We start from the raw sequence: 72,089 nt of genomic DNA on the forward strand, positions 1-72,089 counted from the left end.
AAGCAATCCATCAGATGGCAGAGTTAAAAACTGGTTATAAAGCTGCTCAAGTAACTTAATGAAGGCCTCAACAGCATAAAAAGATCCAGTCAGAAACAAAGGATATAGTAACTGAAATAAAGAACAATTTACAGGGAAACAACAGTAGAGTGGATGAAGCTGCAAATCAAATCAATGATTTGGAACATAAGGAAGCAAAAAACAACCAATCATAACAATAAGAAGGAAAAAGAATTTTAAAAAATGAGAATAGTATAAGCAGCCTGTGGGACAACATCAAGAGATCCAACATTTGCATCAAAGCGGTGCCAGAAGAACAGAAAGAACAAGAAATTTGAAATCTGTTTGGGAAAAAATAATGAAAGAAAACTTCTCTAATATTACAAAGGAGATAGACATGCAAGTCCAGGAAACACAGAGAGTTCCAAACAAGAGGGATGCAAAGAGGCCCTCTCCAAGACACATATTAAAATGCTAAAGTTTAAAGATAAAGAGAGAATCTTAAAAGCAGAAAGAGAAAAGAGGTTAATTACCTACAGAGGAGCTCCCATAAGACTCTCAGCTGATTTCTCTAAAGAAACTTTGCAGGCTAGGAGGGATAGGTAAGATATATTCAAAGTCATGAAAAACAGGGACCTACAGCCAAGATTGCTCTATCCAGCAAAGATATCACTTAGAATTGAAGGACAGATATAGAGCTTCTCAGACAATAAAGAACTAAAGGAGTCCATCATCACCAATCCATTATTATATACAATGTTAATGGGACTTATTTAAGAAAACAAAGGAGATCAAAACTCTGAACAATAAAATGGCAAAAAATACAAATCTATCAACAATTGAATCTAAAACACAAACTAAGCAAACAAGAGGGAAACAGAATCATGGATACAGAGAGCATTTTGATGGTCTCCAATGGGAAGAGGGTGTAGAGGAATGGGTGAAGAGGTGAGGGGATTAAGAAGTACAAATAGGTAGTTACAGAATAGCCATGGGGATGTAAAGTAAAGTATAGGAAATGGAGTAACCAAAGAATTTATACGTATGACCCATGGGCATGAATGATGGTGTGGGGATTGCCTGAGGAAGTGGGGGGTTCTGGGTAAAGGGGAGAAAAGGGAGAAAAATCAGGACAAATATAATAACATAATCAATAAAATATAATTTAAAAAGATAAGAATAAAAAAGAATAGAATCACTACCAACTTATCTAGCTTTCCCAGAATGTGGAACATTCACCCAATCTCCAAAGAATCTGCAATAGCTAACTTCAGGCTTTCCTTCCCAGATCTCATTGATTCTATTAAAATGACCCATTCTTCCATGAGATTCAAGAGAAGTACCCAAGGAAGATCCTGTGTGTGTATCTGGCAAGGACAGTGTTAGTACTCTGGCTAATCTCTCTCTAAATGCTTAGGCTTCAGATGTTATTTGTAGTGAAAAAAAAATGCAATTGGTAACCTGGGTGATGATGGATTTTTTTTCAAATACCAAAACTGTTAAAGCCAGTTTGTACTTCAAGGCCCATACAGGCACTTGATTAAGTTTCCTCCATTTGTCCACAGTGCGACACATTTCATCATGCTCATAAAACAGAACAAAACTTTCTGTGGTCTTTACCAATCAGGAACATGAAAGAACGGAACTGCTGTAGGAGCAGGAGCCCTGCTGTACACAATGAAACTATAAAATTGCAGTTTTCTCTAGATACTCCACCTGCCACTGCATCACCCAGGGCTGCCCATTCTCTCTTCCCTGACCCCTCCTTGCCCCTGCCCATGAGTGTGTGTGCTCCTGCCCATTCCAGCTTCCTGTTTGTCTCTATGGATTTCAGAAGACAAAGATATCTATAAAGTTGTAATAATGGTAATTACATGTACACTCCAGAGAGAAACCAGGAAAAACCAGCCACAGCATTTGTACTGTACTCAACCCACATGGTCTCCTTTTATTCCCACACTGTGCACAACATGATGTTCTTTAGAGAATAAAGCAAAATTCAATTTAGCAAAGTTATGTAAGACACTGAGCATATACAAGACACAGGCTGGTCGGCAAACAGGCAGATTGTGAGAGAAACTTGAACTTAGTGTAGATTTATTAAGTCTTTTTAATTCTCAGTTTCTTCATCTTCAAAATGGGGACATTTGCAGTGTAATACAAATGTGGGATTATGTGCTAACTGGTAAGCACTACTGTGTGTTATACATTAAAGAGCTGGGTAGCACCTTCAAGAACTTGCAATTGAATAGTTCCCATAGTGGTGGTGAGGCAGCATGAGAATGTAGAGTATATATATCTTCTTCTTGAGATGCCATAACAAAACATCATAAAATCAAAATATCATGGGTGGTTTAAGTCAAATAAACTTACTTTCTCAGTCCTGGAGACTGGGGATTCAAGATCAGAGTTCCAACACTGTTGCTTTCTGGAGAGAGCTTTCTCCCTGGCTTGCACATACCTCCTCACTGCATCTCACATGATGAAGAGAGGGGCTGTGGGAGCTCTCTGGTGTCTCTTCTTCCCTTTTTAAAAAAGATTTTATTTATTTATTTTTAGAGAGGGAAGGGAGGGAGAAAGAGAGAGAAACATCAATGTGCGGTTGTTGGGGGCTGTGGCCTGCAACCCAGGCATGTGCCCTGACTGGGAATCGAACCTGCGATGCTTTGGTTCACAGCCCACGCTCAGTCTGCTGAGCTACGCCAGCCAGGGGCTGGTGTCTCTTCTTATAAGGTCACTAATGCCATCAGGAGCTCCACCTTCATGAGCTCATCTATACCTAATTATCTCCCACAGACTCTACCTTCAAAAACCATCACATTAGGAGCAAGGACTTCAACACATGAATTTCAGAAGAATGCATTTATCCTTGAACAGAACACCACCATGGTCTATGTTCCATTTGACCCTAACATTGAGACCAGTGCTAGATACTTTTAAATTGAAGCTAGAAGTGAAGCTTCTCAGAACCACCAATTAGTGAAATCTAAAACCCATTCTTAAATTCTTATTCCCTTTGCAGTATTGTATAAAAATTCTAGACTTAGGAGTATGCACTGTTAATGTCTATAATAGAGAGAGACTGGTGAGATACATGTTCCCTCACTATGGATTCAGGGAAAACAAGAAGAGGTCATGTATCCTACTATTGTAGAATGACCAGTATACACTGGAGAAAAATCCTGTCAAGGTAAAGTTAGTTCTTCTATTTTCAATTCATATAATCCAAATATAGCGTAGAGGCTGCCAGGCCTGAAACCACAGAGCTTTCACATCTTCCCAGGAGGGTCTCATGTAAGGTGCTACATGATGAATTGTATCCCCTGCAAAAAATATATGTGGAAGTCCTATGCCCTAGTATCAAAAAATGTAGCCTGCCTTGGAAATAGGTTCTTTGCAGATATAATCAGTTAAGGTAATATCACACCAGAATAAAGTGAGACCCTAATTCAATATGACTGGTGTCCTTTTAGAAAATGGTCATGTGAAGTCAGAGATACACAGGGAGAACACCATGTGAGACAGACATTGCTGGGATACAACTCTAGGCCAAGAAACACCAAAAATTGCCAGCGAGTGACCAGAAGCAGCAAAAACCAAAGAAAGACTTCCTTAGAGGTTTCAGGGGGAATGTGTCCCTGTCATTATCTTGATCTGAGATTTCTAGACCCCAGAACAATGAACCAATAAATTTCGGTTCTTTTAAGCCACTTAGTACACACTAGGAAATCAATACATAAGGAAACAGGTCTGTGGCTAAAAGCAAGCAAAAGGTTCTCTGCCTTACATTGGGCAATAAATCTACATTAAGATAGTCAAAAATAACTCCTTTCCTTCCTTTAGAATGTCCTGGGTAAAGAGCAATATTGAAGATAATGGGATAAGGCTCAGAATTCTTCCAGTTGTGCTCTGGGGTTTTTGTTGTGGAGGAAGCACAGTTTCTAGGAGATGAGACAGACAAATCTCGGTCCAGAAATGTTACTCACTCAGTGTCTTCCAACTCCGAGATTCTCTGATTCTCAGAAGCTGCTTATCTTTGCCTCTGGTATGGTGCAATGTTCTGACTGTGTGGCAGTGTTTCAGGCAGTGCTGCTGGCAACTGCCAACTGGTGGAAGGTGGAGAGAATATGAGGTTCCCTCTGATTTAGCTACACAGAGCATCAGGGTGTACATCCCAGCAAGCTACTGTCCTCTGAATGTCCCCCCTCCACCTGAAAACACCTAATATCCTTTATTCCAACACTGGGTAATGCCTCTTGCTAAGAAAATGACCTGGGAAGTCAGTGAAATGGACCCCTCTCCTTGGTTCTGGCTGAGGTTCCTCTCACCCTACTTACTGGTTTCCCAGTGTTTCCATTCTCAGTGATTTCCTAGTCCCCTTCTCTGGTACCTCAGATTGGCTTTGGACCTTCTTCCTCCTCTCTCTTGTTTGGCAGATCCATTGCTTTCCCTCTGCTGTGGGCGCTAGACAACTCTGCTGGAGCAACTCAGTCTACCTTCCCCGCCGCTGCCTCCCTGCCTCCCCGGCACTACCAGTCTAATCTCCCGCCTGCTGCTCTGATGGTTCTTCATGTTCCCTTTCTGGCTCCTTATGTTGTGTCCTGCAGGTCCTCTTACTCCTTTGCTCATGCCAACACTGAAAAGGCATCCACATCCTTAAAAATTGTCCTCATAAGTTGGTACTGTTTAGCTCCTCAGAAGAAGAATAGACAATTTCTGGTTGGGATGCACAGGGGTTGAGTTACTGCAAATAGTCACCTTGTCAGTACTACACCTATCTGCAAAATTGGGAATAAGGACAAACAAAGAATAAGTCTTCTTTTACTTATAGGATGGGGAAAAAAGGCATGCTCTTCTTCACTGAACTGTACGTATCCTGGACCAGCTCCAGATAGAGGTGAATGTCTCCTGAACGGTAAAAAAAAACATTTAAAAGAGGGTGAAAGAGCTGGCTATTGTTAAAAATACATCCCTTATTTATATCTCTCCCCCTGTCTGCTACACTGCCATTACAACCTACTGGAGAGACTTTAATAGGAGGCCTTAGAGAGACAACAAAATTACAAACTCATACACTGATTGCTGAAGGCTAAATGTTTGTGTCCTACCCAAATTCATATGTTGAAGCCCTAATCCCAAAGTGGTGATATCAGGAGGTGGGGCCTTCAGAAGTTAATTAGGTTTTGATGGAATCCTGAATGTACAGCCTCAATGATGGGATTAGTGTTCTTATAAGAAAATGAAGACACAGGAGTGTTTTCTCTGTCTCTCTCCCACCCTACCTCTTTCCTTCTCCCCCGAGTCCCCACCAAGTAACGATAAAGCAAGAAGACAGTCATCTGCAAGCCCAGAAGAGAGCTCTCACCAGAACCAGGCCATGCCCACACCCTGATCCAACAGTATTTTCTCATTGCATTCCAAGCTGTCTGAGACACTGATAGACTACCTTTCCATATAATCATTTTACTAAAACAAATGTTCATCTAAAAAGCAGAGTAAAGAGAGAATGGCACAGATAACAAACAAGTCTGTATGCATGGTGGGACTGACAACCCCTACAATAAAGCCATGGGTTGATGAACTGATGCTCTGATCAAGAAACTTCTCTTCGTCCTATCTGATCAGGGAGCCCTGGGAATGCAGGGAAGGCTGAGAAAACAGATGCCACACAGACAATGAGAACATCACAGTTTTGCCTAGGGAAGTCTTTTTTGTGTTGTTTTGTATAGCTTTACTCCCCTGTGCCGGAATAAATGGAATGAAACCAGGTGTTTTATAGTCTAGTGGCTGGATGAGGGCAGCCAGGCTCACACAAGCAAGGACTTCTGAGCGTTTGATACGTGGCTATAAATCCAACCCACTCATGAGATTAAGAGTGAGCATCCAAAAAATACCCAACTTCAGAAAGAAGGTCTGGATTTAAAGTTTTTCATAATATTCTATTCTGGCTTAAAATTTTATTCTTTATCTGAAAGTAGTATTTTTTTTCCAAAAGTTTAAAGAATAAAAATTACTGTTATAGAATGTCCACCAGTCCATTTCAATCTATTTGATTACATAGCTGGATATCTGTTTTGTAAGCATTTATCACTTTAATAGGAAAGACCTGAAGAGGGAAAACAGATCATTTGTTAGGGTTTATTTTATTTATTGTAAAAGGTTCTAGCCCCTCGGTCCCAAAAATTGTCTCTTTAACTCATTCTCCTAAGTCATATTTACTTCAGAAGCAATACATATTTCGTGTCACATAATCTATTAAACAGAGTTGAGTTGTTTTATTACCCAAGACTATTTTCTTCTGTGATATATACTCACTCACAAAATTCGAAGGACTTCTCTTGTTGTATTGTGTTCCTTATAAAAAGTTTTCATTCATAATACATCTCTTAAAAATCAAATATGCTTTGGGTATTCACTTTTAAAAGAATTACTATTTATGTATAAACAATTAATGATATAAATGTGAAAATCATAGGCTTCATGACATTTATTTATAAAAAAATATTTCATAAATTTCCAAGATTATGATTTGAGTTTTTCTTGCACACCTTGTGATAGGTATTACACAGTTGAAGAAACTGAGGCTGTGGTTGTTACATGATTGAAGATTATGATGGCAATTAGGTTACAATTTATGTTTTCCTGTTTTCTCTCTACCTTTTAGAATCTTGAACTCAGGTCCAAGGCTGTTGTGATCTTCTCCAGTGGTTAACAAACCCTAGTCCATGAATAAATGTGTGTAGACTGATGATGTAGTTAGTTGAATCTGAGTTGTTATCTTGCAGATGGACAAGGTCACTGGAAAATACTTAGAATCTAATTGCAGGTCTTTGTAATTTCCATAAAAGATCTGTGTCCAGTCATAGAAGGAGAATCTAAAAATAATCCAGCATTTAATTAATCAAAGAAAGAGTGGCTAAAGGAAGTTACCTGCAAATCCTCTGAGACGTTGCAGACTCAAATCAGAGGAAAAATAGTAACCAACTGAATTTGAAAAGTTCAGACTCAGAATTGCTGTTGTAAAAACAACTGGAGGCAAGCTGCCGTGTTCTGAAAGTTATTCAAGATGAACCAGTTCTATCTAGCATCTCGGCAAGAGAACTTTGGGTCTATGAGCTGTACCAGTCTTGTGGGACTGGAAAGCTACCTCATTGGGAATAGTAAAGCTATTTCCTTAATGATAAAGTGTCTTTTACCCCTGGCAATGCTTAGAATTAGGTATATAGATGGTCAAATTTACTTTGTACTTAGCAAAAAATTAAAGGATGAAAGAATTTAAGCATACTTTAAAAGGTTTAAAAGAATTTAATAGACTAAGTTTAAAATGAGCTTGATTATTTAAATAAGTTTTTTCATTTGCATTGAATTGATTGAAAATTATCACCCCGCAGAGTGATCCTTAAAGTTTGCTAGATTTATAAATAGTATAACCACATTCATACATTAAATTTAAAGGATTAAGGAAAACCTCATTTTAAACTATTACTTTAAAACTTGAATTTTTAAAACTATTATTTTTGGCTAAATTACTTTAAAATTATTACCTTATAAACTGAAGCCATTCTATCCCCCACCTCCACCCCAATCAACTCCAGGAAAAAATAAAAAATAAAAACTTGCAAGGACACAACATCCCACTCAGGAAAATGCCTGCTGATTCTGTTTTCAGCAAATAACCAGTTACCCAAGCCAATTGTCCACTATCTAAAGCCAAAGGAGGGGATCAAGGATGGAAAGTGGGGATGGCTGGGGGTGGGGAGGAGCAGCAGGGGGGAAATGGAGACAACTGTACTTGAACAACAATTTAAAAAAGTGAAAAAAATAAAAGGAAAAGATTTCAGATTGTCAGTGAAATTCAGGAAAATACGATGGGGCAGCTGATGGCAATTGGGAGAACTGTGTGAGGTCCCAAGGTACCTGCTTTAAAGGGGACTGAGGCGTCATTGTCCTGTGTACAACGTTTCTTGTATCTTGTATCTGCTTCAATAAATGTCTCTCTTTTTCATTAAAAAAATAAAAATAAAGAAGTAAATAAAGGAGCCAACAGTAGCCAGTCCAGTCTCTCTGCCCATTTTTGTTCTCGTTAGGTAAAGAGAGACAGGGCAAAGCAGCTGTGCCTTGACTTCTCTGAGTTCAAAGACAAGGCTGAATTGACCACAACAAAAACAGATGAGAGGGAGATCAATGAGGTTGGATATTTCCACTGTGAAAGACAAAATGCACCAGGCAATTAAGATGATTTTATTCAGGCTCTTGCAGTAGGGAGAAAATATTCATTAATATCTCAAAGAAGAGAGAGAAAACAAGGGACTCTTTGAGGCCAGGCGTGGAGGTGGGTCTTACTTGAATATACCAGACCTGGGTGGTCTTTGTGGTTAGCCAATCAATTTTCTCAGAACAGAGAAATGGGGCTGGGGTTGGAGGGTGTATTTTCCAACTATCCTTGGGATTCAAACAAAAGCCCAGGACTCAAATAAAAGCCATCATAAATACACTTACATAAAACCAGATTTTCAACAATGGTTGTGACTTAAAAATAAAAAAAAATAAAAACAACAGTGTTCTAGAATAAGCTGAACATTTATTTGGTTTTGATTTTCTTCCTTCCTTCCCTCCCTCCTTCCTTTTTTCCTGTTAATTTCTTTACTATGAAATTGTGTCAATTTGAAATGCTCTTGGTAAAAAGGCACAACATTTTATGTAAACTTACTGCATTCAAAGTTAGTAATGTATGTCCTGTCTTACAAAATACTGTCCTTTATTCTGAGATTATATCCTCTCTACTTTTTCCTTATTTAAACTTCCTGTCATTTAGAACATGATGGTGATGTGGATACACTTTTATAAATTGTCATTCTTTCTAAAATAAAAAAGTTAATAACCATATATCTGTACTCCTAATTTTTGTTAATCAATTTAGTCATTAAAATCCAAAAATACAGGAGATACTTTTTTTGTAAAGTAATGCAGTTCGAGGGGTAACAAAACCTTATAATCTTCTATCCCAGATCCTCTCTGCAGCACTCTTTTATCATGCAAATATTCCAGGAGAATTAACATGTTTTATTAATATCTAAAGTTTTCTTATCAGCTTCCAACTGAATGACCTAGGGCATTAAAAAAAACAGATTAGAATATTTTGGGAGGTAAAGGGAGAAAAAGGAAAAGGTCACCTTAAGAGGAGGTGGAAGAATGCTCAGCATACACCTGACTTGCATTACAATCTTACCAAAGGCCACATTTAGGCCCTGCTTGGCAGTTTAGCATTTTCAGTCTTTTATTCCCATCTGCACAAAAAAACAAAATACACTTATTCAAACTCTTTATCCTTTATTTTAACTATAGGAAATCAGTTACAGAGGTAAAAGTAGAAGAATCCAGTCCAGGAAAATCAGTTGAAACAGAAAAGTCAGAGCAGGGCTTCCGTCATCAACAACACAGACCAAATTGGAGGTGGCCAGAGCCTGGTAGAAGGAACACCTACTTGGGGGATGGGCAGACAAGCATGATGAATCCGCCCACAGCCATATTTGTCTGCGTGGTGACGAATAGTTAATGTCAAGAACATCCATGGTGAGCAATAAGTATAAGTACAAGTCAGTGTTGGGCCAATGAAACACAAAAAAATGCACTGAGGTACATATTCAGGATGGCACCTCCCTGGTGTACTGCACAGAAGAAGATAGACTTATGAGTATCTAGAGAGAAAAAAAACGAAAACAAGGAATGCACACATGTAGAATGGAATGAAAAAGAAACCCAGGTAACTGTAGCACATGGCCTAGTAAACAGTCAGAATAAGACTAATAATGTAGAATAATGAAGAATAATGCAGAATAATGTAGTTGGCTTAATACAGAACCTGTAAGTTTAAGAGTACCTACATTTTCCCATTGGGAGCCAAATGATTTCTGTAACCCAAAGTGGGCTAAGGCTTAAGGATGTGGGCCAAAAACAGGGGCCATGTACTAAACCCGACAAGCGCAGGGCAGGCCTGCATAGTGGCTTTACAAACTCAGAGACCAAAAGTAACTGCGTAGGATGGTCTAAAATGAAAACTTCTTAACTAAGAACAAGTCATGGTGGGTAGTCATGTCCTAGGCTGGTTTCTTCCTTGACATAAGTCAGTCTTTACCTTAACGGAGCCTGTCCATTATCTTTTTGCATTTAAGGGAACGTATGTTTAGAATGCCTGAGTGATCCTTTTTCTAGACCCTTGGGGCATGACTTCCCATTGGAGCCCAAGACTTCGGGATCCCTTCATTGTTATTATTATGTTAATTGTTAACTGTTAAGTACCTTATACCTACCTATGTAAAAGAAGTATGTGCCTATTCCTTTCATTTTTTATTCAATTCCAGAGATTTCCTCACTTTGCTTTCTCCAGCCTCCCTAATCTATCGCTAGTGGATTTTGTGTAACCCTCTTATATCTTCCCCTTTGGTTCTGATGTGTAAAATAAGTGATAAAACTGCCATTCTTGAGATTTTTGCTTCCTAGCAACTGTCGTCAGCTTGGCTCAAATAAACTCATAAAAATTCTTATAGGTTTAGATGTTTCTTATGTTGACAAAGAAAAGATAACTCAAGGTACAGAGAGGAGATATTATAACAGAAGTGAACAATGGTTTCAAAACTGAAACCACACTGCAGTTCATTTCAGTACTAGGAACAAAGATTAAACACAATTACTGGGAAAGCTTTGAGGACCACTAATCAAGATAAAAAAATTGCTATATCTTACCCAAGTTGTAAATTCTTTATACATTTCCTATCCACAAAAAGAATTGACTTCAAAATGTAGGAAACTTCGAGACCAGGATGGAGAAGAAAGAGGAAACATCTTAAGGGCATGGGGAAATGTTACATATTGCAAGGATTCCACAGTATCTCCTAGGTCCTAAGTTATGCTAGGAGAAAAAAAATGTAATAAAAAATGTAATTTGGGGGAGATATCCTAATTCCTAATTATATTGATTAGATGGCCAAGCTAGATCAAAGAGAATGGTTTTCCCCGCCATTGGGAGCCAAGATGTGTCTATAAAAAACTTTTCTGTAAAAATATTCAAGAGAAAAATAATAGAGTTGGCTATGGTTAAGCATACAGTCTTTCCCCTAGAAAGTACCTCTTAAAGAAGTCCCTTCCAGTACGAAATATTTCCTCTTAGCTTAACCCCTGAAAGGTAATATACCTTTAAGCTGATTGACCTGAGTAGGCCCCAGAAGCTCTATCTATCCCCCTAAAATAAATATCATCTCCACTGAGGTCATTCATTTAATATACAAGATTGGTCTTTCAATATATTATATGATATGCAACATGCAGCAAAACATAAGAAAAATTGCATTAAGAATTACCTTCTCTCCCCAACAGTCCAAAACACTTGATGCACTTGATATTGTAAAAGAAAAATTGGTAGAAGAAAGAGTGGAGGGAAAATAACATTGATTGACTAGCTGTTCCATAATAGGCAGGATGTTAAGTCACTTTTCCTTAATTTATTCCTCCTATCTCATTTATATTTCATTTATTCCCATATGAATGACCTCATTTATTCCTCATTAGCCATTTCTACATGTATCTTCCCATGTATGTTTCATAACAACCTAGGGGGTCAGATGTTTTTATTCAAATTTTATAGCAATAAAAATTATGGCTCAGATGTATTAGATAAGAAGTCAAAAATCACAGTGGATGAGTACCAGAGAGAAAACATTAACCTAGACTTGCTGGACCTTAAAATCTGTGTCCCTTTAATATTTGGCTGTGTTTTAGAAATCAACTCTTGAAAGCAGGCACTTGTACATTATGGCCAACGTGAACATGAGGTACTTTTCTGTATTACCTCATAGTTAATATCAGTAAAGCCCATTGGAAAGGGCCCACTGGAAAATACTATAACAGAAACAGACTTAATTTTCAGTGCTCTCCCAATTCTACTTCTTTCTTATTTTTCCCAGTTCAAATAACTCTCCTTCCACAAAGCACTCCTGAGTTTTGCCGCCTGCCTCCACCTGTGCCTCTCCTCTATATTACACGCACATCTGTTTGAAGACAGGTATATTAGCTAGGATTAAGTTGGGCTGCATATAGCAAAAAGTCCAAATGGTATGCTTAAATAAGAGAGAAGTGTATTTAAACTTCATATGAAAGTTCAGAGGTAGGCTTTCAGGACTGGTACAGTAGCTTCACAAGCCTACCCACAACCCAAACTTTTCTATAGTTCTTTTCTCCTATCCTCAGTATGTACATTTCATCCTCAAATATGCCACATGGTTCAGGCTCCACCAGCTGGAGCTCAGATTATCATGTCAATATTAACTTTTAAAAAGGGGTATTCCCAGAAACCCCATCAGAAACTTTTTGCTTATACCACAGGCTGCTGTAGCAGTATACCATAAATTCCATGTCTTCAAACAGAAATTTATTTCTCACAGTTCTGGAGGCTAGAAGTCTGAAATCAAGATATTGTCAGGGCCATGCCCTGACAATCTCCCTCTGAGGGAGATTGGCCATCTCCCTCTGGGCCATCTCCCTCTGAGATGCTAGGTAGAATCCTCTCTGCCTCTGTCCAGCTTTTGGTGGTGGCTGTCAGTTCCTGGTGCTCCTTAACTTGCAATGAACGACATCACTCCTATCTCTGCCTCTGTTGCCACATGGCGTTCTCCTTTTGCTTGTCTGTCTTCACCCGGCATTTTCTTCCATGTGTCTGTGTCTCATCTCCTCTTCTAACAAGGACACCTGCCACTGAATTGAGCCCTCCTACCATCTTCTCCAGTGTGCACTCATCTTAATTCATTACATCTGCAGAGACCCTCATGCAAATAAAGTTACATTCTCAGGCACTAGGACTTAGGAACTCAACATATCTTTCTGTAGGGCACAGTTCAACCCATAACAACCTCATCAGACAGGACTTAGTCACAGGGCCACAATGATATCCAAGCACAAAGGGAAATGTCATCTGAGTTAGATACATTGTTATCCCAAAATAAAATGATATTGCTACTAAGGAAGGCAAGAATAGATATTGATTTTCTTCTTAACAATTAGCATTTGTCATTGCATACAATACAGTGTATGACACATAATAGACCCTCCCTAAATATTTTTGAATGGACAGTATTTTTGGAATGGGTGTTCCAGAATTGTGTTGATGAGAAGAAAGTCTATGGTAACAGGACAAAATTTATCAAGTACATTAAATGGTAAAGTCTCACCTAAAACTGAAAACTACAGCCTTATCCATAGAGCATATTGTTTACAGTGCTTGGAAGCATCTTAACAATCTAGAATGAAGAGCTTTTCAAAATTTCTCAGCTGATTTGCTCACAATGTGGAAATACTGTAAACCATGGGCAAGGTGACAGGGGCTTGCTGCCCACACTCCACTGGCAGCTTTTAACAGCTCGTCACGGCCGGGCCTGCGCAGGGTGAGCTCACAAGGCCTAAGAACAAAACACGCAAGGAGGAGGCCTGGGAGCCAAAGCCAGCTTGCCGAGCTCCTCGGCGAGCACCGTTGTTATTCCCAGCTTCTGAACATGGAAATATGTAATATGTACTTATATGCAACTTCCTTGAAAACCTGGAAATCCAGTAATATTGAGCACATATAACCAGATAACAATTATTGGCCAACTCTGAGTAGGACTGTCACCTCAGGTGCCAAGCACTCCTATGTTTCCGAGGGCCCCTCTTCACAAATGTATGCTTTTTTTTTTTTTTTTACTGATGTCTCAAAGCATTTGAGCTTTTCACTCCTTGTCTAAAGTCAACTAGAAAACCTAATGTAGGTAAGTGCATATAAATTAAAGTATTGGTATTCTCTAGAAAATAATAAAAAGCACTGTAGTTATGGGTATATAACATGGGAAAATAAATTGATATCTCTAAGTTGTACAGCATACAGATGCTCAGGCTTCTTTCTCCCTCCTGTTGACAGGAGAAAGATAGGTTTTTCTTTTCGTCTCATGTTTTGATGTTATGAACTGGTAAGCCTGTAACAGAGTGATCGGGACAAATAGCTGAGAGAAGGCAGGGAGTGAGAAGAAAAACCCCAAGATGCAATTGAAGACTAAAAGTGGCTTGCCCTCCCTTTGAAGGGAGGGGCCGCCAGAGGAGGAAATTGCCATAGGCAGCCCACAGAACACAAGGGAGCTTGTACAGAGCAAGCGCGACCAGAGACTTTGCCCCCTTGCTTTGCATGGTGGCCAGAAGAGGGGCAAAGGCAAATGTGGCTGACACTGGCCCTCATTAGTTGAAAAGCTGGACACTCCCACTGGCTTCCAGAGCACATGGAATTCTGGGAGAGCACTTGTACACAACGGGAGTGCAAAAGCTCACTCTCTTGTTTCCTTAGCTTCTTGGCTTCTTCTTGGGCTTTTGCTTTGCCCTGCCCAGAGCGGTGCACTCATGGGACAGACAGATGCTGGGCCCACCTGAGGTTTAGGTCCCACATGGTTGGAAACCAGCTCCCTGGAGGCATGAACCCATGCTGGGATGCATGCCTTGCCAGGCTCCAGTCTTTGGGATGCTGCAACCCAGTGCAGCATGGCACATGACTCCTGGGCTGCTTCTACTCTCTTGCCCTGACAGCAAGACATGGAGAATGGGAGTAGCCCATGGAGGCATGAGCTGGGAAGGTCCCTGTGAATGGAGCTTCCCCTGCATGACCACCTGGAGTGATCTGGCAGCGCAACCCAGGCCCTGAGAGAGAGGAGAGCTGTCGCTAAATGACGGTGACTCTGAAGCCCTCTAGCGCATAACCCAGAGAGGGTGGAGGCCTGTTTGCATGGCTGGTTTAAGCTCCAAAAGGATATATAAGCAATAATGGGGAACTTCTGAGCATGACTTTGGCTTACAATCTTTTTGGGAGCAAGGAAGGTTCTGTGTCTTGCAGGAGAGAAGGGTTCAGAGCAGGAATTCTCCCATCTCCTCCAAATTGGGAACTTTATTAATAAAAACCCATTTCCTTCCACAGAAATCTTTGTGTTATGTGTATACAGGTGACACACATCCAGACCCCATGCTACCTGGTTACAGGCCTATTTAAAGGAAATAAATAAAGGGAAAACTAATGTGTTTGTCCTAAAAAAATGTGGCTATATTTATTAACCAAATATCTGAAAAAAAATATTTGGTTAAAAATCTTTTTAACCAAAAAGATTTTGGTTAAAACTTATTGGTTAAAACTAAAACAATAAGTATAAGAAATACTTACTGAACACATTCTATGCATTAATCATAGTGTTGAAATTTAGCAGAAAAAATAAAGAACCAAATCCCTGCCTACATAGATCTTCTTATCTACTGTTTTTGTTTAGGGGGAAGGGGATGAGAAGAGAATGATAGACAAATAATTTAAAACGTAATAGTTCAATTGTGATGAATGGCTTCATGAGAAGTAAAGCAAGAAAAGGAAAACGTGAATCAATACAATTTTTAAAAGGTAGTTAGGGAAGTATCACTGTAAAGGTAAGACTTTTAAGAGATGAGAAAACAAATCATGCAACATCTTAGAGAGAACTTTTAAAGCAGAGGGTAAACCAAGGGCAGAAATGTGAATGATGGGAGCATGGCTGGCTTGTTCAAGGGTGGAAAGGATAGCAGTGTCTGGATACATGAGCAAGAGGGACAGTAGTAGGGGGTGAGGCCAGGGAAGTTGTTGGAGGGCGAGTCGTGTAAGCTGTTATATGTCATTTCAAGTAGCTAGGCTCTACTCTGAGGAGAATAGAAGCCAAGCAGTAATTAGAGCAGAGATATGATTCACCTGATATTGTATTTCACAGACATTATTTTGGTTGCTGTGTTGAGTTAGATTGTAGAAGGGAAGGGTAGAAACAGGAATATTACTTAAGGAGACTATCCAGGCGATAGAGGATTTGGGCTTGGACCAAAACAAAAACAATGGGAATGGCGAAGAATCCTCAGACTTGGAATATATCTTAAGGTAGGATTTGCTAGTGGATTGTTGGTGATGTGCAAGAGAAAGATGGAATCAAAGATGACTCCAAGTCTTTCTGCTCTAAGAAACTGAAGGATAAAGTCACCATTTACTAAGGTGGAGAGAGCTGAAAGAATTCTATTGTGGGGTGGGGAGGCAGGGAGTTATATTAAGAATTTACTTTAAGATACTTTAAGTTCCAGATACTTATTAGGTATTCAAATGGACCAAAGATAAATTTTGGGATTCTACTGTATAAATATCAAAACCACAAGACTGGGTGGGATTAATAAGAGAATGTGTGGGAAAGAGAAGTACAGTTCTGAGGACAGACTCAGGCTACTCTGATATTTATAGTCTGAGAAGCCCTGTAAGAATAAACAAGGGTGGGTTCGGTGTAAGCTCAGAGGAGTGCTGATCCAGGAAGCTAGTACAGATGGTATTTTGAGAAGGAAAGTTGGCAATTGGGTCAAATGCAGCCCACAGGTCAAGAAAGATCAAAACTTAGAACTGGTTGTAGGGAGTAACAAGGGAAGGAGAATTTGGTGCTCGGAAAGAGCACTGTTGGCGGAGTGAGGTTAGAGTAAAGCAAAACCCTGACTGAGCAGTATTCCAGAGAGAAGCTGGACGTCATCAGAAGCAGTAGGTATAGACACTGATTTAAACTATTTTGCTCTAAAAGGTGACAAAGAAGTGATAAGAGACTAGATAAGAATGAGGAATCTGGGGAGGATTTTGTGTTTTGACTTTGTTAGCTTGAAGATAAAAGAAGTTGCAGGTATTTATAATCTGATTAGTATGATCTAGCAGAAAGGGAAGAATATTTGAATTAGGAAGAAAATATCTAGACTGATATTTTGAGCAGGTGAGAGGAGAGTAGACCAGGTGCACAAGGGGATGATTAGCATTTTATGGGGCAGAATCCATGCACCAGCGATGGAAAGTGTAATGCATGGGTATAAATGCAGGTTGATAGACAGATGTGGTGGTAAGAGCCTTTAGACATTGTTCTCTGATTTGTATTATTCTTTCAGTGTACTACAGAAAAGTAATACATTAAGGATTGAAGATGGAAAATTGGAAGTCTGGAAAGCAGGGAAATGTAGAAAAAATGGCCTAGCAGAGTAAGAATGAACCAGGGAAGTAGAGGAGGAGGGCTCAGCAGCACTGAGGGCTCATTCAAGATCAGATGTCACTGAATACAAAGTGAGACCCCAGCCTGAGTTTTTATGTTGTACCATCTGCGTTTGCTGCCCAGGTGCACGAACAACATAGGTGGAGAGAAGTACTTAACCAGTTTTGAAAATCCTCCAGGCAAATATGATAAAGTGAGATGGGTAAGGAAGTTGAGAATATACTTAAAGGAGAGATTTAATGCCCAATAATAGAATCTAACTTGGATAAAGCATTCAAAGACATAAGAGGGCCCTAAAGAGGCTGAAAAAAATGCATAGATTATGCTAATAAGCTGGAAGAGCTGTTAAATTGAGAGTACTACAAAAATTGAGATGGAAAGATATAAATATGTGCTTAGAAAGTGGGATGCTTGAAACTGAGGCTACAAAAATGTTACTTTTTGGAGATGATGCCATCTAGGGTATGGCCATAGGAATGAATGGCTGGGGAAGGGTGAAGGACGAGATCATTGGAGGGGAGGCAGGCAAAGAAGTTTGAGGCCAGGTTAATAGAAAGATCATCTAAATGTATATTGAAATCACCAAAGACCATAACTGAGTAATGGTGCAGAAACTGTGAGTTAACAAAGAGCTAAAATGTTTCAGGAATAAAGGGTATGATTTTGGGATCAGTGAATCACTACAAAAAAATGGGTAGTTTTGTTAAGTGTTGATCACATTATACTCAAGACAGTGTTTATTAGAAGAAAAGAGGGGAACAGGTCTGGAAACATTTATAATGAGCAAAGACATCTACTCCATCCCAAGACCAAAGTTATAAGGAAGGTGGAAAAGGACACATCTACCATTTGAGAAGACACCAAGGAAATGGGGTTCAGGGCAAAAGATAAAGCACCTAGAGAAGAGTATGAAAGTACAAGAGAGATAAACTCTTGATGTAGCTCTTAAACAGCCATGAATTCCAGAAGATAGGATGCAAGTGAAGGAGAACTGAGATGAAGTGAGACAAAGGGGAAATCATGAGGTGGACAGCCTGTGGCGTGAGACCTGGTATTCCTGTGATAATTAATATAAACAGAGGTAAAAGGCAAATGAATTCATCTAGATAGAGCTGGTGCTAAGGTCAAGGGAGAGTAAGGCACTGGCTTCTGGAGGCAGAATTTGAGGATGCACCATATTAAAACATCTATGTTAAACAAATAATCAGATTTTTAATAAAAACAAGATTAGTGTTATTGATATTTCCTTTTGCATCAGACTCCAGTATGGCTAAGCATGGCACTGTATTAACCCGTGGATTTTTACATTAATTTTGATTTTAAAAATATTTCATGCAAACAGTATTTATCTTGATTACTGAGATTTTCTGGTGTCTCCTTTATTTTTACCCCAAGGTCAGCACCGCACTGCTATCATTCAAATCCTGCACTGAGGCTTCAAAAGCATAGTGGTGGAGAAGGGGCTGTGAGTGCTTTAGGAATAAGAAAAAGCAGAGAATGCCGAGTCCTGGCTGTCCCGTGTTTGTTTCTGCCAATGACAGTATTTGTTGCTTTTAGTTGGAATCCACAGATTTTCCTCCTGATACATAACAATAAAAAGGTTGAAGCCAGAGAAACCACCCCGTGACCATTGCAAATTCTTTTTTCTTCTTCAGGAATCAAAGATCTGAAACCTGGATTTAGAGGCCATGATGTACTTGATGTGCTCTGACAAGTCAGATGCTACCTGATTGTCCATCAAAGGAAGAGGGAAAAGATCAGTGGGTAGTGGCCTAAAACGATGCCACCATTTCCTAGATGTGAGTCACTGCTAATGAGGAGGGTCAGAAGAGTTAGGGAAACATAATTGCACATGTGTTCATCTCAACCTTCACTTGTCCAAAATTGGTCTCTAATTCCCCACCCCCCAAACTCCTGCTGCTGCAGCCCTCCCCATCTCTGTAAATGGCAATTCCGTCAGTCATGTTCCTTATCATACATTCCACACATGCTATTTCTCCAGTGCCTATAATTGTGACTAAGACATAACAAGTTAGCAAATGAATGTAATATATTATGAATAAGAGGATGTGTTTAACTGGGACAGAAATAACATGTGATTCCGATATGAATGTTGTCATGGAAAAGCTTAGAATCTAGTGTACTTGATAAAGCATAAAACCATTTATATCTCCATCCCATTCAAAAAAATAAGTCACACTACAAATATGTGTAATTAAACCAGTTTTAAAATTGTGAAGAATATTGGGAGATGGCAAAATATAGTAAGGGAAAAAATGAAATTAGAAGTACACCAGCATTGGCTGGTGGGGCACAGGGGATTGAGCACTGACCTGTGAACCAAAGGGTCACCAGTTCGATTCCCGGACAGGGCACATGCCTGGGTTGCGGGCCAGGTCCCCAGCAGGGGGACATGTGAGAGGCAACCACACCTTGATGCTTCTCTCCCTCTCTTTTTCCCTCCCTTTCCTTCTCTCTAAAAATAAATAAGTAAAATCTTAAAAAAAAGTACACCAAAGATATACCAAACATCTAGAAAGTATTTTAGAGAGAAGTGGTGAGTTTGACTCCAGTGTTACCGGTACTCCTTGTAAAGTAAAAGCATATCCAAACTCTCAGTTTATAGTTGTGAGAGAATTTTAAAATTATAACTAACCATAAATAATAAGTCATTATTTAAGAAAAAAAGGAAAACTGCATTTGACTCGGAGACCTGAAGGAACCTCTCCCCATCGGACCTCCTCCTCATGGGGAAAATGTGACTGTGGTAAGTCAGGTGCTCAGCATCCCTGATGTTCACTTAGCAGTGACTTTCATGAAGGACAGTCTCTATCACCAAACTGCACCTCGGTGAAAGCCAAACAGTGTGCTCCACATCCACGATGCTTTGACATGCTAAATCAAACCAAGATGGAATATTAAAGGGACTAGAGCAGCAATTCAGGAAACCTAGTTTGAGAAACACTGTTCTCAAGCTATAGGTGTAGATATTTCGCCACCTTTTTCTAGAGTTTTTAGGATAATTTTCTGACAACTAATCTTCTGATAAATATTAAAAAATCTGAGGCTGTACTTTACATTGTGGATTATTATATTCTGTATACTCATTTAGTATGAACACTTTTATTTGACAGTATGCTAAAATGGGATAATGTTGATAGCTTCTTCTGACCAACTGGAGATGTAACCTAGGCTTGAGCCTGCGTAAATGACCACCTCCACTTCCCTGGAATAAATAATGTCATAAAATATGATGAGACGGGAGTGCCATCTTCCAGGCTAAAACACATCTCCAAAAAGCCTATTTTAAAAAAGAAAGTCATATAGTTCATTTTCAAGAAAATGTCCAAGTCTGTTACTATAGGAAGAAAGGTTTATAAACATACTAATCTATTTCAGGTGTTGATTATTTTTATTTTTAAGATGGAAAAGTAACAGGAGCTGAATGCACTTACTGGTTAGCAAGGCAGTCTTCGGCAGCCGAACACATATATATGTAAGCTAGTGAAAGAACTCAAAGAACCCAAAGCAGCCCAGAGCTTCATCTCACATTTTGACAGTCGGGCAGCAAGTGACAAGCACTGCTCATCAAAACAGCAACAACAAAAGAGAACACTCACTTCATCCACATTTATGTCCTTTGACAGGTGAAGTGAATGTGACATAGACTTTATGAATGAGGTGGGAACTGTTCATGGTCTGTTCACCGAAAAACCAGTGAGGTGAGAGCAGATAGGTTAGTACGTGCCATTGTGCACCTGCTCTTCCTTGACACAAAATTAAACATTTAGCAGCATGATCCTATCCCTCCTGCCCTCACCACTCCTTCAGGGCTCACTGCTTCCTGAGATGCCAGTTCAAAGCCAAGCAGACAGGAGCATTTCCTTCCATCCCCCTTAGACGCCCCTACATGTTTTCGTGCCATATCACATGGCCAGAACTGGCCTTAGACAAATAGGACCACTAACATTTTCTGAAAAATCCATGTGAAGAATGCAAGAAAGATTTGGGGGTAATTTGTAATAATCATGATTGATCTTAGCAATTGATGCTCTAAATGGATACATTCAGGAACCTGAAGAAAGTGCAGAATTCATTGAAATGATTGATATTCAGCCGTCTTCTAATTTTTTTTTATTTCTACTCCACAAGCCAAACCAATCACATAAGAGCACTAGTTAGAAATAAAGTAGTTGAGAGATAGACCAGTTCTCATCAAATAATTCTTGGGAGTTTACCAAAATTAGCCAAGAATCTCTATACAAGTGTGCTATATGAGCACTGCCAGCTACTTAAGGAGGAATTTAAGGGGAATTTGCAGACATAGTTCATTATCTAGAGATCCTCGTTTCCTCACTCAGTATCTAACTTCCACACACTGTTTGTGGGCAGCAATTGTGTTTGTACTTTGAGGCCTCCTCCGTCATTAGCCTATTGTAATGCAATTCTCTGTGTTCCCCTTCTTACTCATGAATTTTGTCTCTCTCTTCAGAAGCCCTCAGTCAGAGAGGTGAGCAGTACTTTTCAGTAGTGTTTCTAACTATCCCATTGCTTGGCTCCTTAGGTTTAAAAATAATCATCATGGAAGTTAAAAGTTTGCACCAGAATTGCTCCTTCTCAGAATTTGTTGTTGCTGCTTCCTACTGCTTCTTATTTAGAAATATTAGTTATGAGAAGAGTAATAGAAATGTAAATTGTTGTGGCACTGGGGTGGCCAGAGGACATTCCTTCTTATAAAGTCTGAATTATGCCAGATACCCACTAATTTAAACTGTGAGCATTTTTATGTAATTAAAATATGCATGTAGCATAGACACAGGAATCAATCACATGGTCCAACGTTCTTGCTTATCAGAAAGAAACAATAGTAATTAAAGAAAGGCCTTCAGCATTTCACATTTCAGGTATTTCCAAAGTTATAAATGTAAAATAATCTCCCTTTTGGGCAAGATTAAGCTTTTCTATTGTGGTAATAACAAAAGCAGTGATGAATATCAAAATGAGAAAAAGCTTTTCTAACAGTTCAACAATAATTTTCCAACAATTTCTGTCTTGCTAGGAGGAGCATAGTATATGGAATTATATTCAAGTGGAACCTTGTCATCGATCAGAACCAAGATAAAATACTGAAGATAGGTAGAGCAAAATAATTCAGACTTACTAGGGTTTGATCTCCCAAATATATAACAAACTTACATGACTCCACTCCGGAAAGACAAACAATCCAGTTAAAAAAATGGGTGAAGGACCTGAACAGACACTCCTCCAAGTAGGACATGCAGAGGACCCAGAGACATACGAAAGGATGCTCAGCATCACTAGCCATCAGAGAGATGCAAATTAAAACCACAATGAGATACCACTTCACACCAATCAGAATGGCCATCATAAACAAATCAACAAAAAAGTCCTGACAAGGATGTGGAGTAAAGGGAACCCTAGTGCACTGTTTGTGAGAATGCAAACTGGTGCAGCCACTGTGGAAAACAGTATGGAATTCCCTCAGAAAACTAAAAATAGAATTGCCTCTTGATCCAGCAATCCCACTGCTAGGATTATACCCTAAGAATCCTGAAACACCATTCAAAAGAACCTATGCACCCCATTGTTCACAGTAGCACAATTTACAATAGCCAGGTGCTGGAAGCAACCTAGATGCCCATTAGTAAATGAGTGGATCAAAAAACTGTGGTACATTTATACAATGGAACACTATGCAGCAGAAACAAAGAAGGAGCTCTTACCCTTCACAATAGCATGGATGGAACTGGAGAGCATTATGCTAAGTGAAATTAGCCAGGTGGTAAAAGACAAATACCATATGACCTCACCTATAAGTGGAACTTAATCAATGAAACAAGGAAGCAAGCAAAATATAACCAGAGACATTAAAATAAAGAACAAACTGACAGTAACCAGAAGGGAGGGGTATGGTGATAACGTAGGAAAGAAGGGGAAGGGTCAAGTCAAGGAACATGTATAAAGGACCCATGGACAAAGACAAAGGGGGGTAAGATTAAGGGAGGCAGGTGGGGTTGAGCAGAGTGGGGGAGGGTGGTTGAGAGAAAATGGAGACAACTGTACTTGAACAACAATAATAATAATAATTTTGCCTTTATAGATGAAGATGTTTGATAGTGTCAAAAGTAAAATATGAGAAAACAAAAAACAAAACAACAAAAAAGAAGATGATCCAAGGTTAGAACTGTCTTGCTGAAGCAGAAGTTTTAGAAAAACAAACCGTAGCCCTGCCTAGTGTGGCTCAGTTGGTTGGAGAGCCGTCCCACACAGAAAATCGCAGGTTTCTATTCCTGACCAGGACACATACATAGGTTGTGGGTGAGCAGGGGGCAACTGATTAATGTTTGTCTCACACAGATGTTTCTCCTGTTTCTCCTTCACTCCTTCTCTTCCTCTCCCTTCCTCTCTCTGGAATCAATGGATATATCACCAAGTGAGGAGACAAAAAACGAAAAAGAAAGAACAGCGAGTTGTTACTGTTCACAGAGCTTCTCTCATCATGCCAAGATGTCCTTCATTCAAGTTTCTCTAAGCAATGTTGAAACTTTGGGCTGAATGCTGGGAGGGGCTGGATTCCCATAAAAAGCCTTATACTCTTCATGTAGAATTAACCTAAGAGGAATGATAAAAAGTAAAGGTGGGAGTACAGCTGTGTCAAAGAGGAGAACGAGAGATCAGCTGACACACATAGGTCCACTAAGACCTGTCTTTCTTATCTCCAAAACTGACTTGACTGGGGACCTAGGGACAATTATAGGAAAAACTGAGATGCATGACTTCCCTTTTTCTACTGTAACCTTGACCTTGCAGTGGTATGCAGATGGCCCACGAAAACAGTGAATTCACACAGTGTAAAGCAATCATGTTGTAAAAAATATTCTGCCCTTCACAGATGCCCAAAAGTTTATCTTCCTCCTTCTCTAAAGTCTCTTTGCAAAATTTGGGGCCAAGAGAGGTTCATTCTATTCATTTTCCCCTATAACAATGAAGCTACATCCTTCAAGTACAGAAAACAGGAGAATCCCTTGGTCCCTTTGCCCTTTATTTTTCCTTTGAAGCCAGAGACCTTGTTTATAAGCTTATATTTACAAGCTCAGCTCCAAAAGCTGGTTTCTTCCAGGGACTTGGCAGACTGCTTCCCTTTAATCTTCCACTTTTTTGAACCATTTTAAAAGCAGCAGAATAAAAAGTCAAAGACAGTAGGAAAGAGGCTTCTATTGCACTAGCTGAAGATAACCTCATGTTTCCTGGGAGGCAGACATGGATGGCTCCGCGCAAAAGCGGCAACAAAAGACAGAGCAGGCTCTTTCTGGTCAGACTCTCTCCCCCACAACAGCCTCATCACAGATGTAAGAAAATCTAGCCATCCAGTCTCAGATGATGCAGAGTGCTCTCCCTCTATCCATTATGAAAGTCTGACATGGCTTTTTCTCAAGTCATTCTACCCAGCAGAGCCCAGGCCTGGTCTCACATGGAAGCCGTAGGAAATTCATAAGAAATGAGGTTGCAATCAGCAATTCACTTGACCCTCCAAGGTTAAATTTAAAGAGCACATGGAAAATTATGACAGTGAGGTTATCCATACTGTGTCCCACGACTGATCAGATTTTGATGTCTAGAAAGACAGTCATGTTGCAGAAGATACAGAAGAACTGAAGACAACTGATCATCCAAAGCTCTTGCATATTTACAAAGATGACTTAGAAAAAGACTAGCAATAATTGTGAAATGTGCCACAAAAAACTCTCTCTAATGAAATTGTTTATTTTTTGTCTTATGAGAAATTGTCCTAGGTAAGATATTTTTCCAAGCAGAGAATGCAATAGTGGTGGTGACATTATTTGAAAATCACTATAATGTGGTTCTGTGGGCATACTGCTGTACTCCAAAGCAATTTCCTGAATGTACCAAGAAATAGATTAAAATATGACAAGACACATACTGCAATCACAGAGTGAAAAGGCTAAATAGAACTTAACATAGATTGTGCACAATTTAAGTAGGTATATTTGTGTAGATATATTATTCTTAGTTTAAATTTGAATATGGTCTCTTTAATGTTTACAACTATTAGGTGCATCACTTAATTGTTTTACTGAAGATGTTGCTATATATGTGTAATGGATTTTTCTATTATTTTGATGTAACATGATCAGTTCCATGTCTAGAGCTACTCTAATGATCAACTCTATTGCATTTTCAAAACTATTTCTCATCTGAAAAATAAAAGCTATTTAGACCAGAGCCTGCCTCTTGGTTGCAAGAGTCCCCACATAATTTCCTATATTATAGAAAATTATTCCCATAGCAACACCATCAAATATAAACATGGTAATAAAATTCATGTGCAGGCCTCTATCACTAGATTATTAAGTTATATTATGCTCACTGAAAAGTAATAGATTCTGGATATGATAAAACTTGGCCTAAGAGATTCTGAATTTTCTTCTGTTTTCCCCAAGGGATTGCAAGATAGGGACCTAAGGGGAGGAGTTAGTGCCCTGGCAGAGTATGTCAGTACTGATTCCACGCAATCAAAAATTAGATGGTCACACTGCTGCCATGTGGCAGACACTGTCCCTCGTCTATCTGATTTTTCTCTTTTTCCTTCAGCCAAAACCCAGTTTTGCTCACTCTTCTCCAAATGGCCCACAGTAATCGGAGGGTGTGACCTGGCCTACGCCTACTGCAGTGACTCTCATTCCTCCTCCTGGGAGATGGATTTAGGCACGTGCATGGTATACAGTTTTGCGATTTTTCTCCTTTCACAGCCTTCGGATGCTGATTTCAGGGATGCCTGGGAAACTGGCAGCCATCTTGGGCCCATGAAGACAGGTAATTTAAAGTTAATAACAATTGAGCTATCGCCAGGTAAAGCTTTGAAGGGAAGGTTGTATTTCAATCAGAGGTGTGATATATTCCCAAAGACAACATTTCCAGAAAAGGGTTTCTTATGCTTAATAAAGACAAAAAGGAAACAGTAGAATCAAGTTTATAACAGGAGAGAAACAGAGAGGGCCAACAGCTGTCACTCCAGCAGGTCTCCTGCTTTGGCCGCAGTTCACTTACTTGTGTCTCTGGCAATTTCCTCAGTTTAACCAGAGCTATAGAGAAAAGTATTTCCTAATACCAGTATTCATCTCAGTTAAGAGGGGGATGGCAGTCACGTTATAAGTGGAATGCCAAGTCTAATGAACTAATCAAATCTCCTAAAATGCCATGTTGAGAGGATGCAAAGGCCCAGGCCCTGCCTAGTGGAGATCCATGCTTAGGGATGTCTGCCTGGAGTCCAGCCAAGATGAATGGCAGCTAGCTTGCAAGTATTTATTGTCTTTGGTTTCACTGATCTAAAAAACTGTATAAAATATGTATATTATATTTCTATTGAATTAAAAAGTACTTGGTAAACAAGTATAAATATTTCTAACTTGAAAATCTGCTCACCATTCATTTACATATTTAGTAAATATCTTGGTGGGGGGGGGGGCACGAAAGCAGATAGCCAACTATCTGCAAGGCAAGAAGTGATAACTGATGAGTTCTAGAATAAGGGAATAAGAAAAGGTACATCATTTCCAAACTAAAATTAAATAATTTACAGCCTTCTCTGTGACATTTGATGGTTGACCCCTCAAGGTATCTTTACCACTTTAGATCCATCTGCCTTTTAAAAGCAGATAAAATTGCAATTATGCCTAAGCCAAAAGCACAGACAAGAGAAAGTGAAAAAGGGAAAGGAGAAAATAGAAGTAAGGATACAGTAGAGAGCCTGAGAAAGTGAAAGAAAGGAAGAAAGAAAGGAAGGAAGAAAGAAAGAGGTGGAGAAACATGGAAAACTGTCACCAACAACTCTTCGAGTGGCAGCCAAAGGGCCACCATCAGGAAGCCTCAGCATGGTTTTCAGATGCTAATCATGATGATGTACATTTTATTTTTTCTGCAAACCTCCTGGGCACTTGATGTCTTTGGAATAAAATGGTCAAAACTGGACAACGAAATGATTCCTACCCGGAATGTCATTCAACCTAACCTAACTCATGTTACCAATATTATTGTTACCAAAGGAAATTCTGGGGTTCCAAATATAAAAGAATTTCTAGTGCAGTAGAGAAACCACTAGGGCCTCAAATGACACACTAAGGATTCATTCTGAAAATGGTGATAAAGTCCCCTTTGATTTAAAGTGTCACCATAAATGATATCGTCTATCAGTTTTAAATCTAGGATGCCTTGTTTGTTTTGCCACAACATCTTCAACATGATAGAGGCATAAATAAAATTTTTAAATGGCATTATTAATAATTCTCTTTCACAAACTAGGTCATAAAGTTAACTTTAATAGACTAGAACAGAATAAAATATCAGCATCCACAGAGTTTTACTTTGGAGCACTTTTGTTTCTGTTACATGCTTGCATTTTTATATTGAGTCGTCTTGGTTTTATATGATTCCTTTTTATGCATTGCTGTCAAAAAGCACTGGCAGTCGCCACTTCAACTGCCCTCATGCTATTTGCCTACTCCATTTTTTACTGGATTCATCACTAAGGATGTATATAAAGGGAGGCACAGGTGTGACTGGGAATAATGACTGTACACACAATCAAATCAGTTGGTTTGATACATGTTTGCATTTGAACTCATTTACTTTTCTCAAACAAAATCTCGTTAGGAACCCTTGAATAAAAAGTGGAAGAAACAAAACAGGAGTTTTCTGGTTGGAACAGGGCCTGCCCTGTCACGCCTTGCAGTCTCCTTACGGAGAAACCGTGTTCACAGCATCGGTGTCCAGTCTCGGCTCTGCCACCGGGCTGCCTGCCATCTTGAACTAGGGACTCGACTCCCATGAACCCAATGTTCCATCTGCAAAATGAGGAATCTATACCCAGAATGCTCACAGACTTACTGTAAGTATAAATTACACGATAGATCTCATGGCCCCAGTTCCTAAAGTGGTTCTCAGCCATGGTTTTGTGCCAGCTCAATGTTTTTCTAATCCTTTCAAACTGTCTTAAAAATGTATCAAAGCCAAATTCACTTGAAAGAACCCTAACACATTTAGGCACCTGCAGCCCTTCCCCCAGATGATTGACAATTGTTAATGTTATAAATATAACCTAATTCAGAGACCTCAGGGAAAAAATAGCGCCCCAGCTCTAGGAAGGGCCTCATCCTACATGAAATTACAATATTCTGGCCTCATTCCTTTGGATCAGTATCTGTACAGCATTAAAATGTGAAAAATTAGGAAAAAAGAATTTATATGAGAATAAATCATTGTCACATGAAAGTGTAACTTAACTTAGGCTTAGGAAGTTGGTTTTTTTTTTAATAGAGGTAAGACTAAGAAAGATAAAAAAGAAAAGAAAATAGTGCCAAGTGCAGTAACTTCAACTGGAAGGGGAGAAGCTAAGTATCAAAGAAGCTTTTTTCTACTACTACTGATAATAATTACAGTTGTTATAATTAATAATACTATGCATTTTCATGTTTGAAATACTTAGTATTTGGTAGTTTGCAAAACTACCTCATACTAGATTCCTGTAATATCTATGTGAAATATTTAGATAAACCTTCATATACTTTTTAAATAGTTTAGTGAAACTAAGGGTAGGCTGAGTAAATAGCCTAATTTTAAAAGTGAGTAAGTAGTGAGAAAAGAACCTTGACTCTACACGCCCTTTCAGGTGTGCCTGCCTCTTCCTCCTACCGTCAAACCCCTCCCCCATCAGCAGTGTTACAAAAACCAGCCATGAGTGTCCCAAAACAAACATAGGTATTCTAGCCCTAGTCACCCAAAACAGGAACTAGTGAACTCTTTGAAGGAAAAAACGAGTACGTTACTTAACATTACGCTTGCCATTAGATTTACACATCGTTTAACTGTTCCCCAGTGGTATGAGGAAGTTAATACAGCATGCTTATTCCATAGTGCCATCACAGGCTGTTTTCAAAGGAAAATTACGTTCTTCAAGAGAAAACGCCCCTAAATGCAAAAGTGCTAGTATTACTGCATGTCCTTTGGGTACAAGGCACAGCATCGCCATTAATGGCAGGGAAGTGTTGCTACCAACACTTGAAAGAGCACTGCATTTATCAACAGTGAAAATCACTACATAAACACGCGCCTGGTAACATGGGGTGAAAATTTATCTCTAACTTCAGCTCTGTATTTTTATTTCCCTGGTGGAAAACCAGCTCCAAGAAAAAGATAATGGGCATATTTGATCACTAGTTGACACTACCGAGAATGACAGAGGAAATATGAAGATGAATAAACACTGTGCATCTTTGAGTAACATTTGTGAAGGTGCGACCTCGTGAATCAACAGCAGTTAACTCAAGGGCATTGTTAAAAATATTTACTAAGTTACTTCTGCTTCCAATCCAGGGGGAAGTTTACCTGCAGGCTACATTCACAGATGTTCAGTTAGCTTTATTAATTTCACTTGATTTGTGTCCTTATTCTTTGCTATTCTGATTTAGTACTGTAAGTTTTTGATGTACTGTTAGAACTATGGAAAGTGTTGTCTCAATAACTCTCATAGATCATGACCGTGTGGGCAGAAAAATAATGTGCTGTACTGAGCTTTTTAAATTGACATTCTTGTTCTTAAAGCCATAGATATTTTTTTATAATTCTTAAATATTATAAAGATCATCTAAACTCAGTCCATACAGCTAGATAGACAAATATCTATGTAATTGGATTTCAGGGGTCTAACAATTTCCTGACTCAGAATACTTTGTCATCTTGCTCAACAACACATGAAATTTAACATTTAGAGCTTCTTTCTGCAAAATTATGATTGTTCATGTAACCAAACATTTCTTAAAAAGTAGCTCTGCAAATGGAGACCAGTATAAACCAAAACATTGTTGAACTCCTGGTAAACTCCTGGTGCCTTTAAATTTACTATGGAGAAGCAACATTAGTTGGAAAGGGAGAGGAGGAATGTTGTGCTTAATTGGAAAGATTGAAAAAAATAGCCAAAATTTACATTTTTAGGAAATTTACCAAGTCTTATGTCATGTGACCTAAACCTTATCAACTTTATACCAGAGAACTTAAATTTGGCTAGTTTCCTCAAAACAAGCTATGAATAAGCACACACTGAAACTAAACCACTGATAGTCAGCTACATTAAGAAATTCATATGCACAGACAGACCAGAAAAATGAACTACCTCTCACAGAGAAGTGACTTGGAAGTTAGTTATTGGTTTTGGTCATTGTTGTTTTGTTTAAAATCTCCCTTTGATATAATTTTAAATGAACATAAAACCTGAAAAAAAAACTGTATAGCTCCTATATAATCTTCCACCCAACTTTCCCTATGTTTACAGTTTACACAACCATAGAACATTAATGCAAGTGAAGAAATCAGCTTTAACAACGTATAACTAAACTACAGAACTTACTCAGACTTCACCAGTTTTTCCATGCATGGCCTTTCAGGGTCGACTCAAGGGTTCCACATTGCACTCGGTGGTCCTGTCTCCTAAGACTCATCCAATCTGTGACAGTTTCTCAGTTTTTCCTTGGCAATGTCATTATATTGACACTTCAGAAAAAAATCTGGTCATGTATTTTGTAGAATTTCCTTCAATTTCAGTTTCTTGTATTAAAAGTGGGTTTATACATTTTTAAGAATACCATAGGGTGATGAATTTTTCAAAGAATATGTGATAGTGTTTATACCAATATATTACTGGGGATATTAGCATTGGTAACTTTTAAGTGTCCACCAGGATTCTTCACTCTAGTTACTACCTTTTGCCCTGAAACATAAATATTTGGGGGGATATGCTTTGAGACTACCAGATATCTGTGTCTGCTTCAAATTTTGCTTCGACTAATTATAACATCCATTGGTGGAGCTTATAGTGATAATTACCAGGATGTTCTAATGGTGATTTTCTATTTTCTTCATTTCTCTACATTTATTCATTGTAATTCTTCTAAAAGGGAGACTTGTCACTTCTCACCACCACTTCTTATTAATCCAGTTATTTATTTATAATAGAATGGACTTGCCCCAGCTGGTGTGGCTCAGTGGACTGAGCGCCAGTGTGCGAACCAAAGAGTAACCAGTTCAATTCTCACTAAGGGCACATGCCTGGGTTGCGGGCCAGGTCCCCAATAGGGGGCGCTCAAGAGGCAGCCACACATGGATGTTTTCTCTCCCTCTCTTTCTCCCTCCCTTCTCCTCTCTAAAAATAAATAAACAAAATATAAAAAAAAATAAAAGAATGAACTCATGAATATTTATTAAATTCTTTGGGTTATAATTCAATCCATTATTATCTATTTTATTGGTCTAATTGAATATGGTTTTCATTTTTATTGTCTAATTATTCTTTCCTTTTTATGATTAATATTTTCTGTGTGCTTGCTAAGAAATCTTTACCTATCCTAAGCTTTTAAAGATATTCTACATTTTCTTCTACAAATATTGTTTTAACCTTACATTGTAGTCTGTCATGCAACTCTAATAGATTTTGGGGTATGATGTGAGGTCAGGATTGAGATTCTGCACCTACTCCACACCACTCCCCCATCTAATTGGTCCAGCAACATTTTCTGAAAAGACTTTTCTATTCCTTCATTGAATTACTTTGGTACTTTTGTTGACAATCATTTGACCATTTTTGTAAGTTTATTTTTGAACTCTTCATTTTGTGTTTTGATTTATTTGACTGTGTTTTTACTAATACCACACTGTCTAGATTGCCTAGCTCTAAATTTGTTCTTTTCTTTCAAGATTATTTGGTCATTTTAGGTCCTTTTCCCTGCAACATAGATTTTAGAATCAGCATATATATTTTTTGACCAAAAAATCCTTATTACAGTTTTATTAGTTTTTCATTAAAGTTTTATACCAATTAGGGAGAATTAACATTTTAATAGTATTGAGTCTTTCAATCCATGCCCTCAATATGCATTTCTTACTGTTTAAGAGAATTCTAATCTCTCAGAAATATTTTGTAGTTTTCAGTGTAGAAGTCTATTGGTTATTAGACTTTTTTCCTAAGCACTGTTGATATTCTAAAGGGAAAAATCATAAGTTTTTATGTGTCAATTGTACTTTAAAAAATTTTTTTAAATTGATTTTGGTATACTGAGTATATTGTGAAATCTTGCAAAACTTTTTTATTAGCTGATAGTGGTTTTGTAAGTTCCTTTGGATATTTTATGCATAGTTGAGCTGTCTGAAAAAGTGACAGCTTTATCTCCTCTTTTTTTCAAACTTTCATTTTATTTCTTTTATGTACCCTATTACAATGCTGGGATCTCTACTACAATATGGGGCGGGGGAAATGAGAGCAGCCTTTACTTTGTTACTGATCTAAGAAAAAAGGGATTAATTTTTCACCATTAAGTTTGACATTAGGTGTAAAGCTTCCACAGGTGTTCTTATCAGATTGTAGAAATTTCCTTCCATTACTGGTTAGTTCTTGGGATTTTTTTTTAAATCATACATTGTCATTGAATTTAAAAAATATTTTTCCTGTACTATTGAAATAATCATGTGATATTTAGTTATTGTTGTGAATTATACCGGTTATATTTCATACACAAACCCATTTTGAATTCCGAGGATAAAACCTACTTAGTCATGATGTATCATCCTTGTTATATATTGCTGTGATTTATTTGTTATGTTTTCTTGGGAACTTTTACATTTATATGCATAAGAGATACTGGTCTGTAGTTTCTATCTCCTTGTCTTATGGTGGCCTCATAAAAGGAATTAGAAAGTAATCCTTCTTAACTACCTTGTGAATGGTTTGTGTGATACAGCTATGATTTTTTTCCTTATATATTTAACAGAAATCAATAATGAAGCCTTTTTGACTTGGAGTTTTCTTTCTGTGAAATTCTATTTCTTTCATAGATACAGAACAATTCAAATAATCTATTTTTCATTGCAAAAGTTATAGTAAGTTGTGTTTCTAAAGGCATATCAATTCATATAAATCATTGTACTATGTGATATAAGAATTATTTATTTTATCTTATTTCCTTTAACATCTTTAGTTGTGCCCCCTTTTTTAATTCTGGGCTTGAATAATATGTTTTTGAGGTAATTTTCTCTTTTCTCCTTGGGCAGTGTTGTTAGTAGGTTTATCAACATTATTAATATTTTCAGAGAAGTAGCTTGACTTTGTTGATTTTCTCTATTAGTTGTTAATTTTCTGTTGCATTAATTTCAACTCTTACATTTCCTTTTACTTACACTGGGTTTTGCTTAGTTCTTTTTAGTTTCTTCTTAAGACAGGAGTCTAGCTAATTCATTTCATGTCATTCTTTTTTTTCAAACAATGAGCACTTTAAAGCTATACAATTCCTTTCATGGATTGTATTAATGGCATCCCAATAATTTGGATTTTGTGTGTGTGTGTTTTATCAGTTCAGATAATTTTAACTATATCTTTATCGGGTGGCTCCTTCTGAGATCCATGTGTTACTTGGAAGTGTTGTATTAATTTTAAAATATTTTGTGGACTTGATCAATTTTTATTGATACTGATTTCTAGTTTATTACATTTATGGTCAGAGAGTTTACTTTGTACATTTTGATCCTTTGTAAATTTTGAAACTTTTTGAGTTTTTTCTGTCATTCAGAAATGTTCTATTTTCACAAAAATTCCATATGCATTTGGAAAGAATAGATACTCTGGTAACCTTGATAGTTGTGTTTGGAAAATGTCAATTAGATTAATTTGTTTGATAGTGGTAATTAGCCTTTCTTTATACTGACTATGTGAATTCATCCTATCAATTTCTGAAAAAGGAGTTTTTTTAATCTTCAAATATTATTGCATATTTATCTATTTTTTATTTAGCTCTGACCATTTTTGAGTGCTTAATTTTGGAGCTTTATGTTAGATTTAAATTAATAAGTATTATTGACATTTGACACTTTCCTTGAACACTAACACAATCATATCAGCTTTCTTATGCTTAGTGTTTGCAGGGTATGTACAAAAGGAGACCCCCAAAAACAAATTTATTTATAAAAAATTGTGTATTTGTGGTTATGTGTTTAAAATTCAGTCACTTTCAAGGTACTCTCTATTTGATGCACTACATCTACAAGATGGTTTTTTTCCACTGCTCAAAACAGTTTTTGATCTCATCAATTTTCATGCCTTTTAGTGCTTCTGCCATTTTTTGTTTCACTTCTTCCACATCAGCAAAATGTTGCCCTATGAGGACTTTTTTCATCCTGGGGGGAAAAAAAGTTGCTTGAGGTGAGATCAGATGAATACGGAGGGTGGGGCATATAAGTCATGCTGTTTTTGGTCCAAAACTGCTGAACACTCAGCGTGGTGTGGGCAGGTGCACTTATAAATCACCTATCATGAAATGGGCAAATTCACTGAGTCTTCAAAAAAATTCACTGAAGCCAACGAGGACCCCTCATAAAAACATCAGCTGTATCAGCTGGTGCACTGGTACAGGTAGGTTCCTAGAACACTCACCTATTGGGGAAGCCTGTACTACAAGGGGCCCACCCTCCAGAAGATAATTCAAGTTTTTGGGGTGGTTTCCTCTCATGTATATTTTTATCCTTTATTTTACAGCCTATCTTTCTATGTCTATGTCTTTAAAGTATTTCTTTCAAACAACATATAGATCATATTCGTTTTTGTTTTGACCTAACAATCTCTGCCTTTAAATTCGATTCTTTACCCTGTTGATATTTGATGTAATTATGAACATGTCTATAAGTAAGTCTAAAAACTTGGTATTTTCTATGAATCCTATAGCCCTCTTCCTTTGTTCCTCCACCCAAGTCTTTTTTTAATAGCAGGAGCTGGGAGGCAATAGTAAAAAGCACTGAATTAGCATTTTAAAATCTTTTATTTATGTCCTTTATTGACATTTTAGCTATTATTTGTTGGTTTTTCTAGTCTTCACTAGAGAGATTACAATATGCATCTTTAATCTCCAAAAAACATGCTTTTGTGATAATATGTCAGCTTGACTTTGCACGTGGTGTTTCTTTTTGCTGGAAGGCTCTTATCACAGGCATCTGTAAGATTCTCTCCCTCACTTCCTTCAGCTCACCAGTCAAATGTTATTTCCTCAGAAGCCTCCCATAACTCCTCTATATAAAATTGTAACCCATCTCTGAGTTCACTATCTCTTGTACCTTGCTTTATATATTCTCCATAACATTTTTATATTTAAGGAAATTAGAGTAATTGAAGTAATAAATGGAAGTGAGTGTTATCACAAATCAATATAATTGGTAGTATTATAACATATTGCTGAAAATTACTTCAAAATTTATAAATCAAATTTAAAGGCTTAATACTGTTTTATAAATTCACTACATATTTTAAAAGTCAACTAATATTTTTTTATTTTTTATTATTCTTCAAGTACAGTTGTCTCCATTTTCTTTTTTTCTCTATTGTATGTTTGTTTATTTTTTAATTTTCAAACATTTATTTATTTTTATTGTTATTCAAGTACAGTTTTCTCTATTTTACCCCTATCACTCCTTCCCTCCCCACTCATCCCCACCTCCCACCCTTGATCCTACCCTTCTTTGTCTTTGTCCATGGGTTCTTTATACATGTTCCTGACTTGACCCTTCCCCTTCTTTCCCCCATTACCCTCCTCCCCATCTCCTCTGGTTACTATCAGTTTGTTCTTTATTTCAGTGTCTCTGGTTATATTTTGCTTGCTTGTTTGTTTCATTGATTAGGTTCCACTTACAGGTGAGATCATATGGTATTTGTCTTTCACCTCCTTGACTTACTTCATTTAGCATAATGCTCTCCAGATCCATCCATGCTGTCATAAAGGGTAGGAGCTCCTTCTTCCTTTCTGCTGCACAGTATTCTACTGTGTAAATGTACCACAGTTGTTTGATCCACTCATTTACTAATGGGCACTTAGGTTGCTTCCAGCACTTGGCTATTGTAAATTGTGTTGCTGTGAACATTGGGGTGCACAGGTTATTTTGAACTGGTGTTTCAGGATTCTTAGGGTATAATCCCAGCAGTGGAATTGCTGGGTAAAAAGGCAGTTTCATTTTTAGTTTTCTGAGGGAATTCCATACTGTTTTCTTTCCATAGTGGTTGTACAAGTCTGCAATCCCACAAACAGTGCACTAGGGTTCCCTTTACTCCACACCCTTGCCAGGACTTGTTTATTGATTTAGTTATGATGGCCATTCTGACTGGTGTGAAGTGGTATCTCATTGTGGTTTTAATTTGTATCTCTCTGATGATGGCTAGTGATGCTAAGCATCCTTTCATATGCCTCTGGGCCCTCTGCATGTCCTCCTTGGAGGAGTGTCTGTTCAGGTCCTTCACCCATTTTTTAACTGAGTTGTTTGTCTTCCTGGAGTGGAGTCGTGTGAGCTCTTTATATATTTTGGAGATCAAACCCTTGCTTGAAGTATCATTGGCAAATATATTTTCCCATATAGTTGGTTCCCTTTTCATTTTGCTGATGTTTTCTTTACTCATGCAGAAGTTTTTGTTTTGATGAAATCCTCTTTATCCTTTCCTTTATGTCTTTTATTCTAGTGGACATATTGCTGAAAATATTGCTGCATGGACTATCTGAGATTTTCCTGCCTAAGGTCTCCTCTAGGACTTTCATGGTGTTACAACTCATATTTAAGACTTTTATCTATCTTGAGGTTTTGTGTGTGTGTGTGTGTATTTATGATGAAAGTTGATGGTTGAGTTTCATTTTTCTACATGCAGCCATCCAGGTCTCCCAACACTAATTGTTGAAGAGGCTATTTTTATTCCATTTTATGCTGCTGCCCCCTTTGTCAAATATTAATTGACCATAAAGACATAGGTTTATTTCTAGGCTCTCTATTCTGTTCCATTGATCTATGTGTCTATTCTTATGCCAGTACCAGACTATTCTGATTACAGTGATGTGATCCCACCTACTTTGTTCTTCTTTCTCAAAATTGCTGAAGCTATTCTGGGTCATTTATGGTCCCATATAAATTTTTGAAATGTTTGTTCTATATCTAAGAAACATGTCATTGGTATTTTCATAAGGATTGCATTGAATCTATAAATTTCTTTGGGTGGTATGGACATTTTGATAATGTTAATTCTTCCAATCCATGAACATGGTATTTGCTTCCATTTATTTGTCACTTCCTTAATTTTTTCTTCAGTATTGTGCAGTTTTCTTGAATTGCATGCTATTATACAATGAATGGATTAATAATGAGATGAAGAAAGAAATCAGAAAGTTTCTGGAAACAAATGAAAATGAACACTCAATAGTCCAAAACCTATGGTACACAGTGAAAGCAGTCCTGAGAGAGAAGTTCATAGCAAGACAGGCCTACCTAAAAAAGGTACAAACATTTCAAATAAACAGCCTAACCCTACATCTACAAGAACTGGGGGAACAACAAAAAACAAAGCCCAGAGTGAATAGAAGGAAGAAAATAACCAAGATCAGAGCAGAACCGAATGACATAGAGACCAAAGGATCAATAAATCCAAGAGCTGGTTCTTTGAAAAGATAAATGAAATTGACAAGCCTTTAACCAGACTCATCAAGATAAAAAGAGAGAGGACCCAAATAAATAAAATCAGAAATGAAAGAGGATAGATTAAAACTGATACCACAGAAACACAAAGGATTGTTAAAAATTACTATGAACAACTGCATGCCAAGAAATTTGAAAATTTGGGTGAAATGGACATTCTAGAAAAATATAGCATTCTAAAACTGAATAAAGAAGAAGCAGAAAGCCTGAACAGACTGATAACAGCTAGTGAAATTGAAGCAGTAATCAAAAAACTTCTCACACACAAAAGCCCTGGATTGTATTTTCACAGGAGAATTTTACTAAACATTTAAGGCAGAGCTAACCCCTATCCTTCTCAGACTATTCAAAAAAAAAAATCCAAAAAGAGGGAAGATTCCCAAACTCTTTTTCTGAGGCCAGCATCATCTTAATCCCAAAACCAGGTAAAGACACAACAAAGAAAGAAAACTACAGTCCAATATCACTGATGAACATAAACACTAAAATCCTCAATAAAATAATGGCAAACCACATCCAGCAATACATTAGAAAGTATCATACACCATGATCACATGGGATTCAACCCAGGAATGAAAGAATGGTACAATATTCACAAATCAATGAACATAATACATCACATAAACAAAGGAAAGACAAAAATCACATGATAATATTAATAGATGCAGAAAAAGCATTCGATAAGGTATAGCACCTATGATAAAAAAAAACACTCAGCGAAGTGGAAATAGAGGGAACACTCCTCAACATAATGAAGTCCATATACAAGAAACCTATAGCCAACGTCATACTCAACAGGCAAAAACTAAAAACTTTGCTACTAACATCAGGAATATGACAATAATGTCCACTTGCACTATTTCTATTCAACATAGTATTGGAAGTCCTAGACACAATGATCAGACAAGATAAAAAAATAAAAGGCACCAAATTGGAAAGGGGAAAATAAAACTATCATTGTTTGCAGATGACATGATAGTATAGATAGAAAACCCTATAGACTCCACCAAAAAACTATTCAAACTAATAAGTGAATTTGGCAAAACAGTGGGATACAAAGTCAATATTTAGAAATCAAAGGCATTTTGTATACCACCAACAAAATATCAGAAACAGAAATCAGGAAAAAGAATCCCATTTGCTATATCAACAAGAAAAATAAAGTACCTACCAATAAACCTAACCATGAAGCTAAAAGGTCTGTACTCAGAAAAGTCAACTAATTGTAAATAGCCTTTTCAATGTTCAAAAGCCTCTCTTTAATGCCCTTTGACATCTCTCTTCTTCAAATTTCCACTTCAAATTAACTTCCTTGGAGTGTTTTTTTTTTTTTTTTCATTCTTCAAATCTGGGTTAGAAGCTCCTCCTATATACTTCTAGAATACCTTTCTCTAAAAATATTTATCCTGTAGTATTGTAACTGCCCATTTGTTTTCCAGTGTCTTGCAGAGTCCTTGGCACATAGCAGGCATTCAGGAAATATTGGTGGAAGGAAGGAAGTGGATGGAAAAAAAGAATAAGGGAGAGAGGGGGGGGGAAAGAAAGAAACCCTCCTCTGCCGACCCCTGGTAAATGTGCCTTCAATATGCTTCATTCTTTTTAACCTCACAAAATATCTAAATTTTTAAAGTAAAATATATTAAAATAGAAGCATTTTTTTCAATTTAGTTAGATTCCATATAATTTAAGCTTTGCATTTAAGCCTCAGAAAGAGAGGAAAATCATTCTTTCTGGATGTCAAATGATGATTGAGCAAACTCTTATTGGTTTACTAAGGCTACATGCACACAAAATGAATTTTAAGACTATGAGATTCTGTTAGGTTTCTATGTTCCGTACATTTCTAAGTTCAGTATGCACTATTATGAAATATTAAATCAAATATCACTTTTTTTCTGACTTAACATGTTCCATCTTGTTGCTTAGTTACTTTGTTCTGCAAAATTTCAAATTCACACTTGCCACTTGAAGCAGAAATTTTGAGGGAAAAAAAAAAGCTTTGAGGATAATGAGTCAGTTCTGCAGTCTATCAAATCTTCCAGAAGATCCTTCAAGATATATTTATATGTGCAAATGCAGAATGACTTTCCCTGGGTGTGACAGTCTACCATTCTAGCATTGCACATGAATCTTCTCCCCTTTCTTCTCCCCTTTGTTTCAGTGCCACTCAGTTCATCTCTCTTTAAATACAACATAATCAACAATGCCTTCACATCCACCATGGCTGTCCTGGATTTCCCATCTCACTTTTACTTCTGCATCACAAGTTTCCATACGAGAATCAATCATTTCTTACTCTGTGTCCCCACAGCCCAGACTACATGACCCATTTTGACCATATATTATTTGATATAAATGTAATGACAATTACACCTAACAGAAAAGAGAATTTTTCTCCTTGTTACATCTTTGGAGAAACATACTCTCAGGTTTTTTTTGGCATAAATTAATACACAAGCTCATTTCAGATACAAAGGGAAAGCTCAAAAAACCTTAGTGAGAATAGAAACATTCCACAGCCTTTTCTACAGAAGAAAAAGAATTTTCTTATTTTTCCTCTAACATAAGAAGGAGCAGAACAGAAGACAGAGGATATGGTGATGGGTAATGGAAGGTCCCATTATTTAAAATGTGATCCCACCTATCAGTGTTGAACATCAATAATAAAATTATAAGTTCATGAAATGCTCACATGATACTTATAATCTTATGAGCAACTGGTGCATTCATATGGCAGGGGTGAAATTATGGCCTAAAAAAACAGACACAGCCCTGGTCAGGTGGGTTAGTTGGTAGGAGCACTGTCCCTTATACCAAACAGGTGGTGGGTTCATTTTCTGGTCAGTTCACATACCTAGACTGTGGGTTCGATCTCTGGTCGGGGTGCATACGGCAGGCAACCAATGATGGTTCCCACTCATGTTGACATTTCTCTCTTTCTCTGTAACCCCCTATGTCTATGTAATCAATAAACATATCTTCTGGTGAGTATAAAAAATAGATGCAGTCAGATGATGGCCAAGAAAAATGTATAAAAGTAAAAGCAATAAAATGTTGGGCATTTGAAGCAAGTTTATAGAAATCTTATATGCCTGTGATCACTCAGATTTCATTCCAGACTCTCAGTCTCAGATCCTGCTCTCTGGCTTGCCTTAGCCAGCTCCATCTTTATGTAGTCATCTGCCTTCCAACACAATCAAGGTTGCAGATATTCTTGCCTTCACTCAAATCTGTTAAAAAAAAAATAAGGATACATATATCACCTGACCAGGCACAGGTTCTGATTGCTTGTGGAATATACCTTAAAATCAAAATTCTGAAAACTACTGCTTATAATGTTAAATGACACCAAACAGACAGCGAGGTATAGAGGGAGTGTGAACTTACTAGACCTGACCATTGTAAGAAACTCTCGCTTGAAGTAGCTAACTGGAGGTGGTTTTTAACACAGCTTAACCTACATACCATGTGTGAAGAAACTGAATGAATGTTTCCTAGAATGAGAAAAAAGTCTGTGGCACATGTATTTAAACTACGATGCTCTGTCCTATTTTACCCATTGAGAGAAGAATCCCAGGCTGGACTGCTACTACATTCTTGCCTGTCAGGTAGGTATTGGAAACTCTAAACAAGGCTGCAAACTCCTGTCAACAAAGGGCATTTTAAAGGAGCACACATTTAAGGTTTGGGGAGAATAAGCTCCTGAAATGTTGAAATACAGCCACAGGTCTAGACAGTGGAAAAGAAATAACAATTAATAGAAAGTAGATAGGATTCAGTATATGGCCCCAGAGTCACCAGTGAAATTATCTTGCAAATATAAGAGCTTATAATACTAGAATGGATATTCAGGAAAACGGAGAAATTCCATGATTACAGTTCAAATTTCTGACAATCAACAAGAAAGCAAAGACAGAAATATTTTAAGACATGTTGACACATTACAAGGAAGCCATTCAGCAAAGTGCTTGAAAGTCATTTTGAAAAATCAGACCCAGAGAGCAATTTATAGCAATGTTTTCCTGGAGAAAATTTCAATAGCATGTACAGGTTTAGAGTCCTGAAATTCTTACTATTAGTAAACCTAATTAAGGGGAGTGATGTAACATTAGCTGCCCTCTGAGCTCAAGAATAAACAGGCTGCCAGATTGCAATGAGAGGGGAATTCAAATTGAGGTAAGTGCAGGGGCACTCACTTGTTGTAGGCATATGGTGATTGTAACACCAGGGACCCACACACTGCATAGCAGAAGGCAATGGCAAACCACTGCTGCATTTTCTTCTTTTCTTTTTCTTTTTGTCTTTCGTTTTTTTTAACCTTGAAAAACCTGTGATGAGACAGTCCAAAATGAAATATGAGACAGTGCTGAAAGATGAGACTATCAGCTCAGAAAGCACTCAGTTACTGGGAAAAAGCAAAGAACAAGGACAAATAAGATGCTTGCTAATGGTACAACTAGACCAGTGCAAGCTGGGAGGATGTCTAGCGGCTAATGTACACAAAGACAAAAGGAAAGGATAGTGCTGCACCACACAGAAGATCTGAACACAAAGCATAAAAAGCACGCACCAAGGTAAAATGGAAATTGTAAAGCAAGAAATGGAACAGCGAAACATTTTGGTATTAGCAAACTAAAATGGACTGAAATGGGACATTTCCAGCCACACAACTACAAAGTGTTCCACTTAGGAAATGACATGCTCAGAAACAGAATAGCTTTAATGCTGAGGCAGAGGTAGCATAGTCAGTTAGAGGCTAAGATGCACAGTCTGACTGAATAATATCAACAAGCCTTCTAGGAAAACTTATTAACATAACCATTATTCAAGAACCCTCCAACGACAGAGGCTGAAAAAGACAAAATTGAAAGCTCTTACAGAAGTACCCCAGAAAAAAATTGATCACATACCAAAACAAGGCATGCTGACAATTACAGGTAATTGGAATGCAAAAGTAGAGAGTAAAGCAGATTCAAATGTCATTAGAAATTTGGACAAGGGACCAGACAATAAAGCAGGAGATCGGCTCACGGATTTATGAGAAGTCAATAACTTGTCCATCATAAACGCATGCTTCGAATAACTGAACAGATGATAGCATATGTGCATATCATCAGATGGCCAATATAGAGATCACATAGACTATTTAATTGGAAGCAAGAGATAGTGAAACTGCATTCCCCCAGCCAAAACAAGAGTAGGATCAGATTGCGGTACTGACCACAAACACTTAATATCAAACATTAAAGCTGAAGAAGAGCACTAAAGGAGTCATACTGCCAAAATATAATGTAAATAACATCCCTGATGGATATAAAGTCCACATAAAAAAGATTTGCACTGTTAAACTTAAGTAACCAAGAATCAGAGGAACCGTATATTGAAACTAGACGTACTATTAAGGAAGAATGGGAAATGACAATGTCAGAAGTAAAAAGGAAAGAAAAGTCAAGATGGAGGACAGATGTCTCTAAAAATTGATAAACAGGGGAGAGGCAAAAGCAAAGGGGACAAAAACAGGATCAGAATCCTGAATGCAGTTCTTCAAAAACTATCACATAGAGACAAAGAGAAGTATTATAATAGTCAACATACGCAGATAGAAGAGAACAAAAAAGGAAAAACAGGAGACTCCTACCAGAAGATATAAGAAATAAAAGGGAAACTCAAGCCTAGTTTAGGAATGCTGAACGACAAAAAAGGAAGCAGATTATCAGAGCAAGAAAAGAGAAAGAGAAGGAGAAGGTAGAAACAGTAAACTGAAAATCTATTAAGAAGAGACAAAAAGGATGATAGATACCTTTAGGAAAGATTCCTCTGAGGAAGAGCCTGTAATTTTAGAAAGCAAAGTGAAAGCTACCCTGAAAGTATTGGAAAGAAATAAATCACCAGGAGTACATGGGATGCTATAGAATTATTTCAAGCCATAGAGACTGAATCTGTCAAAATCCTAACAAGAATATGTCAACAAATATGGAAAATGAAACAATGGTCCACAGATGGGAAGTGTCCAATGCATCCTGATTGTCAAAAAACAGGATGCCCCAGGGTGCGGTCACTCTAGGACCGTTGCTCTAATTTCCCATGCAAGTAAAGTGATGCTCACAGTGAGGCAACATTCTACTTCATCTGGAGCAAGAAATGCTGGATATTCAAACTAGATTCAGAAATGAAGAGGCACTTGAGATCTAATTGTGAGCATTCGCTGGATACTGGTTCTCCAAAAATCTTTAGAAGAAGGTTCATCTATGTACTATTTTAAACTACAATAAAGTATTTGACTGTGTGGACCATGAAAAGCAATGAGTTGCTCTGCAAGAAATGGTCGTGCCTCAGCTCTTGATGGTCCTGCACTGTGGACAGGAAGCCACTGTCAGGATGAAAGAAGGAAAAACAGGATGGTTTCCTGTAGCCATAGGTATCAGAAAAAGGTGCAAGCTATCTCCCTATTTGCTTAATCTCACACTGACCATAACAGATGAAAAACTGGAGTAAATGTGAAAACTGGTGGAAGAAATAGCAATACCTTACGATATGCAGATGAAGATGATGCCATTTACTGGTAGAAAGTAGCAATGACTTGAAATGACTTCTGATGAAAGTAAAATAAGAAAGTGACAAGCAGAACTGCATTTGAACAAGAAGACAAAATTAAAACTACAGAAGAAATGCACAACTTTAACAAAGACAATGGAGATGTTGAAATTAAGGATTTTGCTTATCTTGTTTGTCACCAATTCAAATGTAGACGACAGCCAAGAAATCAAGAGAAGGTTGTGACTCAGAAAAGCAGTAATGTGAGAACTGGGACAGAATACCAAGAGCAAATATGTGTCATTAGGGACCAAAGCTAAGATCATCATACCCTTGTGTTCCCAATTACTATGTACAGATGTGAAAGTTAGATAGTGAAAAATGCTGATGAGAAAAAAATTTATTTATTTAAATATGGTGTTGGAGGAAAGCTCTATGGGTAGAGCTTGCTCACCTTTCTGGAAGCTCCAACCTGGGCTTCCAGAAAGGTGAGTAAGTAGGTCCTAGAGAAAATTAAGCCTGAAACATCACTGGAGGGAAAAAATGACAAACTTGATACTCTGCTACTTCAGGCACATCATAGAAGCAGCAAAAAAAAAGAGGAAGACCAGATATGAGAGGGACTGACTCCATAACAGAAACCATAGGCATCGGTTTATAGGAACTGAGCAGGTATGTTTAAGACAGGACATCGTGGACATCACTCATTCACAGGGTCACCAGGAGCCAGGAATGACTCAACAGCTGATAACACCCAAGTATGATGCAGACTCAGAAGTCAAATGCAAGTGCTAAGAAGTGAGCCTTAGCTAGTCCTCTACCTTTAGTAAGAAGATACAGCAGTTATGAGTGCTGCTTAACAAGTATTTCCTTCTCTTTCTAGCACATGGTGCTATTGTACTTACCCAACCCCTTTGAAGTTAGGCATGGCCACCCAGCTTGCCTTGGTCAGTGAAATGTGAGTAGAAGTGAAAAAGTCACTTTCAAACCAAAGACATTCAGAGTCAGTAAACAAGTTGTCACATCTCTTCCCACTGCTTCAGTGACGAATAAGTACATGTCCATCAGCCTGGTTCCTGATTGTCACCATGTTTATTGGTACATATGGGCACACCGTGAAATATGAGGGTTTTGGTTCCAAACCAAAATAATTAATAAAGTCACATGAATTTTTTGATTTCCCAGTGTATATAAAAGTTCAGTTTACTATACTGTTGCCTATCAAGTACACAATAGCATTGTCTGAAAATGTATATACCTTAATTACAAATACTTAATTGCTAAAAAATTATAATCATCATTTGAGCCTTCAGTGAGTGGCAATCTTTTAGCTGATATAAGCTATAGCCTCAATGTTGATGGCTGCTGGCTGATCAGGTTGGTAGTTGCTGAAGTTTGGGGCGGTTGTGGCAATTTCTTAAAATAAGACAACAATGAAATTTGCCCCCATCAACGGACTCTTCCTTTCATGAACAATTTCTCTGTAGCATCTGATGCTATTTGATAGCATTTTCCCCACAGAACTTCCTTCAAATATGGAGTCAATTCCTTAGCTGCTGCTCTCTCAAGTGTATACAATATTCTAAATCCGTTGTTGTCATTTCAACAGCCTTCAAAGTATCTTCACCAGGAGTGGGCTCCATCTCAAGAAGCCACTTTCTTTGCTCATCCATAAGAAGCAACTCTTCATTGCATTAAAGTTTTGTCATGAAACTAGCAATTCAGACACATCTTCAGGCTCTACTTTTTTTTTCATTTCTATGGGTTTCTATTTATTTAAATTGTTAAAGGACACAGCAGGTTCAGAGCACCATACTTCAAAAACCATTCCTATTTTCACACCAAAATTATGTATCATATATAGATATCTAACAAAATTATGTATTATATATATATATTACTGGCTTATTATATTCTTCTCAGTAATCTCATGTTCCTTTGGGTGATTTCTTTTTTTATTTATTGTTCAATTACAGTTGTACCACCTTTTCCACATTGCTCTCCCCTGCCCCATCCATGCCCACTCCCACAGTCAATCCCTCCGTTTGTCCATGCCTCTGAGTCCTCTATTCATGTTCCTTTGCTTGCCCCTTCCCCTTCTTTTCCCCATTAACCCTTCCCCCCTCCCCTCTGGTTATTGTCCATTTGTTCTCCACATCCAAGTCTCTAGTTCTATTTTGCTCATTTGTTTGTTTTGTTGATTAAGTTCCACTTATAGGTGAGAGTATATGGTGTTTGTCTTTCATCGCCTGACTTATTTCACTTAATATAATGCTCTCCAGTTCCATCCATCCACTTCTAATTCTAGGGAGGTGTTGTTTGTTTTTTCCATTTCCACAATACCTGCAGTTACTTCTTTCACTGAAGTCTTCAAAGCCTCAAAGTCATCCATGAGGGTTGGAATCAACTTCTTCCAAAGTTCAGTATTTTGATATTCTGATGTCTTCCAATGAATCATGAATGTCCTTAAAGGCATCTAGAATGATGAATCTTTTCCAAAAGGTTTTTAATTTACTTTGCCCAGATCCACCAGAGAAGTCACTATCTATGGCAGTTATAGCCTAATAAAACATATTTCTCAAATAATAAGACTTAAAAGTCTAAATTACTCCTTGATCCATGGGCAGCATAATGAATGCTATATTAGCAGGCTGTGGACTAAAATATAAAGTAAAGCACTTTGAAAATTATAAACACTAAGATGAGAATGCATTTATCACCTTTACTCAAAAGCAGTTCTGTTATCACAAGACATGCATTAGAACTCAAGAAGTCTGTAAACTTAGAGGGGGAGAAAAGATATCCTTAGCTTTAACAACCTCTAACTGAAATTGAAGTTTTCTTCAATTATGGATGTAGGAAAACAAACAGTAATATAAAACAACTGTAACCATGTCATCAACAGAAATCAGAAATGTTCATATCCCATTATAGTTGTCCCATTAATCTCTACATTCTGTATAAGCTAATCACAATTGCAAAATGATGCTAGTTATTGGACTCCTCACCAGACAGTATTATTTAATGCATTAATAAGGAAGTCCAGAATTGCTATATCACAAATTCATTTTTAGTACTTTGCTAATTATGTTTCCATATAATTGGTTTTCTTTGTAATTCTATATATTTTATTATATAAACTTTAAAACATTATTCTGAAAAGCATACACAGACTTTGCCAGAATTCCAAATGGGTTTGGGGACTATAAAAAGGCTGAGCATCCCTACTGAGAAGAAGAAAGAAAGGGGAGAATTAAGTGATTTGATTATCAATGACTAAAAAAGTCAGATCTATGGAAACCAGGGAGGACTAAGCAGAACCACATCCTTATGCCTCTAAGAATTATTCTATTTCTTACTGCTAGTTCGGACTTTTTGCACATATTGTGTTAAAAATTTGACTGTATCTTCAAATGACCTTAGTGAAAAATATAAAAGACAAAAAATCCTGCTTCTGCTTTGGCTGAAGCCTTTATATGTTATGCCTGATGAAACACTAAGTGATATTATCATGCTGAGTGGAATCATTTAAGTTGCTACCAGTGAGAGAACATAAGTATAGCTTGTACCGCAGTTAGAAGAAGTAATAAAAAATATAAACCCACCATTTGCATCACACATTTTTTCTCATGAAGAAATGTTCCAATCCTCTTTCAGTAACTTAAGATTATATATTTGTACATATTCTACTGATGACTTTTAAATAAGCACTCCTCAGCCTCTGGTTATTACCTAAACTAATTTGAGAAAGAGAGTATGTGGCTAGAATTACAAATGAGTAAGTTTATAACATATGGCACTTAGGGAGTGAAGGACCATTGACAGTAATTACTTTTTCCCCGTGAGGGCCCCCAAAAAGGAAAGTATAGCATTTTCCTACTGAGGAAATTCAGTGTTCAACAGACCATGCACAATTATAAAATTAGCTAATTGATAACTTATTAACATTAGAAGCATGCATGTTCATCAGTAGATATTTTTAAATAAACTTCACTTCAATTTCAAGTGAGACCTACCAAGAAACATTGTTTCATTTTATTCCATATTCATTCATGTGCATTTAAGTCTGCTATCTTTGATCCACTGTACAATCTTCTAGAAATTTAGGCATAAGTAGAGAAGGAAATCACTTAGTGTGAGGTCTCTGAAGTTTCCTAAAATTGCAAATTAATCTATGGCATTATTCTAAAATTCCTAAATATCATCATCAACAACTACAACAGAAACAGCACAGATAAAGTTTGCTTCTGACTGTCTTCTTAATATAGGAAAACACACACACTCTTGATTCTTGAGTATGTGAGGTTAATAAACACTGTACGAAGGAAGACTAGTTGATGGATGCATAAAGTATCCTCGGGTCTAGGAGACCCATTTTGTAAAAAGACAGGTTGAGCCATCCTGCTTGATCTAGAAAATTGGTCTGTAGTAAATTTTAGTCTCCTGAAAAATAAAGATAGAGGGAAAATTATCTTATGAAGAAAATACTCTCTAGTGTAATGTTTAAACAAAGGTCAAATAAACAATAAAAAATCTTGATTCTAACAATTTCTTAATGGCATCACTAATAGAGGTGTTTGAAAGCTGCCTACTGGCAGAGCAAAGCTTGAACTCAAATTCCAACTCTGCTGCTTCCCACATGCATGTCCCAGAATAAATAAAGAGTCTCAGATGACTCACGTGTAAAAGGAGAAATATAACAATTCTTCCACAGGGATGGTGGGAGGATTTCATGAAACAATAAAAGTGCCTACTAATGCACTTGACATATAGCAAGTGCCCAATACATTTTAGTACTCTGCCTGCTTGTGCCTGTCTTATAACCCTCCTGACCTGAACAGCATGTACATGGCAAATTTCAAATGCATGTTGATTTCCAGTGATATGGAATCAGGGAAAGAAGAAAACATAAATTTAAAGTGATTAAATTTGAAGAAGAACTAGATCTGAAGAGAGATAGGACAACAAAGCAATCCATCTCAAATGGGCAATAAAATAGCTCAAGCTCAGATGTCTTTAATTCTTGTTCGTTTGAATCTTTGAAAGTCTTTCTTAGTTTCACCTGCCTTAATAGTCTCTTCAGCTTTTTCCATTGCTTTTCAGAAAATGGTTGCCTTTTATTTTGATTATTTTGATGTTACCTATTTAAATTAGGCTTATTATATTTCCAATAAATTAAAAGTAGACTTATAGTGGTGGCATATAATAGTTATTTTATTGCTAAATGTGTTAAATTAAAATGTAAGCAATAAATCACTAGTGGATGAATTGTCCTATTCTACAGCCCCATACCACAAAAGGCAGGCTTGTTAGAGCAACAATATGTGAGAAAGGAAGGAGAATGAAAAAAAGAAAGAGATGACAGGAGAGAGAGAGGGTGGGAGGCAAGGAAGGAGGGAGAAAGAGAAAAAAACAGAAATAATACATAGAACACTTTTTTAAAAATCTCATTTCAATTAATCAGGTGAGTGGTGGGCGGCTTCCTGAGAACACAGACGTGTGGTGCTTCTGTAGCCCCAAAGTCCATCCAGGCACGGATTGTTTGCAAAAATATAAGAAAGTGCATTACCTTTTCCTCCCGCTTCTTCCGCTATAGTTCTATATATTTCTTTGTTAATGCGCTTCCAGAAATGCACAATGGGCCTGGTAAAATTCCGGGAAAAGAACACTAAAGCAATCACACGTCTAGATTCAGAGCAGTGGTAGGAAAAGACAGCCGGAAGTGCAAAATCTCTTCAAGCTCTAAAGGCAAAACCAGAAGATGCTAACCAGGTTAAATCTTAAAAATATAAAAATAGTGATTTATGGGACTGAAACAAGTATAGATAACTTCCAAAATCTGAAAAAAAAAACTAGGGTGAGTCTCTTTTACAGGAAATCCTTTGTAAAACTGAACAATGTAATTTAGGACTTAACAAGAGGAAGTATTTCTTTATAGAGAGAACAATAATCTTGTGAAATAACTCTCAGGAGGTAGGTACAAACAGCAAATGTGAGTTAAAGGGGATTGGCTGGATTTATACACCACAATGCCGTCAGTGGATATTACAAGGAGCTGATGCATGCTCTTCCACCAGGTTGATGTCAGTATGAAAAATTACAACCACTCATGGTTCATTCCCTAGGAGCATCGTTTGCACACATTCAGGGGCTGGATGAAACATTAATCTAGACCACTCAAGGTTATTTTGAAATTTCTAAGCTTTCTCCTTCTAATTTAAAATTTATAAAGTTATGAAATAGGCTGGAAGAAAACTGAGAGCCTATCTAGTTTAATTTCTCCATATTAGTCATAGAAAACTTGAATCTCAGAATCATATTGACTTAACCTCAGATCACCCAGATAGTTGACTGAAGGATTAGAAATAAAATCAGTTCCTGTGATTCCTAGTCAGGGGATTCTTCAGAGTTCATAGATAAAAAAATATTGACTTCTCTTCTCCTGGCAAGCTATGAATAAAATTAGAGAACTTAATAGAACTACATCAAGATGCACACCCAGAGCAGGGACCACTGGGGTTCTCCTTCCTTTATCAGAAAATTAATTTCTTAATAACAGGTTAGGGCATTCTATCTACCTCTTCTATCTACTTCTTCCATCATTTGCCTTGAAACCCACATGCATTTAGTTTCTTTGCTAACTTCTTCAGTTCACAGTGTTGAAGCCCAAACTAAGGCAAAACCTTCAGAGACAGTTTCTCTGCTAAAGGAACTTTAAATTATGGGAACCGTATAGTCATTCCTTACTGGATTTTGAATCCAGTCCCAGTAAACAGCTCTACAGAAAGTAAATGGTATGACTACCAAAGTTTTACATGTACAGATGTCTCCCAAAACCACTGAGTTTGCAGTAAAAAGAATAAACATAGCTCCTGCACTAACCTAAGAAAGTGGAACCACTCAGCCATAGCTGGTGAGTATGGTCCCCCTTCACTAATGTGTGTGCACATAGTTTTAGCCATTGTACAGAGAATTTTGCTGTTTGACATTGCATTTGCAGACTCCATTGAAGTAGACAATCTCAAATATTTACTGAAAACAAGTATGAACTATTATTTACCATGTAAAATGCAGATGTATGCAGCTTTATCTCACTGCAAGGATATTGTGATCCTATCTGACTGATATTGAAAGAAATCAAACCACATTTGCAATTAACCAGACAGAGCCCAGTAAAGCTCTGGTTACCAAAAGGTCGTTTATGGAATCCCATGTTAATGCCAATTATCAGAATTTAGTGGCCAAAGGGATAGAGGAAATACAAGAAATAAATAATTAACTAGAAACATAAAATACACATAATTATACCCAGCATAAAAAAGCCCATGACTGGAAAATAATATGAGTAGATTATCTAAACAGAGAAGAGCCTGTTATTCTGGGTTATTGTAATCCATCTGGGATATACGTTTTGCTTAGGGCCTCACTTGCTTTTAGATACTTGTGAGTGAACCATTACTTGGCTGTAGCGTGGAAATAAGTGAGGCCCATCACTTTTACTTTTTCATTAGTAAAAAACCTGGAAACAACCACAATATCTATCAAGAGAACAGAAGAGCAGTTTACAGGATCCTACACAGCAACATAAAAAAAAAAAAAAAAAAAAACACTGATGCCCTGGCTGGTGTAGCTCAGTGGATTGAGTGCAGGCTGCAAACCAAAGTGTCGCAGGTTGGATTCCCAGTCAGGGTACATGCCTGGGTTGCAGGCACCCCAACAACCAGACATTGATGTTTCTCTCTCTTTCTCTCTATCTCCTTCCCTTCCCTCTCTAAAAAATAAATAAATAAATAAAATCATAAAAAAACACTGAGACAACAATATAGATGAATCTAAAAACAACACATTGAGTGAAAGAAACCAGACACATAAAAATACAAATTATATATTTTATTTCTATGAAATTCTAGAAAAGAGAAATCTTGTATATGATGATAAAGCATATCAGTGGTTACCTGGACCCAAGCTGGGGTGACAGGTTCTGTGTATCGATTTTGGGGGTAGTTACCTAAACACATGCATTTATCAAATTATATAAAACTTTACATTTCATATCACATCCTTTCTGCTCCCTTTGGCTGCCACAATGAAAGACTCTTGTCTGGGGAGCCTTGTAGCTCTTGCTTTTGACCGGCACATTTATTACACATAATAACAACGCAAATGATGTCATCATAGATGCAGACATGCACATATTTTATACAAATATTTGTTAATAAGCTACATTTCCTTGGAATGTATATGTATGCCCTCAATGCTGACTACAGGGTTCAGTACATGTCTATCAGGTCAAGCTTTTTTTTTTTTTATGAGACTGCCTATTTGCTATACAGTGTATAAAAATGTCCCATCAAAATTCTGTTCTGGCATTATTTCTAAGTTGTTTTGTCAATGTTTTATCTTATGTTTGAGGCTATATTGATGGGTGTATTCCAGATTCAGAATTGTACCTTTGTGGTAAATTGTTCCTTTTATCATTAAGTAATAATTCTCAATAGCCCTAGCAAATACATTGGTCTTTGAAGCCTATCCATTGTGATAACATTGTTACATCGACTTTCTTCAGATTGGAACTTTTTAATATGTATACTTTTTTCTTACCTTTTAGCCTTTCTATATTTATATTTACAACTACTGTGGCTACTGACATGTTTTAACACATTTTAATTTTTAATTTTTCATGTCTCATTTTTATTAGTAAGGAACCTTTAATATCCAGTTTATAATATTTATCTCTAGTGGTATTTGTTACATGTACTGTGATTTTTTTCATATGACGTTTCTGAGAATGTTTTCCTAAATATGATTATCAAAAGAAGGAAGACGAGACACCAGTTGATGTCTGTTTCTTAACTTAAACCATCTATCCTTCCCCCAATAGGATGATGATGTATTTGGGAGAAGTTTGGAGTTGGAAATAGTCTTACAGAGGTTGCCTCATTCATTTTACAATAGAAAATTTAAACTGGGAGGGTTTGGATTTGTTGTTCAAAGTCACGAAGTGAGTTAGTAATTATGGTGTGGCTGAAGTGAAGTCTCCTAACTCTTTGTCTAGTATTCTTTTCCTGCTGTCCTTTTGGATTTATGTTGTACAGACTGTTGAATATCATCATTTCTACAACATAATAGTAGCACACCTAAAGTCCTGAAGGGGCTCGTAAGTTGAATCAATTCTGAAATATGCACATTCAGAAGCATGCAAAGCAAATGCTAAAATGCAAATGGATTAAGAGGTCCAGGACTGTACAGATTTAAGTCTATTAATTTAAGAAGTAATAGTCCATTTTAAGTCTCATCCATGACTTTGAAAACAATAGACTGAACCATAAATGGGAAAAAATGAAATATTTTCTAACTAGTAGTTGCCCTTTGTAAAAAAAAAGTTTTGTCTCAATATCTAATTTATTGTTTCTCTATTATGTACCCTGCATCATTATTTCTCTACAACCTTACTTTCCCATTGAGTATTTGAATTTTTTTATCATTACTTTCCCTCAAAGGCATTTACTTGCTTTTTCTAAGTCATATTTCATTCCTTGTTACTTTTCCATATACCTAGTTTTTAAAGTATTATTTCCAATACTCCCATATGACACACAAAATGAAGAGCCAGCATAGAGAATAATTATCCTGAATTTCAAAATGCAGCACGACTTGGGTAAGTTAGATGGTGGAAAACCATGGGTTCAGGACTTACAGTCCTGACAATGGAAAAGTGGCAGTCATGTTCAGGAGAAAAGCTTATACTTCCTCTACACGAGAAGGAAAAGGGAAACACAGAAATCCAATTTCAAGCTGTGTTTCAATTTCTAGTCTAGCATCCTCCTCTTAAAATACACATTGTGAAACCCCCAATTCAGTGGATCTTTCAAAACTTGCCTTTGAAATTTCAGTGTAGTACTACATTCTGTGTGCAGTTTTTAGCAGATTCACCAATTAGGCTTTTCTTTCTCTGACAGCAGCCAATGTTGTGGGGACCGTGCTGAATTTCTGTCACATCTTGTGTTTGTGGAAATGAACCGTGTCCGTGGAGATTTCAAAAGGTAGTGACGTATGAGCCTGGGGAGGGCACCAGGGGAAGGCAGAACACGAGTGTGTCCCTGTGAAGTTCGGGTGGGGTTGTTCGGTTTCTAACGATAGTGAGGGTTATTTATGGTGTGTAGGTCCAGAGAGTCAGAATAAAAACAAAACCTCACGAATCCTAGTATTTAGAAAAAAAAATGTAATTTTTGATTAAACTCATGTGCCCCACAAATTAATTCTGAGAAAAGGTAGATTGGAAAATCTGTATATTTTATTTTTTTCCAGATGCCTATGCAATCCTGAGAAAGGGCAGACACGTGCTGCATGCAATCCCCTGGGCGTACACCGTACTAATTCTGCCTCACGCCAGCTCCAAGGTGCGTCAGCTTTTCACCGCTTTGGTTGAAGGGCTCCCTTACAGGTTGGCTCTACTCTCAAACTCCGGCTAATCCCATTCCATTGTTCTTCTTCCTCTCTTGCTCTTCTTTCCATCCCAGTCTCAGCCCTGCATTTTTATCTGTGCATCTTCAGATTCCCTGGAACTTCACTTGGGGTGACTATATCATCCTCATTTGCTTGGGGCTATCCCAGTTTTATCCCTGAAAGTCTCATATCCCAGGAAAGCCCTCCTTCTCCTTTCTCAGCTGCTCTGGGGCTTTCTGTCTTTCTCCACGTCCAACCACGTGCCTAACCGTGCTTCACATTCATTCCCTCAACAAGTTCTCTCATCTAACAAAACATCACCTGCTCACACACACATGCAGAGTTTAGAAGAATACTGAAAATGTGCCCAGGCTTTTACATCATTGAGGTTCGGCCTAAATACCACCTTCCTCTTTGCCCTCTCAGTATTAGGTAATACCTCACTTCAAATATTTGCTTCAGTCCACTTAGTGTCTGTGTCTCGAGCCTCTGTGTTCCCAGGTGAGCCTTGTGCTTAGTAGGTATTCTTCCTTTGGCTCATCTCACCAAGCTTTTCACTCTCCCTGCAGCCTCAGGGTTGCCTTGAATGTCAGCCCAGGACAGAGAGTTTGTATTTCAATGATGCCTCCAAACCGTATTTCCATGAAATGGAATGTGGAAGAAGTCATACTTCCCACTGTGGGATTTTTCTGGCCCAATTAGAATTGCTCAGGTTTTGTATGTGACCTGCTTTTTCCTCCCTCTTTGGATGATTTTAAGATCTTCCCTTTGTCCCTACATTTCTGAAACTTCACAGCTATATCCTTTGTGTGCGTATTTTTCCATTCATTGCGCTGGACATTCAGTGGGCCCTTTCATTTTGAAAAAGCATGTCTGTTGATACCTTTTTACCACCTTTCCATTAATTTGTACATTGTATAATTTCTCTGTTCTAACAGTTCATTGTTATTGCTGCAATCTTTGTTATATTTGATATCCTGCTCGTTTTAATGGATGCAATGTTTTCTCATGTTCAGGTGACCATAAAGTGACACATATGTGTTTCTTAATGTTCAGTTTCAGTTTTATAAAGATAATTTTATTAGAATATGCCTCAGAGTGCTCTTAATTGTTCTAGTTATAAATAAAATTGCTTAAGTTAGAAAGTAAAAGTTTCATTTTATAAATGTTGAGGCTATGGCAACATATAATTAGGTGAAATGTATTGAAGTTGTTCAAAGGACTATGGAAAATCTTGTTTCTGACCTCTCATTTCACAGCTTTGGAGTGCTGGTGAAAACTAAGAGCAAACTTCACATATTGTATGTTTTGTGTCTGTCAAAGGACAGCTCATCCCAAGGGAGCCGTCCCTGTATTTCCCAGTCTATGGAGGTCCGCTGAGGAACTGACATGCTTTAATCCTAATCAATGTTTCGAATGAAAATACAAAAACAACAGTTAACTACCCATAGGGACAGCTATTTAAAATAAGAGAAAAAAAGAGTGATTGTAATCAATTAAAAATAAGCCAAAGGCCAAATTAATTCTTAGTAAAATAAGAGCAGAACAAATTATACCACACTACAACTGAATGACAGAGAAGTCACTTCTACATCAATACTAAAGCTGAAAGGAATAATACAGAACCATGAATCCAATTCTTATTCTTGTAGAGAAGCAACTGAGACTGAAAATGATTTTAATGGCTCTTGTTTAGCTTTCCATATTCCTAGAGATCCCATTTTCTGTTCTGTAAGTTTCTGTGAAATCTGGGGTGGTGGGAAAAGTAAATCATGTATTTAGGAAGCCATATTTTATTTCCTACATTTCTCCAGCTTTATTTGAAAAATCACAATTGCTATATATGTATATTCTAAATTGATTTATGGATGTGTGTGTGATCTGCAGGTCATTTGAAGAGTTTCTGACTTGATGGTGTTAGGAAAGAAGCAGGGGCCTTGGTAGACATCTCATTGCCCTTGTATGCGCCTCTTCATCCTCATGGCTGACATGGTCAGGTTGCTTTCAAGTCATCATATTCGAGGTCAATCAGCAAAGTAAACATTCCATACCCACTTACACCACATAGCACCTCATCTGCTTTGGAGTGAAATAATATACACTGTGTTTATTCTTTCTTTTTTGTGCATGTTTGCCTAAATACCTCTTTGAGATGGAATCACAATGTTTATGATGGTGGCTATTTACCATAGGAAACTTGTTATTTCCTGACACCGGTATAATCATTATCTAGCTTTCTTCAATAGTGTGGTCCAACTAATTTTTGAAATTATGTGCTATAAGAAAGCTTGAATAAAATAAGTGTTTTTTGTCCACGGAACCCGTCTGTGAATGCAGCTGAGTAGGTTTTAAGTAGCTCTGCTTCAAGTGGGTAAAAAGAATCTTGACCTGTTAATGCCAAGTTGACAACACACTGCAGATGCCAGTCATAAGTCTTGTGTGATCGCTGTCCTTCCTCTCCTGCCCCTCTTCAAGGAAACCCTCTCATTTATCTGTTGGTTGTTATTTTATTTTTAGTGCTTGTGCTGAGTTTTCTTAACATAGGGTATGCCTGTAGATGTTTTTCTTTTTCAACATTAGTTTTTTTTAAATTTTATTGTATTTTGTCCATTGCCATTTAAGATCCTTATGCCCCCGCCCCCCTGCAGTCACCACACCGTGGTGGGTGTCCAGAGTCCTGCAGTTATCTTTAACTGCTGAGTTCTTCAGCTGCCTCAACACCACTTTTCCCAGTCTTGCCCTGAAGGCATTGTGTGTTTCTGTTCCCTTTACCTTTGCTGGGTTTCTCCTGGTAAACTAGCATTTTTCAAGCACTCTTTTTTCAATTCACTTTCAACTTCTGACTCGACTCTGAATTCTCCTGCTTCCCTTTAAACTTGAGCTGGGCTGTCAACACCACTTACCGAATGCCTGCTGTGAAAAGGTACAAGAGGGATTGAGGCAACATTTCCTTTCCTTAAGGAATATAAAATCTCCTTAGTGAGACAGCACATACGTTCCCACTAAAAGCATCTAAAATACCCCCCAAATAGTCTGAAATAAACATGTATAAATTTAGCATAACCTTTACATGAATTCGGAAAGATTGCATCATTGTTTAGTACTAAGCCAAATTAAGACATTTCTTCCAGATTAGTCTCAAGCCTATCAGACATCATGCCTCCTTGTATAACAAATATTTATAACTCTTTACCATCCTGAAATAAAATTCATGGATGATAAATTTTACAATGCATGTAATCTCAAAAAATAATAGAATGCTTTATCTGCAACATAAAGCAAAGTAAAACAAAAATAATGTTAATCAAATAATATATATGTCAAAATATAACTGATCAGACACATGTACACCAGAAGAAAAAACGAGTCGAGTCAGGTGCTAGGTGTGTCTCTGACAACTGCAAATGTGTAGATGACTCGGAAGTCAGGGGAGGCATGGCTGTCAGAAGTGTGCCCAAGAAGTGGCTGACTCTAGGTCAAGTTCCAAATACAAAAACATTTTGTTTCCTGTATGCAAAAGGATTAAAATATGACCTCAAGCAATTAGAAAGAGGCTTTTTGTTTAGATAAAGAAACAGTGGCTACTCAAACACGGTGAGGATTTGGAACAATTCTTTATGGTGAAAGGTCGTCCCCACACTGAAAGATGTCTAATATCTTCCTGTCCACCACCTGTCCATCCATGTGACAACTAAAGGTGTCTCTGCACATTTGCCAAACATTCCCCTGGGGATGGCACTGCTTCTCCTGAGATTAACTGAAGGTAGAGGACAGGGCAGATCTCCAATGAGAAACGGGCTAACATTTCTACGCCCTGTTCTTTCCATTGCCTTGGTTCCTAAACCTTGTCTGTGTCCAAAACCATAGGGAGAAAGTTCTGATTTATCTCATTAACACACAGTTGACACAACTTACATAGTGCTTACTATGGCTGAAATTATTATAAACACCTTACAAAGATTACCTCATTTATTTACTTAACAACCCTTTAAGGCAAACACTATTGTTACAGGTTATAGTTTAGGAAATTGGGATATAAAGAGCTTAAGTGATTTACCCAGGTCACGTGGCTAATACAGCTAGAAACCAAGATTCAAACACAGGAATTTTGCTTCAAGATAAATGGTAAGCACCACATTACGCAGTAGACATATAGACCCCCACCCTCAACAATTTTGATTCGGCAAGTCTGGGATAAGGGCAGATATACCCATATGCATTCGAATAAGGGTTTCCCAAATAGAGAGAAGGGCACTGACTGGTGTCTGGAAACCATACACTAGACCACAGCTCAGTTGGGAGTGACCGGAAGGAGACAAATGTTTAGTTTAGAGTCAAATCTCTGTGTTAGGGTATAATGAGAAAGCTCGGAAGAACAGTGGGTGGGAGCCTAATCATGCATAACCTTGAAAGCTGGGCTAATACACACGACTTTCATAAAATGGTCAACAGGGAACTATGTGTTGTTCAGTAGGATAAAATATACTGAAAGCACAGCGTCTGAGGAAGAGTAGAAATAGCATTAATAAACATAAAAATGTCAAAAGTATAATACACTCAGAAAATGAATAAAGAAAGTAAATTTGAAGCCGGAGGAAGCACATTAGGTTATACAGGGATAGCAAAAATAGGTTTACAGCTGTGAGTACCCAACACACAGAGTTTTTTTCTTGTACTATCATTTATTAATGACTGCATTATTTACTTGTGTTATTTGCCTTCTTATTATTTTGTATTCTTACTTATGATTTATATTTTAGGTAATGTTGGCTGGTAACTTAATTTACTTTTGCCTGTCCTGTGTGCATGATGTAAAAAAAAAAAAAAGCAAGAGTATCATCTAACTAGCTGTTGCCTAGTTTGCAATTATGAGGCTCACAAACCAATCAGATAGTTGTGAGATTATGAATGGATAGGCAATGGGCTATAGAAAGTACCATTGAGAGCACTGAATCTGGAGACCACAAACCCAAACATCTAAGGCAGGCAGATAATTAAGCAGAAAACTGTCTCCGTGGGGAGTAGTCAGGAGGGAGACAAACTAGGATGTGTGTACAGAGCAGCTGCCACTGTTCCAGGCACTTACTCATGTAAGTATGCTAGCTTACTGTTAGCAGATACTCTGCCTTTTAAAGAGAGATCAAACATTAAGATTTTTAAATAAAATAATTCACATATTACCATGGTAGTTTCGAGCATATTTTGGAAATCTTATCAAGAAATGTTTTGAAATCACCTTTTCTAGTTGTTTTAATGTATCAAAAATGACTGATAGTGACTATAAAAAACTAAAGGGACTTTAAAATATTACTGGATGCTCTTTTACTAATGCTTCACTTATGACAGGTTGCAATTTAAAAAAATGACTGTCTCACCTGCAATAATTCTTTTACTCCTAATGACTGGTAGTTATAAACTACATGTCCCAGGAATCATGAAAGGTCAGGTCCAGACCCATATCTTTCGTTTATTAGGCATAGTACCTTCACCAATTCCCTTAACCTTCTGTGGCTACTATGTATGTAAATGGGAGGTAATAATTCCCAAGTCATATTTCTCACTAGGTTGCTATAAAATCAAATGACATAATGTATATCAAATGTATAACCCCTGCAGTACAGTGGGAATATCACGGGACTGGATTTAAAGATCTTGTCAATTAATAGCTGGCTTTCTAACCTACAAGTGAGAAGTATGATTTAGAGCAATAATCATTAAGAGAAATATAATGTGAACCATGTTATACTATAGTATCTAGAGTCCACATTGAGAAAGGGAAAATAAACAGGTAAAATTAATTTTAATAATATAATTTATTTAACACAATGTATCCAAAATATTACTATTGACATACAGTCAATATAAAATTATTATTGAGATACTTTATATGTTTTATGCTAAATCACTGATACATGATGTGTTACTTCACACTTATAGATTGTTTCAGTTTGGATCAGTCACATGTCACGTGCTTGATAGTCACAGGTGGCAGTGGCCCTGATGGTGGACAGCACGGAGCTAGATAACGACTAAGGTCCCCGCAACTATTAACTTTGATGCCTGTCTCATTATGGCTCATCCTGCCTCAATCTTGTTAAATGGTGAAAGCATAATCTACATCATAATGAATTAAATAAGGTCTGTAACATTTTTTTAAAATTAGGAGTTAAAAGAAGCCTAACAAAATTATTCTTTTTTTATTTCCAAAATAAGAGAAGATACAAAGAATTATAGTATATAAACAATGTCCTTTGAAATACTTAAAACTGACACAGTCAAAATTAACGTTTTATTTAACAAAACTAACTCAGCCCTTTCCTTGTTTAGAAGGGGCATGTATAATTTCACTCATATGAGCTACTTGCTGTATTTGTTGTCAGGCCAACCAGATGCCAGATATATCATTGAATTTTGAAATCACCAGCCTGCTGTAGGAGATGTCCACCACCACACAAGCATAAAGAATTTGTTTAGTGCAGCTAAATCTAACGACACGGTGATAAAGATAAAAGATGCATGGGAAAACGTGCCAAATTTTTTTTCAGGTACACCAAAATATCGTCTTCCTTTTTGAAGATCTTACTGAATTTTTTAAAAGATACATTGGGGTCTCATCAGATTTTTTAGCTAATAGGACCTTAACCCGAAGTGCATGCAATGAGTTAGTCATTAATTCAACACTTCAGTTTTCATCTGGGAAAGTAAGGTGGAACTTCTGATATGTGAAAGGAATGATTCCAAAGATTTCCCCTTGACTGTCTTTAGGGGAACTTCCTGAATCTATAAGCATTATATCTGTGTTATTAATAATACTCTAAATTCAATTCATCATGCGTAGAATCCTGCAGGATTGCACCCATCCAGAGGGCACTTGTTACATTTCAGTCTATGGGGCCCACTGCCAAAAAGGGTATAGCTGGGTGTGTGCAACTTGGCAGACAATGGGCTGTGTTTCTCCCAAGAGCATTTAAACAGGTCTCAATTTAGGATTAATCAATACAAGTTATTCAGTTTAGCCATGACCTACACACATTTTCTTCCTATAAATCTCTAAGTACACATATAAAACCACATGTTTCACATTTATATTTCTCCATCTGACAGTCCTAAATTTTATTATTTAGCAAAGAAAATCCCAGTGATCATTTTCTACAGTTGATTAAAGTGACAATGAAACATCTTCTTTCTTTTCCTCACAGATGCTATTTGGAATATAAATATCAGGGGGGAAAATCTGGTGCTAAATTATCCATAACATGACACTTAATAGCTAATCATATATTTGCAAATTTTCTCATATTGTTTCTATAACAAGTAAATGAAGCAAGATTGAAAAAATTTATTATGTTTGTTCTACCAAAGAAAATATAAACTATCTTTAATTATCACCATTATTAGCATTAGTGAAATCAACATATCACTTAACAATATAAGTGGCATAATGTTTTTCTTGCATATCTACCATAGAACATGATTCAAAGTGAAGTGTGTGTGAGTTTGGGACATAGTTTACCATTAGTCTAAAAAAACACAATTTAAAGTTGAAAATCTTACCCAAAATTATACAAGAAAACAACAGCAAAGTCAAATATCTAGACTAGACCTAAAATCTCCTCTAAGAAACCTCACTTCTTAGAATATGAAAATTCTTTTTTTTTTTTTAGATTTTATTTATTTATTTTTAGGGAGGGAAGGGAGGGAGGGAGATAGATAGAGAGAGAGAGAGAGAGAGAGAGAGACAGAGAGAGAGAGAGAAACATCAATGTACGGTTGCTGGGGGTTATGGCCTGCAACCCAGGAATGTACCCTGGCTGGGAATCGAACCTGGGACACTTTGGTTCCCAGCCTGCGCTCAATCCACTGAGCTACGCCAGCCAGGAGAATATGAAAATTCTTTAATAAAGGCTATGCATGTGTACAAAAGTGCAAGGAAAAAGATTCAAAATGAAGGAAAAGATAATATTTAAGCAAGAAACTTCAGGGTGGTGTATATTAAACATTTTCTTTCTACCGAGCTTCATTCTTAAATATTATTGCTTCTGAAGAGGAAAAACTAGGCAGCATGTGCACATCCAGGCTCTTGGCCTCTTCTTTGCATCATGTTGGTATTGTACTAACGAAGGCAAGAGAAATATGCCCACTGCATACAAACAATTGAGACAACAATAAAAAAGTGAAAAGTGTCTGGCACTTGCTTAAAATGATTCTTAAATCATTTTAAACTGATTTGAAATGATCCTAGTAACTAGAATACAGAGGAACTTAGCTTGATAAAGAACATCTACAAATACTGATAGCTAATATCATACTTAATGGTGAAATCTTGAAGCTCTCCTGCCAAGATCAGGGTAAAAACCAAGGATGTACCCTCTCATGACTATTTTTCAACATCATACTGGAAATAATATCTAATGAAATAAGACAAGAAAAGAAAAGAAAAGTAAAGTTATACAGATTGGGAGGGGTAGAAAAAAAGCTTTTATTTGTAAATTTCATGACCATCTAAGTAGAAAATGCAAAACATCAACAAACAATTTATTGGAATTAATACGGGATAATCAAAGTCTGAAGGATACAAGGTTAATATACAGACTACAAGGTCAATCACCTCATGTATACCAGCAGTAAACAAGTGAAACTTGAAATTAAAAACACATTACCATTCACATCAGTGCCCAAAACAAATACTTAAGTATAAATATATAACAATACATGTACAATATATGAGGAAAATCACAACACTGTAATGAAAGAAAACAAAGAATAAACAAGTAAATGGAGAGGTATTCCATATTCATGCATAGAAAGAAGCAATACCACTGAGAAGTCAGTTCCTTCTGACTTGATATAGACTCAGTGCAATACCAATCAAAATACTAGCAGGTTATTTTGTGGATATCAAGAAATTGATACTAAGTTTATATGAAAAAGCAAACACAATGTTGAAGAGAAAGAACATATCCAATGGACTGACACTACCTAACTTTAAGACTCAGGATAAATCTATAGGAATCAGGATTGTGCGGAATTGGTGAAAGAATTGTCTATGATAGCCATTATAAAAGGTATAAAGTAATATCGCATGGTAGTTTTCATTTGTATTTTCCTGGTGATTAGTGATGTTGAATTTTTTTTTTCATTTTTTAAATTATTTGTTACAGTTGTGAACAAAAGTTCACACTTTTCTCCCCTTTCCCTCTCAAACCCAGCCCCACCCTCTCCCCACCTCAAGGCATTCCCCACATTGCTGTCTGTGTCCTTTGGTTGTACATAAATATTCTTTGGCTAAACTTTTCATCCAGTCCACCCCACTCCTTTTCAGCAGTTGTAAGTCTGTTTTATGTATCTAAGCTTCTGTTAATATCTTGGTCATTAGTTTATTGTGTTCATCAGTTCCACATATAAATGATATCTGTGGTATTTTTCTTCCACTGATTAGCTTAATTCTCTCAGCATAATTTTCTCCAGGTCCATCCACGCTGTTGCGAAATGTAAGAGTTTCTTCTTTTTTACTGCTACATCATATTCCATTATGTAAATGTACCACAGCTTTTTTTATTCACTCATCCACTGGTGGGCACTTAGGCTGTTTCCACTGATGGACACTTAGGCTGTTTCCACATCTTTGCTACTGTAAATAGCACTGCTATAAATATAGGGGTGCAAATTATATACACATGCTAGTTTCTAATACATCTTCTTTACCCTCTGGGGTGCATGCTTCCCATTCTGGAAATAACTGGCTTATCCTTCCAGTTATCCTCTCTGTCCTCTTAATAATAATTAAAATTTCCCATAAGTATTTAAATATGCTCAATACTCTGTTAATTTAAGAGAATGAGACCAAATCCTGTTATTCAAATATTTCTCTCAGCCCCTATGTTAACTTTTTCTCTCTCAAGTTATCTAATTTCACTGTGTCCATACCCTTAGCTCCCTTTCCCTCTGCTCTACTCTGTTCACAATACCAACACCACTCTCATCAAATTAACGGACTTGCAAATTGCTCAACCCAGTGAAAATTTTTATTCAGATAACACTTGATCTCTATGCAGCATTTGATAGGCTAAACATTTTCTTCTCATTCTCTCAATGATATTTTCATTTGGCTTTTAAGATATCTCATTCTCCAGGTTTGCCTGCTATCCCTCTAGATATTATGGTTCAGACTTCTTTGCCAATTTATCATTATCTAACTCTAGATATGGGGGTTCCTTAGTTTAGGGCAATGGCTTCCAAATGTGTATCTGAGCCAAAATCCTTCCACTGAGACTGACCACTCAAGCAACCTACTCATCTTTTGCTCTTGGGTATCTTAGGAATACCTTAAACTCATCATCTCTGAGACCAAATTTGATACCATGTAAAATAAAATTTGCTGTTTTTTTAGTGTTTCATGTAACTATAGTTCATCTGATTGAGCAAGTCTGAAGTATGGGAGTTATCTTTGTATCTCCCCTAAACGTATCTTGAATTTATTTATTCACGCCTCTCTACACCCACTCCACATGCTCTAACCCACTAAACTATCACATTAGCTTCCTTACTGATGTCTCTCCCCTCACCGGACCCATGCCACCATGTCTCAGAGATTATTCTACCATGAAGCTAAAGCAGGCCTACTAACTTCAGTGTAACCTGATTATATCCCCATTTAAAATCCTTCAGTGGTTCCCCACTGGACCTAAATTAATGAGCAGGATCTTCACTGCAGGCTCCAGTTCCTGGTTGTGCTGGGGAGATGTTTCCAGCTTCATGTCTTGCTCTCTGCCCTTCACATTCTGTTCTTCAATAATCCTGGCCTTTTGATTCCTACAAGTCACCATGCAACCACCTGCTACAGAGCCTTTTCACATACTGTTTCCAATGCCTAGAGTGGCATGCCTTCATCACTCCCACCCTACAGATTGATCCTTTAACTCCAATTCATGCTCTATGCCTTAGCTTGAGACTCCCTCAGAGAAATTTTGCTGACCACCAAGTCTATTTGAGGTTCTTTGGTTATACACTCTCACAGGGCTGTTTCTTTAGAAAACGTATCAAAATTTCTTATTATGGAGTATTTGTTTTATGACCATGTTTTTAATGGTTGACTTAATGTACTATAAGTGCCAGAAAAGCAGAACTTCTTTTTTTACTCACCATCATATCTCTAACATGTAGCCCTTGCTAAGAATCTTATTTGCTTTTAAATTATAAAACATTAATTTGCAGAACATCAGTAAATTGTATTTTAAGAACGTCAGTTGATACCATACAAAATTGTATGCCAACATACCATTTGATGCAACTCTAAATAATGTTTTATTGTTTAGAACCTATTACTAAGGAAAAAAATATATAGAAAGGCAAATGTAAACCTATAATTCATAAAGATGAAACTAATAATAAATTTGGATCCAATAATCATTTTCCTTTTCTACTGAGAGCACTAATTATTTCTATTGCACCTATAACTCAAGTTATAAAAATTTTAAAATCACATGAAGATTTAATGAAAACCCAGACAACAAAAGTTTTGCCTAATTTAAATCTAGTAGGGAGCTTAACTCTCAGGGTCTTCCTTCACCACTGTGAATTTGTGAAAGCCATTCTGGGAAAACTTTACCATTTCCAGAAGACTTTTAAAAAGAGCTCTCAATCGTAAAATACCTATTCTTATTAAGTTTTCCTCTCATACTCTGTTAATAGAAAAGAACCATCCAGAATGGAGGTGCAGGTGACTCTAAGCTCAGTGCTCAATGATAAAGATGGACAGTTCCGTAGCAATGGATACAGAATAAAAATTAATGTAGCTGGTTACTTTGATTGTTAAACAATGATTTGACACATACTTATTAAACACTGTCTGGAGTCTGAACAATGGTTGCTGATAAAGTGTTTAGTGTACAGGTAAGAGTTACTCCAGACCCAGGGAATTTCACCTGTGGGTCATGCGGCAGAAATAGTGTCAGACATAGAGGCAGAATATAAATTTTAAAATGGATTCAAATGTCAACAGCTAATAAAATAGTCAATATGAGTACAGGATTAGAGAAGAAATGAGGATCAATGCTAGGGAGGTCCTGAGGCAGCCAGAGAATAAACATAGCACCGTAAATCCTAGGTGAGGTAGACTATACACCTGCTCTGCTTCCCCACCTGCCCTTTACATCCCCAAAGATTGCTGTGAGCTTGCAGCATCTCTCTGTGGGCAGCATCCACTTCCTCGCCTCACTAACAGGCACCACCTAACCTGCCTTAGCCACTGAAGTATAAGCGGTAGAGACAGTCGTCAGTTCTAAGCACAGGTTTACAAACCATTGCATACTTCTGCTGGCACTGTGGCTCTTTGATCTGCACCCTGAGATGGGTAGGTCAACATTAGGGGCTGCTTCCTCAGCTTGGATTTTGGAAGGCAGACACAAAGGTGACACCAATCCATAGCACTGCAGCCACTGTACTGGAATGACATCCGTATGGTCACAAACATACCTCGGCAACATGGAGGTGGTCACTGCAGGCTTACCTAGTGAGAGCAAACTGATGTGTTAAGTACCTACCAGGACTACTTTTTGTGTATAATCTAGAGGATGTCACCAGGTCAGGACTGGAATATTAAAGAAGTCAGGTCGGGATGGAAAGGCATTTGCTAGGAGCAAGGGCTTGTGTGGAAGGCCAAAGTTTGCTTTGAAGATCTTTACATTCCATCTGCGAGAACATTTATGACATCTCTAGGCTGTAAGTGAAGACTGTTAAAGCGGGGAATGCTGGAGGACTTTAAGCCTCACACTTTCTAAAGATAAATTATCAGAAGATATTTCCTAGGGAAATTACAATTTAATTTGAACTTTGAGGAGAGCAGGATCACCTCCTACAGATGAACAGGAGGAATATTCACATTTCTGTAGGTGGAAACGCATTAGCAAATGTACAACCTTCAGAAGGGAAACATGTGCACAAGTGAAGTCTTCAAATAACAGAGGACATTAACACTGGAAATAAAGGTCAAAGCAAGTTGTATGCAGCCTTGAATGCCAATTTATAGAACACCAACACTGAATTGTATCAAATGATGCTCACGAGCACCTGCAAATGACATCTAAATGTGATGAGCGCAGCCCCTACAATACTTCTGGACAGATGTCTAAACAGCAGGAGTCAGATTTCACTTTCTGTATTTTGGACCACAACCCAGAATGAAGAAACATAGCTCAGAAAAATTATACATAGCATACTGCATGAATCTATTGTGTATTGTATTTCTTCAGGCAATCAGCTAGCACCCCTTCAGAATCACAAACCTGCTCTCCGGCAGAGTTCATTTTGGAAACCTGCTGTTTTAAATGCCCAGGTAGGAAATGTAGCAACATGAAGCCATTACATGCAGCACCTAGACTAGATATTACTATATATATTTTTAATGGAGAATTTTAAGCCATAGTAGGCAAATACACACACACACACACACACACACACACACACACACACAACTTTTTATGGGTTACTTCAAATTGCCCATAATTCTATAAAACAATTATTTAATTTAGCAAGCCTTCTTTTTCCTTCCACTGTTATGATTATCTTACTTTCTCTCTAGAAAGTATATTAGAAGGAAAAAAATATTGTAATGTTGCAACTTTACAGATGAGGTTTCAAACATAAAAACTATTCTTATTAAATATTATGGCTCCAATTTCTAATGCTAAATGTATTTTTCTACATCTAATATTCAATGAGTGTTAAGACAATATTGCAATGCCATGTAAGTTTAGTACTTTTCTTGTGTTATTCTCATTCCAGGTCACAGCTTTACTATTTTGTTAACATTCTAGTCATATTTAATGTATTTGTACATCATAAACATTACTATAAGGGCTTGAATTACTATGCATTTCTCTTCATCTCTGATTTAGAAAGCCGTAAGACTGATGCTAAAATGTCAGCCTGGAAATAGCTGATTTGAAGTCATGTCCTAGATGAGACTATTGGAAGACTAACAACCATTTTAAAATCAATCAAATCTGTACCTGCATATGCAGTATTAAATGAAGAGCAAAAGCATTTTCTAGATAATTCTAGGAAAAGTTCATTTAAGGTACTTTTTTCCTTTGTTTTGTTTTTTCTAGTTGGTTGATTGGTTGGTTACTTTTTGTGCTCACATAACATTTAGTGTAAATTCCACCAAAGGTGCGCCTCTATAGCCATTGCTTCCCATTGGATATGTAGATGCAATGTCTATGCTAACCACATATGTGTGTGGAACAGGAAATCTTACAAATACAATCCAAGTAATTTTCAGATACCTCCTATTATTATGCCTGCCTTACAATGTCAAAGAAAAATGATTTTTTTCAAATTAATACAATATTTACAGAGGGCCACTTTCTTAATAAATCCAATTCACAGATAGTTCTTGAAGCGGCACCATGGGTAAGGCGCTACACTAGGGGCTATAGCCAGAATCTGGAAGCATTTAATACCCAGTTAAAGGACAAAGCCTTAGCACCTCAAGCCAAGTTAAAATGAGGGTTTACAAGTGAAATCCATGTCTGACCAAGTCACTCATGTATTTAATCTTTTCAGATGAAACTCCATTGGTCCTGACATGGCCGGCATCTGGAAGCCCTGAGTGTTCCTTCTGAATCGTAATGTCATTTTACTATGTAATTGTTCAACTTGGAACAATGAGGTTTGATTTCTTCCCTGTTTTTTGAAATCTATATAAATGAAATCAAACCACAGATATTATTTTATATATATCTGATTTCTTTCACTCAGCATTATGAAGATTTCTTCATATTTTTCATGTATCTGTACACATTGAGGTCTAATTTTTTAGATAAAGATATAATAATTCATTTGCCCATTCTAATGATGCTGACCAGGGCTCTAGTCCTAACCCCATTCTAGAGTGTAGCCTTTTGGGGATCCTGCCCAGAATAGGGGCCATCTATCACAAGCTTTCAACCTTTGGAGAGGATGAAAATCTGGCTTTGTTCTTTCAGTTCTGGGAGTTTACCTCAAATTCTATTTGCCTCTGAACAGCTTTCCTAGGATTGGCAGAAGAAGAGAGGGAAACAGGTGATTCTTTGGGGGCTTGCACAGGTGATTCTTCAGGGGCTTCACTGCTAATGGACAGAGGGCTTTGACTTCTGTCCCTGAGTGATTCTCAAAAAGCCTAGTTCTCACCTGCTTCGGAGAAAATTGCCCCTGGATAGAAGCGGTACTGGTTTAATTCACTGACTTTTATCTTCCCCTTTTTCTTGGTCTGGCAATATTTTACTATATTATAGATTTTAACCAGGGTTATTTTATTTATTTAATTAGTTATCATTACTTGAAAGATTAGTCTAAAACACCTACTTAGCCATTTCTGGAAGTAGAAGTCTTTCAGGCCATTTTTCTTTTACTGCCTTTAAAGGTAGCCATCTTTCCCTAGGGTCTTTGAAAATATTGCATCAGCATATGAATTTTCCACCCGCATTTGAATATTTTTGAATCTCAAGTTAAAGCCTCAGATATATTTACAGACTCGTTAAGTTTTCTCTTAACTATTAAACAAAAGATTGTTATAATAAAAACTAGTTGTATAATTATTTAGGGTCATCCACACTTACTAGAATGCAATACCAATAACCATCATAGTAATGTACTGATAATTAACATTTGTTTATTGTCCAAAAACTTTAAGTAACTCACCCCAGGTCATGTAGTTACTAAGTGACGGAACCTGTTTACAAACAGAAACAACTTGGCTCCAGACTTCTGTCAATAAACCATTTTACCGAAATAACTTGGAAGCAGTGATGTTTGTATCTCACCTACCGCCTGTCTCTGCCATCTAATACGATGACCTCAACACAACAAGTGCTCTGTAAATATTTGTTGGGTGACTGCATGAATGAATTCAATATTTCTCATATGCATTGCAAACATGATATGTCCCATAAAAATTAAAAGAGAAAGATTACATCAGGGTAGACTGTCAGAGGTGACTTTACAAAGCAGATAGATTTGGAATTAACTTTAGAAGCCTCAATCTGGAATGCTACTTATGATCTGAATAGAAAAATAAAAATAATTAAAGCAAAAGCAAAGACACAGAAGAACACACACATATATATATATATATATATATATATATATATATATACAAGACCCGCTTTAAAAATATTTGAATAGAGTAAAATATTTTGGAGTCACATATATCTCAATATGAATAGTAATTAACATTTTGAACAAGGGTTCTGGACTAAATAGTTTATATAATTATACCACTAATAGTATACAGTATGTATCATTTATTCTCATTTTACGGATCAGAAAATTGAGGTTCCAAGAGAAATAATCACCTCGAAATCATAGGGCTAGGCAATAGTGAAGCCTCTCAGTACAGAATAACTAGTAGAAGCAAATTAGGGACAGGAAAATTAGGGGCTCAACTTCAGATTTTCTATGCCTACATAGGGCATTTGTTTGTTATCCAGTAGACAAAGAAGTCCAAAGAAATTCTGGTTTCAAGGGAAAAAGGAACCAAAGTTCGTGTGTATAGAAGAGAAGTCTCATGGTAGTAGGCATGATAGAATTTTTATCTACACCTAAATTGAAATGAGTTTTCATGTCTTATACATTTCCAATTACACTAAGCTTTATCTATTTGTGGCTGTGGTTCCATCTGTGTGTTGTTCTGTTTCTGATGTTGCAGCAAACACGTATCTAAAAGTACGCTGTGTCATGTAATGGGCCGGTTCCCAGAAACACAAAGAAGAAATGGAAACAGAATATGCAAACAAACAACTCACAAACAATAAGGTGCATTTAAGAAGCAAACACCGAATGTCTGGGTAAGCTGTCTGGGAAAGCCATACCTCAGCTTATTTGGTGGTTATAAAGAGTTCAGCCTGCAAAATATGACCAGGTAGGCCCATTCCCAGGTAAAGAGAGAACATGGGGAGAGGAATGGAAATTGGAAACTAGTTCTCAAAAGTGGGGACCAAAGATATCCAGAGCTGAACACAGTGGCTCTTGCCCATCATGACAGGAAATTTTGCCCTTATTCTGTGAGATGCCTGCATCCATTAAAAGAGTGTACCCAAAGCCCTTGAGTGGACAGCTCTCAACATTTTATTACATGACTTGAATGCTGTCCCTAGTGAGCTCTTATTAAGAACTTTCCACCTGCTCTGTGTGTGGCCACGCCACTACCATTAACCACCCAGGGTTTTAATTTTGGAGTCCAGATATTTTTAAATGTAGAGTTGCTTCTCCCTCCACCAGATGCTGCCCAGAGATGACTTAATTTACAGTAATCCAAAGTGAAGAGTCCAAAGTAGAGAAAGCCCCATGGATTTGAAAGTTCAGAAATCCCAGTTCTTAATTAACCTTCTAGAATAAATTCAAAAGCAACCAAACCCTTTAGCAAAATAATAGCATATTTTAAAAATATTCTCCCTGTTCAGCCATAGAACTTCAAGG

The sequence above is a fragment of the Phyllostomus discolor genome, chromosome 6 (assembly GCF_004126475.2).
Source record: "Phyllostomus discolor isolate MPI-MPIP mPhyDis1 chromosome 6, mPhyDis1.pri.v3, whole genome shotgun sequence".
In the NCBI taxonomy this organism is placed as follows: Eukaryota; Metazoa; Chordata; class Mammalia; order Chiroptera; family Phyllostomidae; genus Phyllostomus; species Phyllostomus discolor.